The 60,948-nt window shown below is 37.9% G+C and overlaps 1 protein-coding gene across 1 annotated transcript; it reads right to left on the bottom strand.

Moving 5' to 3' along the window:
• Positions 1-13,822: 13,822 nt before the first annotated feature.
• LOC131535911 (beta-taxilin-like) lies at positions 13,823-40,424 on the bottom strand. Its single transcript, XM_058768438.1, has 7 exons — positions 39,634-40,424; positions 36,012-36,062; positions 31,060-31,253; positions 29,888-30,042; positions 27,547-27,980; positions 27,232-27,437; positions 13,823-15,070 (listed from the first exon to the last, which is right to left on the bottom strand). The coding sequence occupies exons 1-7, from the start codon at positions 39,770-39,772 to the stop codon at positions 14,873-14,875; spliced, it is 1,377 nt and encodes a 458-aa protein (XP_058624421.1). The 5' UTR covers positions 39,773-40,424; the 3' UTR covers positions 13,823-14,872.
• Between the last annotated feature and the right edge of the window lie 20,524 nt (positions 40,425-60,948).

Here is a 60,948-nt window from a genome sequence, read left to right as displayed (position 1 = left end):
CAACACTGATTAAAAGCTGCTGCCCTCTATCTTCCAATTCATGAGGGTGGACAAGGATTAATTGACATTTTTCCTCGAGTTGGTGTTTTCCGTTTGCAAACGGCACAACGTCTTTTATATCATCAGCATCAACAGTGGATGGATGTACAGTAGCATGTGCTTTATTGCGAAAATACAGAAGAACGGGCCTGGACAAGCAATTATTTGTTATGTCTCTCGGAGGAGTAAATTTGGATGATTGACTGTGTTTTATCAGAGTGTATTGCAAGCTTGGCAGACTTTATCCTTTTCAAGAGAATGGGATGCATCTAATCTGTGGGTATATGATGAGCCTCTGTTTTTCAACCCACTTATCTCTGTTAAGTTGTGTTCTGATACGGTGAGGTTGGCAATGTTGAAAGCAGGAGTCTCCAAAATATGCCATCTACGCAGGGGACTGAGTTGGATATCTGCGCAGGAATTGGCACAAAAGATGGGCTTCAGGTCTGAAAGCTTTATCAAGAAGTTGTTATTTGACCTTGAGGAGGCCCTTCCTGCTCCAGTAAGACATTTTATGAAGGCTGCTCCTGTGGAGAATTGTAACGCTGGAATTAATACGCGCTTTCCAGAATTGCATGTTTCCATAAGGAAAGAAGACTGGCAGGAAGATGACAAAAAAATTGCTTTCTATGGATACACCGGAACTGAATATTTTTAGTGTTTTGAGCAGACAAACACTTCATAGAGCTTGTGTAAAAACCATCAATTATCAACATCTTAAAAATGTAAGAAACAGTAAATGGACAATGGTGTTTGAATTAGGTTCTTCCCCGAAAGGTAGCTGGTGGTCCCTGTACAAAAGACCCATTGAAAAGAGGGTGAAGGGTGATCTTCAATGGAGAATTGTACATGGGAATTTAGCTACAAACAGACACAAAAGCTGTGTCCCAAAGCTAAGTGTATGCACTTCGGAGTGCATAGACTTCGAAGGCCACGCCTTGGAAGTGCTTGAGATGCTCCACTTTTGCAGGATTTACTACTTGCGCCACCAGGTGTTCCGGATTGCCGCTCCTGTCGCATAGCAACGGTGCGAGAGGAGAGCTGCCCTCTTGAAAGGACAGGTGGAGCCAGAGTTGATCATTTTTGTTTCTGTTTTACATCATAATGTAGGAGATGGTGATGTACCTCAGGCTTAGCCAAGACCGAAGCCAGGTAAATTACACTGGTTTGCTGCGTCCTTAATTTCCAGATTACAACTTTAAATGCAGGTACTGCTTGGAGATTACTTGAATAATGGAAAAACTACAAAATACACACACACACACACACACACACACACACATAGCAGTTCAAATGCTGACTGATATCTTACAAAGGTGTGATTTTATATAGTTCATTGTCTTGAGCATGCATATGTAGACAGGTTTGCAACCTGGGTATTTTTAGGCAGTTAAGCATAAAAATAAAACGGTGAAAAATAAATAAATAAACAAATAGGGCATTGAACAGCTCAATGTTCAGCGGCAGCTGTGACAGCTGACCAGTGCCCTGCATGGCCAGTCCAAGTCCTTCAGATACAGCCTCTGATATAGTTAGCATCAATTTGTTAATATTCTGACAAAATATTGTTGCTTTCATTTTCAAAATAATCAGTGGTGGACTGCGAGGAAGTACATTTGTTAAGTATTCTCATACAAATATGAAGTACTAAGTTTTCTTCTTTTTCTTTTTTTCTCACAGGACAGCAACGCTACAAAAATATGGTCTTTTACAACATGATGCATTGTGTAGATTAAACCCAACAGTATATGAAGTAGGCAACTTTAAATTTAACAACCTTGAACATATTCAGAAGTAAAATGCAACACACATTAGTGCAGCAGTAATATTAATGCAAAACCTGACTAATTATTTTTCAGAACAATACTGTAGGCCTATACCTTTACTTTTACTCTCAATACCTTAAGTATATTAGAGTATGCAAGATAATACTTTTAATTAGAGGATAGTTCACCCAAAAATGAAAATTCTGTAATCATTTACTCATCTTCAAGTTTTTCCAGGTTTGGAATTTTCATTTTTGGTTGAACTATCCCTTTAACTAAGGTTCTCTTTTAAATATGACTAGTAGTTTTCAGACCTCAGACCGCAATTGGACATTGTTGAGGCAAGATGCAAAAAGTTTCTCCCAGTTGTTCTTGGTACGTGTTAATTTGACTAAAGTTCATCAAATTCTATGTTGAATGTGTTCTGAATCGATTTTGAGTATGTATATTTGTATATTATGAGATTTATGTGAGTTTTACGTGAATTTTATCTGACGCACGTGGAACTAATCAATCGGTGGTTTGTGCGGTGTGAGACGCGGAAAGAGGATAGCGTGGAGAACAGTTTTTCTGATTAAGTGTCCCAATGTGTTCCAGGCTTAATAAATGGAAGTGATGTGAATCCGTCCCTGCCATCTCCCGTGTGAAATTTCTCATGAGCAGATCTGGAACTGCTACAATAGCTCTAAACAATTTCTGCGCCAGCGCTGGACAGGTTTTTAATGGTTTTGGGCTGAGCAGGGAGGCTCTGACAGTGCTGCTTGATCTTCTGAGAAGTGCCACAATCCAGACCCTGGTGTTTCTCTTCTGTCTGGCCAGTGGTGCATCGTACAGAGTGGTCTCCAGAGTGTTGGACATGCCTCGGTCCACTGTCCACCGTATTGTCCTCCGAGTCGCTGATGAGGTGCTGGCCATTCACCAAGAGATTCACCTCCCGAAGACCCCAGAACACCTGGAGGTAGGGCTGGGCTCAAAATCGATGTTGTTTTTCTGATGTTAAACCTAGGCTATGTTGTAAATAGTTGTAAAAAGTACTTTCAGTAATGTATAGAACAATTGGTTTTAATGTGTAAAACATTTATTTACAGGACAAAAAAATAAATGTATAGAAGATTGTTTTGTAAGCTGCATTAAATTGAACAATGTACATAATTAATTCCCTTTTATTTACACGTGAATATGCATAACAAAATGTATAGAAAGTACTCAGGCTCATGCATAATGTATACAACTTACCATTTCGTTTTTAACTTGCATCACAAAAATAAACTACAGAAATTGTTTGTTTCATTGACAACGTGACAAAAAAAGATACTGAAAAATTTTAATGTACCCATTTTTTCCACTGTTTTCTCTTCTTGAGAGAAGGGTTAATGAATCATTTATTGTCTCTCTAGTGCTCTTCTCTCCTCTGTCTCTCTGGAGTTTGATGTCCTCTCTGAGTAGCTCCACCAGCTTCCACTCACTCCCTCACCCATCCCAGGACATTCACCCCCTCACCTGTCCCAGGACACTTGCAATCCTAAAACAGAGCAAATAAACCGTGCCTGTTAACAACGACAGCGCAATGAATTTCAGATTGTGTCTAAAAAAATGTCTACCTTAATTACTCTGTATTTTTTAAGTCCTTCCCCAACAGGCTAATTTTTTCCAGAATAGTTCTAAAACAAGACAAAATGGAAACACTTATGGAAAATATTTAGACAGTGGTACAATCTTTGAAAATATATACAACATATTTAAACATATGTAAAAATTGGTGCAGCATTAGAAAATATGACAGCAGGGCATGCACACAAAATACTGAAGTGCTCAAGTTTGGTTAAAACATTTGTGGACATATCTTACATGACAGCACTACAAAACACAACAAAAGTAAAGACTATTGCCTTATATAGTGGTTGTCTTATTGTTTGTGGGCTTTGTGTTAAAAATCCCAGGCTTTTAACACTTGTTTCGCTAGGTATTTGAGTAAATGAAAACACAAAACTTATATTTCAATGTGAATTCCCCACAGAACTCTCATCTGCGTGCTATGAATTCTGGGATATGGTGGGGTGCTAAGTATCCACAGATGTACACTTCATTTTCCTGGGAAACAGAGGGTGCATTTGACGTCGGCAGCCTTCGTCGCACCACGGTGATGCAATTGGCCTTGGAATGCGGTCTTCGGAGGGCGCATCCTGAATTGGGACAGCTTACGTTGTGACGCTGTGACACAATCGCGCTTGAAATACGCCCCTTGGAGTCCACGCACTTCAGTTTGGGACAGCCTACTGTGACGCATTCGCACTTAAAATGCGCACTCCGAATTGCGTACACTTAGCTTTAGGACACAGCTACACACACACACACACACACACCAGTCTCGCGTAGAAGCGTCTCATCTTTCATCCACAGCAATGGAAAAGATTAAATAACTTGGTTTATGCTCACAATTTAGATTAATCTGCCTGCATCCTCCACCAATATTACGTAGGGGTTAATATGTAAATAATTTAATTTAGCTCAAAGGGAATAATTTATGATTTTATAGGGAATTTGAACAGAATCACTGTTTTGCGGCTGATCACTGAATCGGCCGGCGGTTCACTGAACGAGCCGTATAACATTAATTCTGCACTGGATATTAAAATCCAAAATATAGTGAAAACACTATTAATAAGCACAGTAACAAGATCGGCAGATTAAGACATTAACTTGTAAGCACAAAACACAAGATACTTCTCTTTTCAATATAAATAAGACTTTATTCATATAAATCTAACACATGCATTCACACGTTGCAGAAAGAGAGAAAGTGAGGACAGCATGAGTTTAAGAGAATGAAAATGTGATATCCCAAGTTTATAGCTGTAACAAGGAGTCAGTGGCGTTAGGATCCATGTGCAGCTTTATTAATACAGAATACAAGACAAACAGGCAAAGTTCAATCACGGGCTTCAAACACAACGTAGACAGGGCAGAATCAAAGTCAGAGTTCAGGCTAAGGATCAGGGCAGGCAGAAAACACTCAGGATAATCAAGTAACGAAGCAGGTTGAATCAAAGTCGGCAGGCAGCAAAGAATCAGAGTCTAGTAACTAGTCCAGGTCATACACGGGGACTCAAACACAGGGTAAACGCTCAGAAATGTTTGCATGGCAAAACAAGACTTCGCAATGAGGTGATAGGGAGAACAGCTTATAAAGGTGAGGGTGATGAGAAACACCTGTCCCCGTAATCAGCCACAGGTACGGAGTATATGGGAAATGGAGTTTGTGATGTTTAATACTCAGGTGATGGTTCCCTCTGGTGGCGATCGGAGGGAGCCACAGAGGCTGAGTTCATGACAACAGCAATATGTGCTATTTCATAGACCTGAACAACCATCAATCACTTATTTAACTCTCGCATTGAGTTTCTCAATGAGGCTAAAATTTATATTAAATGTACCAGCTCAGTTAGAATCTGGAGGTTACTTGCGTTGCGTTGCCTCTGTGTTAAGGGATTCCCTTTTGTCGTCATCGTCGTTGCAGGAAAAGGGGTTTCCCAAGTTGCCGATTGGCTGGAAGTCCAGTAGTCGTTGAAGGGATGTCTTGGGCATTGGCTGGAGATGCGGAGTTGGTCTGGTTGAAGTTTTGAGGCAGTTACAGGCTCGAGTTGAACTCGGAGACAAGGCGTGGCGGCAAAACTTAAACTGAGAACACGAAACTCGCAACGGAAAATAAACTAAAATAAAAGAAAGAAAGGATATAAGGAGACTAGGTGGTTTTCCTTTTCATCGTGGTGTTAAGTTGCAACTGGCCTGTAGGCCAGAGCACGCTCAAAGAGCGCTAAAAAGCAGCGTCAAAACGCGGTGGCAAAAAAAAAGAAGGAAGAAAAAGAGAAGGAAAAAAAGGAGATGTGATGGTGTCTTGAGTTTTTAAACTCAGCTTCTGGACACATCCCATCTGGTGTCTTGACCAATTAGATAGGCTACTATCTTAGCTAGGGTTGTTCCTTCCATCATAAATCAGCATGTTATCAGTCACATGGTCTGAATTTTACACACTCTTGCAAAGTATACTTTTGGATGTGATTTCTATAACCAGAATATGATACATTTGACAAAGAATCAATTGGAAGAAACGTTTCAAGCTAGAATTGTAAAACTCATACATACCAAACACGAATAAACCTTAAAGTCATTCAATAGTTATTAAAAAGTCATACATAATATGTGCTTAAAACATGATAGTCTAATGTGTGGGTTACATACATAATATGGGGTTATGCATAGAAATGTCCTTTTAGGATGATTTTATGTGCATATGAACCGTTCATGTGTGATCAGTGCGGAAAGAGTTTCACACATAAACATCATCTTGAGTGTCACATGAGGATCCACACCGGAGAAAAGCCGTTCAAGTGTGATCAATGTGGCAAAACATTTCTTCGGTCATCAGACCTGAAGATACACCTGACAATTCATACAAAGGAGAAGCCACATTCATGCACTGCTGCAAAGTTTACGTAAACATGAGAAAATGCATGCTGATGTGAAAGACTATACAGTATGTGCTTTGAGTGTGAGAAGACTTTTACTACAGCGAGCTGTTTAAAACTGCACCAAAGAATTCACACTGGGTCCCAATCTATTACTTCAGCTCCCGGGTCTGTTTAACATTGTGTGTAATTTCGATCGGAGAACACTGCACCCACCAGTGATCAGTGTCAGTCAGCATGCGTGTGTTTTGTAACATGCAGTTTGTAAAATTAGGATGAGAAAAATGTGAGCGGGAAATAAGGTGAAAAAAAAAAAACACGGATGGATTCACATGGATTCCTTCATGAGTGATGTGAAAAAAAAAAGTTGAAACAAAAGTGAATTAGAGACACATCTGCTATTGAACACGCACGCAGTAAAGTATAATGCACTTCTTGTTCTGTGCGTTTTTTGCTAAAAAATAATTGCTCCGAGTCTTTATTACAACCAACAAAAAGTATTGTTATTGTAGTTCAAAAGGGTAAACGCAACAGTCGAAGTTGACTCGATGAAAAAAAAAAAATTTGAAGTTGCATTAGTCATCCGTCACCGACCGTGACAGCAAGTAGACTTTTGAAGCTGGAATAATGAGTGGATTAAGAAAGGCTCTTTCAGTCGGCAAGAGAGAGGAACAGTCTAACATGGATGTAAATTTATTGGCTAGGAGGATTGTATGCATCGCAGACTGGGAGAAGGCTACTAACAGTAGTTAAGGCAAAACGTTTTTTTTAAAGGCATCGGGACCAGATGGTATGTCATGTTTTCTTTTAAAGACATTTGCTGAGGAGCTCAAATCTGCCTGGTTTCGCCTTGTCCAGCTCTTAGTTGATATGCACGTAGTACCAGAGCTCTGGAAAAATATATTATAAAATAATCAGAATCTCAATTGCAAAAAAATTGTGTCCTCAGGACAATAATGTCTGTAGGCCAGTGGCCGCAACGTCAAATTATATGAAATAATTTTAGAAAATTATAATTGGAGAGCTGTTTAAGACTGCTTTTGTGGTCCAGGGTCACATTTATTTTTATTTATTGATTTATTTTATTCATTTATTTACAGTTCCCTGAGTCTCAGTACTGAAAAAAAAAAAGAAAAAAAAAAAAACTGAGATGAAATTCATGTGGATAGCATAGCTCAATTAATTTGTTAAAACATTTGATGTGCAGTAGGCTATTTGAGTTGATATTGAAGTCTCTGACTGCTGGGAAATTGTTGGAGGCGTCTCATTATTGAATTCTTTCTAACTGGGAAGCAGTAGACTTAAAAATGAGATTAAATGGTATGCAAATGGAGAATTTTGTTTGTCTATGAGAAGCAACTGATATATTAAAATTTTCTTGTGATTTCTCTTCAGCAATTTTTTTTTTTTTTTTTTTTTTTACAGGGAACACCATGACTGTCATATATGGTGGGACTAGAAAAGTCTAGAAAAAGATTGGAGGTTGTCATTTGAGAACGCCTGTGCTTGACGTTTGCAGGTTGTTTATTAATCGCAGTAGGCTATGTCCAGTTCATGACCAGTTCAGAGTCAAGACTAGTTCAATACAGTAAACAAAATCCAAAATCAATCATAATGAAATCTTTACTCATCTACTCTAATAAAATAAACTCAAAATTCTCTTTTTCTCAGTTTTTTGTTGTTTGTTTTCCTCCATTGATGTTGGTTAAAATATAGAGCCCCTGCAATCGTCACAGACAGCTTGGTACAATTTATATGATTCTCTGTATAAAAAAAAAAGAAAAAGAGAAGGACTTTCCCTTATTTATTTAGTTGCACTTCGTTGCATTGTGTTTTAGGGTTAATGGAATTGTCTATATCGATGATGTCCTTATCTTTTATTTTTACAGTGCTGTCTGATACCATATAAGTTACCAAAATCTATAATCAAGTGCAAATGCATATGTATTTTTTCTACAAGCATCCAGTACAAGGTTTGCAGTATTAAAGATTTTTCTTAGAGGTATTAGAGGTTAATAATTTTACAGTTGAGACATTATAATGATAAAAGTTTCAATCAAATCATTTTTATTATAATTTTACAGATAATTGTCATTCTGATTAAGAAATGCAACATATCATTCAGTATAGATTCCCTAAAAATGAATGCACACTTAAAATTTGTTGAAACAACTTCAACAAAAAAAAAGGTCTGCCTCTAGATCAGCTATGACATCCAGCACAAAGGTTTGCAGTATTATAAGTACTGGAAATAATTATTGTTTTATAATTCTGACAGGAAATATTACAGTGATTATAAGTGTAATGAAATGATAATAATCTGCATAAAACATCACTTAAAATAGGTTCCCTAAAAAATGTTTGCAAGTTTAATCGCTCGGTGAGGCTTTATTTTTATGTAACCCCTGTCTGCTTTTGTTATTATTATTGAAACAACTGAATCGTAGTTCCATAAAGGTTTTCCAACTCTTCCTCTAAATCAAACACAGTTATTGCCATTGGTTCCAATGACTCCCCATGAGTCTGAACATCAGTCAAATGAGTAGTCAGTGTGCACCTTGTATAGCAGTACAGATTTACTGTCCTCTGAAAATAACTCAACATGCAGCCATTGTCAAAAAAGCTGGCAACAAAAGTGAGTGCACCCTACATGAAAACAGCTATACGTCGTTTAACCATGCAAAGCCACATGTCCTATTCATCATGTTCATGTTTTGTCTGCTTGACAGGACCATACCAATATGTGTATCTTGTTTCAGAGCAGTTCAAATTTGGTTCTTTGAGTACAGTTCTCTCATACTGACCACTGGGTGTTCAACATGGCATGAATTACTGGAACCATGTCCTGTGGTATGATGGGTCTAAAGCCCGGTACACACCAAGCCGACGCCGACGAACTAATGGCGACGAAAGCAGACTGCGGGGTCGACGCTCGACATCCGACGGCCAAGTAGCACGTCTGTTCTGCGCCTTTCTCGTGCACTGGTTCGCCAGCTGAATGATCAGATGGCCCGACTGACTGACGAGTGCCGACGCCGATTCAACATGTCGAATCAGCCGAAAAAAAGCAGACGAGGACCAACTTCAGCCGACGGCGCGGAACACACTGAGAAAACTTAATCGGCCAATGAACAAAAACTTCCAGACAGTCAACCGTCGGCTTGGTGTGCACCGGGCTTAATATTAAACTTGTTTGGCTCAGATGGTGTCCAGCATGTGTGGTGACGCCCAGGTGAGGAGTACCAAGAAAATGGTGTCTTGCCTACAGTCAAGCATGGTGGTGGTAGCATCATGGTCTGGGGCTGCACGAGTGCTGCTGGTTCTGGGGAGCTGAGGTTCATTGAGGGAAACATGGATTCCAACATAATAACGACCCCAAACACAACGCCAAGATGCCTTGCTGCTGAAGGTGAAGGTGATGGAGTGGCCAAGTATGTCTCCAGACCTGAACCCTATTGAGCACATGTGGATCATCCTCAAGTGGGAGGATGTGGAAGAGGATCCCAGCAACAACCTGCGCAGCTCAGGTGAACTCCAAGCCCAGGAGGATTACGGCAGTGCTAGATAACAATGATGCCCCTACAAAATATTGACTCTTTGGACACAGTTTTGACATGTTCTCTTAGGGTGTACTCATTTTTGTTGCCAGTTATTTGGACAATAATGGTTATATGTTGAGTTATATTTAGAGGACAGTAAATTTGTACTTCTATACAAGCTGCACATTGACTACTCTAAAATATATCCAAGTTTCATTTGTGCACTATTGTCCCTTGAGAAATTATACTAAAATGTTTACTGAAATGTGAGGGGTGTACTCACTTTTGTGAGATACTGTATATGAGGTGTACATATAGTATGGGATGTCCTCTATAAGAACTGAGCATTCATTTCTGAGCCTGGCTCTCAAAAGTGTTCGGCAGTAGCGTCCCGACTCCCTACCAGTGAAACTTTAAGTTTATTTTCCTCACGAACAGTGCCGTTGTTACCTCGCTTCGCTTGTGAGAAATATCATGTACTTTTAAGTTGCTAAACTATTTACTGACAAAGTCATCAGTGTAGCGCTAACAACATTAGCGCGTATGTTTTCATGTGTGTAAACTGTGTGTCTGTGAGGGAGAGAGAGCGGGAGAAATAGAGTACAAGTGCATCTCAATAAATTAGAATATTGTGAAAAAGTTCATTTTTTCTTGTAAGTTATTTCAAAAAGTTAAACTTTCATATATTTTAGACTCATTGCATATAAAGTAAAACATTTCAAAAGTTTTTTGTTTTAATTTTGATGATTAGAGCTTACAGCTCATGAAAGTCAAAAATCAGTATCTCAAAATATTAGAATATTTACATTTGAGGTTCAATTAATGACCATCCTACAGTATAAATTCCGGGTATCTCTTGTTCTTTGAAACCACAATAATGTAGAAGACTGCTGACTTGGCAATGATCCAGAAGACGAACATTGACGCCCTCCACAAAGAGGGTGTGGCTGTTTACAGAGTGCTGTATCAAAGCATATTAAATGCAAAGTTGACTGGAAGGAAGAATTTTGGTAGGAAAAGGTGCACAAGCAACAGGGATGACTGCAAGCTTGAGAATACTGTCAAGCAAAGCTGATTCAAACACTTGTGAAAGCTTCACAAGGAGTGAACTGAAGCTGGAGTCAGTGCATCAAGAGTCACCACGCTCAGACGTCTTCAGGAAAAGGGCTACCAAGCCACTTCTGAACCAGAGACAATGTCAGAAGCGTCTTACCTGGGCTGTGGAGAAAAATAACTGGACTGTTGCTCAGTGGTCCAAAGTCCTTTTTTCAGATTAAAGTAAATTTTGCATTTCATTTGGAAATCAAGGTCCCAGAGTCTGGAAGAAGAGTAGAGAGGCACAGAATCCATGTTGCTTGAAGTCCAGTGTGAAGTTGCCACAATCTGTGATGATTTGGGCTGCCATGTCATCTGCTGGTGTTGGTCCACTGTGTTTTCTGAAGTCCACAGTCAACGCAGCCATCTACCAGGAGATTTTAGAGCACTTCATGCTTCCTTCTGCTGACAAGCTTTATGGAGATGCTGATTTCATTTTCCAGCAGGACTTGGCACCTGCCCACACTGCCAAAGGTACCAAAAGCTGGTTCAGTGACCATGGTGTTGGTGTGTTTGATTGGTCAGCAAACTCGCCTGACCTGGTATAGGTAAAGGTATTGTCAAGAGGAAGATGAGAGACACCAGACCCAACAATGCAGATGAGCTGAAGGCCACCGTCAAAGAAACCTGGGCTTCCATACCACCTCAGCAGTGCCACAAACTGATCACCTCCATGCCACTCCGAATTGAGGCAGTAATTAAAGCAAAAGGAGCCCCTACCAAGTATTGAGTACATATACAGTAAATGAACATACTTTCCAGAAGGCCAACAATTCACTAATGAAGTATTCTAATTTGAGATAGTGAATTGGTGGGTTTTTGTTAAATGTGAGCCTAAATCATCACAATTAAAAGAACCAAAGACTTAAACTACTTCAGTCTGTGTGCACTGAATTTATTTAATACATGAGTTTCACAATTTGAGTTAAATTACTGAAATGAATGAACTTTTCCACGACATTCTAATTTATTGAGATGCACCTGTATATGCTTTAGGTACATAATAAAACGTCATTTTGTGGCAAAACATGGAAATGATCTGTCGTTTTTATCCCATTGCTTTCTATATTTGGGTGATTCTTCAATTGGGGGCTATTTTGCCATCTTACATTTTGATTAATTAAATTTGGTTGAATTTTGTTAGAATTATGTCAAGACAATGTTTACATCCTTTGATGTAAAGATATAATAATGGCCACGACTGAGCTTAAATATAATTTGAGTATTTTATATCTATTTGCCAACTGGCACTGCAAAACGTCATTCCCAACACAACATCAAAAAGTCTCATAATGCAAAGAATTTATCAAGGAGATCATTTAAACTCATTTATCTTGCAAACATTGTTAACCTTCAACAATACGTATAAAAAACAAAATGTTTCCATTCAGCGAATTACAAATATTTTCTTGTTCTTACCATCAAAATGTGTTTTTCTGTGTTCATCAAAGCACACATTTGTTTAATTTCTGGAAAATTAATTTTAGATGTTTTTTCTTTGAATAGGTGGATGAGTATTTCATTAGGCTTTTCATGTAGCACCTCAAGATTGAACATAAAACAGTTTTAAAGGTATGTTTGCTGTAAATTAAGCAACGTGGCGGTAATGACATACTGTTCTGGTAATGACATGGTGTTTTGGTAATGACATAAATGAAAAGTGCACTGATACATAAAGCAAATTTAAAGGCTTAAATAATGACTTCTGGTGAGTGTTGTTGAAAGAAATGGACAGATGTGAGGAGATGTATATAAATATGACACAACCATCAACTTGAACATGTTTATTTCAATCATGCAGAAACCATACAATATTTTCTAGAGAATCAATTGTCACAATGGGATAAACAGCATAAACATATCCTTCATAAACATTTCATAACTATGAATATTACCATTAGGTGAAATATTGACAGAACATGTCATTACCACCATCACTTGTCATTACCATCACAACAAGTTGTGTGTTGGTAATGACATTTTAATTTTTTTTCAGGAAAAAAGATGCTAGGTCATGGTTTTGCTAACATCACTCAACAGCTAATACAAAAAGAACTTTAAATACACATAAATCATGTGAATATCTATATATATTTATCAAAATATTGCTGCTACAGCATTTATGGTAATGATGCTGAATAAGTCTACTCCATGATCAGAAGGAATTCATGATTAAATTACTTACTTTTTCAGACATCAAATATCACTGTTCTTCCATGGCTGACATGTGCTCCTCTGCTAGTCTTCATTTCCATGGTTACGGCATAAACAAGTCTTACCCTCAACAATATCCTTGTTGTAATCATAGACTGTCATGTAATGACAGTATTGTTGTGGACAATACTAAATTGTTAAAAATATTCACAAATTGCACAGATATGAACCCGAATTATGCATCAAGTGCCTTTTAAGTTACTGTTTAAACATATATTGTGATTTTTAATGAACTGATAACATTTTATCACATTTTCAGAGCAGATAAGTTTTAAAGTCTGGGTTGGGGACAAGGCCTGAGTAGCCAAATATTAGTGATGAAAACATTTTTAAAAATGGAAATCATACTGATTTTAGTGTATAACATTTTTTGGTGGTGCAATAAATATTATTTGAATTAACTAAACTATTTATTTTATAATATAATATTTTTAACATTAATGTATAACCTGGGGACATAAAAGTTCCCCCAATTGAAGAATCACCCATTTATGTATTTGGCCAGTGTCTTGGTTTTGGTTGTATTGCTGTTGTAAGACCTTTTGAAATAACTGAAATCATTTGGTGAAGTGATATGGTCATGTAATGCGGTCAAGAGCTGCCTGGAACTACGTTCGCCAGCCAATCAGATTCAAGCATTCAGCGGCCCCGTAGTATAATAATAAGTAGTAATAAATTATAATAATATAGTATGATATTTTTGTATTTGAATGTTTAATCTTATCTTTATTACAGTAATTGTGAGTTTGGAACAGTTCACTATCAAGCATCAATCTTGATACAATATAATTGAAGCTGGCACAAGTATTGCAGAATTAATAATAGTAATATTAATATACAATACTAATAATCTATTCTAGGTAAGTTGGAGCTGGAACTGGATGATAGAGAGCTAATACTGTTAAACTGGTAAATTATTTAAGGTTAAACTCTTAAAATAATGAATTTACCACTGCAAAATTTACACACACACACACACACACACACACAAAAGCACACACAAATATTTAGGACAGCCTACAGCCTTGACAGGGCTATTATGGAGAATATTATTCAGTTGTATTTCTTAATCTCATTAGATGATAGACAATACACAGCCTTCATGCTCCTAGTTTTGCATTCAAATTATTTTACATTTTTTTTATAAACCATCATTTGAGGCGTCTTCAACACTAATTGGTTCATAACACCAAATAGCCTAATTAGCATAGCATGTGAGCTACATAATACAGTACTTCAAATGTACAGTACTTTCACCGCATTTCCTTGCATCTCCAAATAATTCTTGGTTTATTACAAAATGGCTTTAACTTTCTGATTAACACTAAATGTAGTAAATTCGTTTAGACAAGGGTTATGTTTATATTGCATTACAGTTCAAAATAATTCCACAATTTCTTCTGCATTTTCATTTTCTTTTGTGTTCTAGAGAAGGTATCAACAAATAATTCTATTAACATGAATTATGGATGGAAGCATCCCTGATGTATTGTACACCGAAGCATTAGAAATGTTTTTTTTAGAGACATTAATCATGTGACCAGACCACAAGATCTGTATGTAGCATAATAAAAATGCAAAGCGATTTTGAAAGAGATAGCCATAAACTGATCTAAATAATATTCCTGACATCAACTTAAAGAACATGTATATGCAGAACTGTAATTGAACATGTTCAAGAGCAGTTGTAAAGATTACGAAGCATTCTGAAAATGACAAGAGAAGCTGTATGCATTGATTTGTGTAAGCAGCATCATTCCTGGGTGTCACACAGTGCTGGCGGATCTGGATTGATTTTCTTCAGCTTCTCCATGATAGACTCATACTGCTGGTTCCTCTCCTCCTCAGAGAGCGAAGACGGATTGATCTCCAGGAATTTATATGCATCTTTAGACTGAATGCTGAAGACGCCTTGAACTCTCTGACAGCACAAACCAAATATCTTCCAGTACTGAAAGATAAAACACATGCCACCATTAATCACATGTACTAAAATTTTATTAAATATATGGACATAATTGAACACTTCAATAATGAGCTGCCAGTGATGGGCAGTAGCGTCGCTACAAGTAGTGACGCTACTAGTTTAACTACATTTCTCAGTAGCGTGGCGTAGCGTCACTGCTTTCTGAATCAAATAGCTTTTCGGTAGTTAAGCTCTTTTTTTGATCAAGTAGCGCGGTAGCATCAACAAAAGCTAACGTTACATTTTCCAAAGAAAGCATTCTGAAACTCAAACTCAAATCAGAAATAAAACTGCTACAGATCACTGATCCTGGATCAGCAAGTGACGCCACAGACACTAAATCTCGTAACGCCATTGGCTCCTCAAACTGTCAGTCAAACCTCATTATTCCTCCTGCCTCTCTCATCAATGAAGTGCGGCGCGCAGTTTAGAGCATCTCAGCTTGTTTGCTGTCTGAAGGTAAATAAAGAACTGTTGATTGAATAAGTACAGTTTCTTTACTCAAAAAACACTATTTATGAAGGCTTGAACCTTTTGTTTTTGAGGAGCGGAGAAGAGTTTCTCTAGCATTTGTTGTCGAGTCACAGCCAAATAGCTTGTGCGAAGCGCTGAATCTTTCATAATATGATACTTTGGCCAAATAACAGAAAAAAACTGAACGCCCACATAATGACAGAAAACTGGGGAAAACGGGACACGAGTCAGAAAAAACAAACCAAAAAAAATAAATAAATAAATACCTTCGCTTGTCAAAAGCTTCGTATTTGAACTTGATTTTGGTGAAATGTTTATATTAATATCTAATGACACATGCAACGATGCAAATAAACATAGCCTATCTGTAGGCCTAAACATCTATATGGTAACACTATACAATACGATTTCATTAAAATACATTTGTTACAGTATTTATTAATTTTTGTTAATGTTAGTTAATGAAAATACAGTCGTTCATTGGTAGTTCATGTTAGTTCACAGTGCATTAACAAATGTTAACAAACAACTTTTGATTTTAATAATGCGTTAGTAAATGTTGAAATTAATATTAAGATAAATGCTGCAGAAGTATTGTTCATTCTTAGTTCATGTTAACACTAGTTAACTAATGTTATTACCGTATTTACCGTATTGTGAAGTGTTACCATTTATATAAATGTATCTGTATACAATAAAGCCACAATACCAACAACCAATAGGAGGTTTCCGGCCGACAGCAAAAATTTATTTTGCCTATGTCACAATTTGAGGTCAATCCGGCCCTGTATTTGATACTGATTATGTTGCCAAATTGGTTTGGAACAGCTGTTGAATAAACAATTAAACTGAACATGCCTGTCTATCTGCTTGACTGACAGTTTTATTGATCACTGAGAGAGCATTGACTTGGTATTATGTTGGTCCAATAGAATATTTTTTTTTTTTTTTTTAAATAGCTTGGATGTAGTAAACTACTTTTGCCATGTTGCCGTAGCTTAGCTTGCTACATTTCCCAGGGCTGTAGCTTTAGTGTAGTTAAGCTTCATTTAAAGAAGAGTAACTGTTAGCTTAGCTCACTACATTTTCCAAGTAGCTTGCCCAACACTGTGAGCTGCACTGATAAATAATTTAAAAATAACAACAAAAAAATATAGCTGCAAGCAGCGATCACCGGGGTTCAAGCATTTCAAGGCCTAAGGTGGCATGCTTTTAGGGTCTAGGCCAACCTGGATGTATAGCTGACAGTGAAACACATTGAAAATGGACAATAGGCAAACAGAAACACACACACACACACACACACACACACACACACACAAATAGAAATTAAATGGTTAAACTATCATATTAATTATCATTAAGCTTGCTTACACACACACACTCATACACGGACATACATGCACACATATTTTGTTGCAGATATAGATATTTGAAATAAATGACAGGTGACAATATTTTTTGCAAGTCTTCTCTTTTTAAGAGTTTATATCGTCATTTTTAGGTTTCTCTGTGATCATAATATGGCAAAATTGTAAAAACTGATATATCTGTATTAACAAAATAGTAAACTTGAATTAAATGTCATTTTAAATGTTATAACAGTGATTTTATAATATCTCTATAAGAAAACCTATGAACTGTAGCATCAGAACGAGTCAGACAAAACTAAGATTCGATCAGGACATCGAAACATGAGGAGCCGAAATTCCAGGAGAACATGACAACGCCGTAAAGATGCCTATCTCCGACCTCTGGAGCAAGCCTAACCAACAAGCCTCTTCCAGAACAGTTTGCAACATTAAGACAAAAGAACACTTATTGATAAGTGTTCAACGCAGGAAGGAGATCGTCAAATTTGGGGTAAATAATCAAGATTAATGGTCAAAGAGATGGCCATCACATGTGTTCCACAAGAGAAATCACAAGCTTCTTTAGATTGACTTTTCCCCCACACATACAAGACAAAGACTGAGACTGAAATTCCTCTGTCCAAAGAACATGTCTTTTGGTCTCCACAGAACTATACAGAGACTTTCTTTTTCATATGCATATAAAATCATCCTAAAAGGACACTTCTAGGCATAACACTATATTATGCATGTAACCACACATTAGACTATCATGTTTTAAGCACATATTATGTATGTCTTTCTAATAACTATTGAATGACTTTAAGGTTTATTCGTGTTTGGTATGTATGAGTTTGACGATTCTAGCTTGAAACGTTTCTTCCAACTGATTCTTTGTCAAATGTATCATATTCTGGTTATAGAAATCACATCCAAAAGTATACTTTGCAAGAGTGTGTAAAATTCAGACCATGTGACTGATAACATGCTGATTTATGATGGAAGGAACAACCCTAGCTAAGATAATAGCCTATCTAATTGGTCAAGACACCAGATGGGATGTGTCCAGAAGCCGAGTTTAAAACCTCAGGACACCACCAAATCTCCCCTTCTTCCCTTCTTCTCGCCACCGCGTTTTGACGCTGTTTTAGCGCTCTTTGAGCGTGCTCTGGCCTACAGGCCAGTTGCTACTTAACACCACGATGAGAGAAAAACCACCTAGTCTCGTTACTCATTTTATTCTTTTACTTTAGTTTCTTTTCTTTCCGTTGAGTCTCGTGTTCAAAACCCCTTTCCTGCAACGACGACGACAGAAAGGAGTCCCTGTAACCAAAGGCAACGCAAGTAAAACAACTCCAGATCCTAACTGAACTGGTGCATTTAATATAAATTTTAGCCTCATTGAGAAACTCAATGCGAGGGTTAATTAAGTGATTGATGGTTGTTCAGGTCTATGCAATAGCACATATTGCTATAAACTTGGGATTTCACATTCTCATTCTCTAAACTCATCCTTTCTCTCTTTCTGCAACGTGTGAATGTGTGAATGCATGTGATCATGTTAGATTAGTTTATGTCTTAGGTTTATATAAATAAAGTCTTATTTATATTCAAAAGAGAAGTATCTTGTGTTTTGTGCTTACAAGTTAATGTCTTAATCTGCCGATCTTGTTACTGTGCTTATTAATAGTGTTTTCACTATATTTTGGATTTTAATATCCAGTGCAGAGTTGATGTTATACGGCTCGTTCAGTGAATCGCTGCCGACTCAGTGATCAGCCGCAAAACAGTGATTCTGTTCAAATTACCTAAAATCATAAATGATTCCCTTTGAGCTAAATTAAAATTATATTTATGTATCAAACCCTACAGAACACTACTGTTTTAGAGTTTAATAAGCCCATTAGTGGTCTTCTGCTGCCATCTAGTGGTTATAAATATCAATTTCTCATACAACACTGTGTTTATAACCTTTTTAACTATTATAGTGTTATTTTTTGCCCAATCTCTCTTAAATTTTGCATGCTTGTTTAGAATTAAATTATGCATCATTTTACACAGTTTGTGGGCTTTGTTTTAGTATTAATAGGCCTTTGGGTACACTACTGAAATAACATATTATAAAATGACCGGTTTATAGTTGTCCAAATGCAAATGTTCAACATTGTTTTGATAATTATTGACCTAGAGTCTAGAGAACAGTACTGCACTGATTTGATTGATTTTGAGTTAAAAACTGAAGGCTAGTTTAAATAATCTCAAATACTTAAAGAACAGTTTGATTGACAGCAGTGATCCTAGAGGCAAAGTTGATCAGAATGAGAAGATTCTATCATGTCTATAGTTATATTAAACTGTAAAATGACTGTAAAAAGCATAATTTACAATTCAGATACAAGTTTTCACAAAAACAAAAAGTTTTGTAAAATGATAAACTTTACATTTCAGCCTTTAAACAATTTTTTAAGAAAATGGATGAGTCAAAAGTATTAATAATATTGATTTTAACAATTATCAATAAATTATTATATACTGTAAATTAACATGAATTAGGGTTGTGCAAAATTGGCAAAAAAATGATATCTTGATATTTTCTGGGATTTTATCGATAACGATAATTAGACGATATTTTGCTGAGTGTGTTATTGTGCTAATATCTAAAAGATTACCGTGGACAGCTGACTCTTGAATTTTTCTTTTATATTCTTCATATTCTGTGTGGTCAGTTCACAGCAGCAGTAGAAATTAATCTTTTCCAACAAATTTTATGGGCATTTTTACCTTTAAGCAATTTTTTCTAAAAGTGTGCATCATCTTTTGAGTCAAATTCTTGCATTTGGGTTGTTACCAAGCAAATGAAATCAGTATCAAGTATATGAAGAGGCATTTAGATGTATTTGCACACTGTTTAATGCAACTCAGAAGGATACAGAATGCTAAATGCAGTTACAAATGCATAAATAATGTTTTGATATTTGAAACATAAAACTTTGAAAACTGATGTTTGAAATTATTTTAAAAAAATGAAGATACTTTAAATGTGAAATTAAAATGGCCAATAGGTGGCAGTAATGCCTGGCTCACACTACAGGATTTTTTGCCCGATTTAGCCCCGATTTCCCCCTCCCGAGAATCGGAGGGAAAATCTTGTCGAGCACCTCGTTTGATATTTAGGATTTAAATCGGGGTGATGACGGCTATATGATTACGTCAGCACTTACAACAGCCAATGCGAGACCGCAAAACAGCTTCTGTACGGCTCCATTGAATAGTGGAGACGGAGGAAACTGCTTCTTGAAGTTTTGTAGTAACACGATTGTCTGTATAATGTGTCGAACACGTATCACAACCGATAAGGAGAAAGAGAAGCGCTGGGGTGAAATCGCCTCAGTTTTGAACATACCGGGTGAGTGAAAGCTGCTAGCACGCTAGCTATTATGTAAACATTGCTGACGAACTGCTGCGTGAGATCACGTGAGGCGCTCCCTCTGGCATGATAATCTTAATAATATCTTGTAGTGTGTGATGCGCCACGAATTTCAAATTTTGTAGTGTGTGCATGTTTAAGATTTGAGGGAAGATAATCTGCAAAGATTCTCCTTATGTGTGTGCTGCAACCAGATTTCATAATCGGTTCGGATATTAAAACTCCTGTAGTGTGAGCCCGGCTTTGTGTTAATAAGGGAGTCATTGCAAATGAACCGAATCATTTAAACCGTTGATTCATTCAGGAACGAATCACCTTCATGCTGCTCAGAGACACAAATCAGCTCTGTAGCTGTGTTTGGAATGATTTTTGTTGGAGAAATAGAGCAAAAGCAGGAAATATGGTGTCTAAAATGCAAGTCTCTTAATATTAACTTCTTGTTTATTGAACTGTTGCATAAAATCAATATCACATTTGTAATCATGCTTAGTTTTGAAGAAAAAACAGCACTCTTCGTGTGATATTAACTATATGAAATGGTATAAAAATAGGCTATACATTTTCTGTGCCCATATCTTAAATTATGTGATCAATCTAAATGTATTTTAATAGACTGAATCATGCAGTGAAACTCGTACGCACACTAGTTTAACCGGTTAACTGATTCATTCTCTGCCAGCACGTGTCGCCTTTGGCTGAAATATAACGGTTTTCCCGGTAAAGACAGAACATGAAATGAAATCATTGCCTTTTGAAGTTTAATCGTCATATTCAGCCATATCGCAATTCTGGTCTTTCCGTCTCCAAATTTAAGACCTCTTGAAATCATAATTAAGACTTTCTTGTACAATTTGATACAACTTGATACAACTAAATTTAAGACTTTTTAAGACCCCGCGGAAACCCTGGTTAAACACATCCAAAATGGAGAATAGGCTCACACACACACACACACACACACACACACTGACATTAAATGATTTAACTAGTATATTAATACTCTATAAGCATATTTACACACACACACACATACAAGCACACACATTTTGTTACAGAGATATATATTTGAAATAAATTATAAGTGACAATACTTATTGCAAGCCTTCTCTTTTTAAAAGTTTATGTCATTTTCAGGTTTTACTGTAATCATAATCTGGTGTTATTGTAAAAACTGATATGTCGCTATGAACAAAATGCTAAACTTTGACTAAATGTGATTTCAAATGTTATAACAGTGATTTTATAATATCTAAGCATGAATCCATCAAACCTATGAACAGTACAGTTTAAGTTATTTCAGTGGTTCTCAAACCTCCCCATGAAGTGCCCCCAGCACTGCACATTTTGTATGTCTCCCTATATTTGATAAACCCACTTCAGGTCTTGTAGTCTCCACTAATGAGCTGATGAGTTGAATCATGTGTGAAAGATTAGTGAGACATACAAAATGTGCAGGGCTGGGGGTACTCTAGGACCGGTTTGAGAACCACTGAATTAGTTTAATAAGCCCATTAGTGGTCTTCCACTGCCATCTAGTGGTTATAAATTGCAATTTCTCATACAACACTGTGTTTTAACCTTTATAACTATTATAGTGTTATTTTTTGCCCAATCTCTCTTAAAATTTTGCATGCTTGTTTAGAATTAAATTAGGCATAATTTTACACAGTTTTGAGAATTTGAGGGCTTTCTTTTAGGATTCATAGGCCTTTGGGTACACTATGTAAAGAAGATATTATAAAATGACCGGTTTATAGTTGTCCAAATGCATATGTTTTTGATATTTTTGACAATTTTGATAATTATTGACCTAGAGAGTCTACAGAATAGTACTGCACTGATTTTATTGATTTTGATTTTAAAAACCATGTATTGCAATTTGAGGTCATTTACTATAGAAATACTGTATTTTAGAGGCCTTTTTCACTGCTATAGCTCCACCTATAGTCCAATCTACATGAAACTTTGCATGGCTGTTATGAGTCATACGACACATGTTTTCACCAACTTTCGTAAAGTTTCAAGTTTTTGTTTAGGTTTTATAAGCTTATGATTGTATGTGACAACGCCCCCTTTTTAAATGAGCCACTTAAAGCTAACCAAAATTCTACATTTTTTCGATAATTATTGATCTAGAGAGTCCAGAGATTATTACTGCAGTGGTTTGATCGAGAAAAACCAGAGACTAGTTCACAAAAGTAGGTTTTTTAATATATTTGTGAATAATTAATGAACGACTTGATTGACAGCAATGGTTCTTGAGGCAAATTTGTTCATTATGAGGAGATCTATCAAATTATATACATATTGTGTGGATTTGTGAAATACCATGTGATTAGAGCCAAAAAATCTTGTTAGCGCCAACTAGCGGCCGATTTCTTTCAAAATTCTTACAGACCTTTAGGGCCATGAGTCGAACATGCCCACCGAGTTTCGTTCCGATTAACCTCCGTTAACCTTGTTTAATAGGTGTTTAAAATTCATTGGCCAATGGCGGCCATGTTTTTTGAGATACATAAATAACCTCATATACACTCATGCCCCTTTGGACCAAGACGCTGCATACCAATTTTCAAGTCGATCGGACCAACAGTTGCTTAGTTATCACTGTTTTTATGTTTTTCAGTCTTATAGCACCCCCAAGTGGTAGAGCTGTGAAATTTTTATTTTTATTTGACCGAGTTTGATGAAGATATCTCATTCCGTTCCAGAGTTATGCTTCAAATAACATTTGGCTAACGTTAGCATAGACGTTAATTGATGTACTGTTTCACGTGGAAATCTAAATTTCAACTTTTTATATAATTATTGATATTCAGTGTCCAGGGAATATTTCTGAAGTGGTTTGATTCTGATCAGGTTAAAAACCTAGGACTAATTCGCAAAAGTAGGTCTCGGATATAACTCAATTTTGCGAGAAAAAAAAACGCTTTAGTCTTTGAAAAACGCTTCTCTGCTTTTTAGAGAAAATCTGGCTCAGTGCAGTTCAAGACCCAAGGATCGCAACAATGTTAAAATTTTGACTCTACGGCAAACAGTGTACGAGCTACGGCCAAAAATGTGTAAAAATTTTGGATTTTGTGCTGTAGCGCCACCGTTAGGCCGATTGGGGCGAGGCTTTGTATCCGAGTAGCGAGCAGTACTACTACGATCTGACCAAGTTTCAGCTCTCTACGCCTTACGGTTTGGGCTGCTCGATCAGTTTTACCGGAGAAAAATAATAATAAAAAAAATCCTTACAATTACAAGAGGGTTTCAGGACTTCGTGCTTGAACCCCCTAAAAATCCTAACAAATACAATAGGGTTTCAGCACTACGTGCTTGAACCCCTAAAAATCCTAACAGATACAATAGGGTTTCAGCACTATGTGCTTGAACTCCTAAAAAACACTGCAATGACACAAGAAAAAAAAAAATCTAAAAACAAAAAATACATTTTTTCATGATGATTTTAAAAGGTTAGTTCAATGTAAACTACAGCTTTCAAAGCGAAGAATGGTTGTAAAGATATCATTAAAGTCATCCATGTGTCTCCAAAGATTTAACCTCAATTTTGTGAAGCAATGTAAATGCCTTTTTCAGATGGAAAATAATCCCTCCTGTTGGTATTTGTTTATTCAGTTGGCGCACAGTTTTTTTTTTAAATCCAAGATGGCGGTGCGGTCAGACGCAGCGGCTTCTCCGGGTCCCAAAGACGGTGCTTTTATGTCTTTTAATGTCATCTGTTCGTCTCCTAACAATGTCAATTTACCGCTAATTCATTGGGAGATCACTCCGGGATACTATGTACATATATCTATGATCGCCAAAGCCTTTTGGATATCGACAACACACAAACTCTCGCTGGCAGCTACTGAGAAGCTACGAGGCCTTTGTTTACTGCTGGAGCCGGACCTCGAGACCGCGGCCTCGCCTACTGACGCTACCCGCACAAGGCGGCGTCGCAAGCAGTGTGAGAGAGGACGTAAGCGCGCCAAGCGCAGAGGTATACGAGCTAGGCTAAGGGCTAAGCCCACAAGACCGGCTCTTCCAACACTCATGCTCTCAAACGTAGTGACAAAACACTGTTCGTCGCTGGTGGAGTTTATGGTTGTGAAGTGTCGACCGTTCTATCTGCCGCGGGAGTTCACGGCCATTATTATTGTCGCGGTTTACATTCCCCCATGTGCAAACGCTAAGGACACGCTTTGTGAACTGTACAGTGCCATCAGCGAACAACAAACAAATAACCCCAACGGCTTTTTCATCATAGGCGACATCAACCACGCAAACTTAAAGACAGTTTTGCCAAAGTTCTACCAACATGTGAACTTTGCAACAAGGGGAAATAACACACTGGACTTTGTTTACACAACAGTTAAGAGCGCATACAAAGCCGAACCCCGCCCCCACCTCGGGTACTCGGACCACATCTCTGTTATGCTAATCCCAGCATACAGACCACTTCTCAAACTTGCCAAACCGGTTCACAAACAGATCAAGGTATGGCCAGACAATGCCACCTCAGCACTGCAGGACTGCTTCCAGGACACAGACTGGAACATGTTTAAAGAGGCGGCCACCTACAACAACCACACAGACCTGCAGGAGTACACTGAAACTGTGACAAAGTGCACTGATGATGTGACAGTCACCAAGATCTTCACCACACGCGCCAACCAGAAGCCATGGATGACAGCAGAGGTTCGTGGGCTGCTAAAGACCAGAGATGAAGCATTCAGATCAGGAGATAAAGCAGCCCTCAAAACAGCAAGAGCCAATCTGTCCCACAGCATCAAAAGTGCAAAACGGTCATATGCTCAAAAAAATCAACAATCACTTCACAGACAGCAGTGACACACGGAGCCTGTGGCAAGCCATTCAGACAATCACAGGAATTAAAGTTCTCCGTCTCTACGACGGATTTCTGTTAATTGCAGAGAGTCTACAACGGATTTCCGTCATCTGCAGGGTTCCCGCCTGTTTTTAATGTCTTAAATGCACTTTTCATAATTTTAAGGCCGTAAATAGGCTTACATTTCTCAAATAGTGTAATAAATTTCTTAATTTTAGCTTGAATAGGTCTTAAATTAGGGAAAGACGAGGTGTATTCAACCTGCTGAGGGGGATGTGATCAAAGCCTGGATTGGAGCGAAAGCACGTTCCTCTCTCCGCTCCAAGCACTGTATTCACTCTGCTGTGGATCCACTCCGGGTTTTGTGTTCCCGCTCACGGAAAAACTGCTACGTGTTCACTCCATTAGTTATTAGGGATAAATGAGGGAAAAAGAAACATGTAGCGCATTGTTGTTGTTCTGCCGGCACACCAAAAATCATCCCCGCCACGGCTGCAGCATCTCACTGACAACAGTAACGCCGCTCGCATCATTCACAGTCGGGTTATTATCAGAGAACAGAGCAGAATTCGGCACGGGATTGCGGCTATTACCATAATAATAATTCTACTCATTCCCGCAGGTTCAGACGGAATGTATCACATTTGCTTTTGAGTCTCGAGAACTCACTCGCGCGCGCTCATCTGTGCACAGATTGCGATAAGGAGAGTGACAGCTTTTAATAATTTTTAGCTAATGAAGTGAAACGTATTCTGAATTGGTGGAACTATAACGTGACTGAACTTATCCATTTGTCTCCTACTGCTCTGTGTGCAGGTAATTATTTCTTTATCATATAATGTTTATGGATTTACTCTGCTTATTCAGTTGTGCATTTTCTGTATTAAGTAAGTGTTTTGTGCTAACTGTGTTTTGTAAAGCACTTAATTCATGGTTTTACTAAGAAATTTCATAGTTTTATTAACTTCTTGTACATACAGAGTTCCCATAAAATGGATGATGTAAGCTGTGTAATTTATGTACCTCATATTATCCATTACTTTATATTTAGTTTTTCTATTCATGTTATTCCAGCTTGATTTAAAATGTCTTATACAATCACAAAGCAATAAGTTTAATAAGAAAAAGACAGAAGGAAAAGACAACATTGAATTGTTTAGAAAAAAAATGTCTGTTTTGTCATGGAGAAATTTACTTATTTCAGATTCCTGTATTATTTTTGTCTGTTTTGTTTAGAACATCATACTGTTTACTGTTCTATTAAGTGCAGCAGAGCTATGGAGAACTGCTGTGGGTGGAACTATAACGTAACTGAACTTATCCATTTGTCTCCTACTGCTCTGTGTGCAGGCATCAAATAAATTCTAACATCATCCATGTCCAGAGTGTGAGTGCTGATGAAGGGTGGGACAAACCGGGTCAGATAAAAAAAAAAGAACGTCACACATGTACTGAGCACTACTGCCACAACATGACTTGATCTGACTTGATTTGAATCTGACCCAATACATGACAAATTCCTACAGTTTGTTTTGTATGTAATTTACTGAAGTGTAGACTTTCACAGTCTTGAGGTTATATAAATATGCTCATTTGTACATGCAAATTAATGGCAAAGACGAGAAATAAACATGTAAATAAAATAAAATCATAAAAGTGGATAATGTTACAACACTACCATACTGTTTGTCTCCTCGGTCATTTCTGACCTGAACCAGATGCCACTCCTTGTTAAAAAAACTCTGTTTTTTTATTTGTCTAGAATAACAAACATGCTATGCACAACTGTGCATTTATTTATTTCTATCTTTTTTCTCTTGTCACAAGGCATCCTCGTCTGATTCTAGTTAAGATGGTAATAACTTTCAATGATCAGACACTAGTATCTTGCTTCAGATTACAAAACTCTTTGCTTTGGATTCTAGAAAATATAGCATCAGCTGTACACTATTAATCAGAGTATATTATGGATAAACGAAAAACAACAGTGAGAACTCAGAGAGTTCATGAAAGGCATAATCAAATTACATCAGGAACATTTGCTCAACGTCTAACTTACCTTTCCTGCATCGTCAATGGAGCTCAGAAACTCATCCTTCATGTCCTCCATGTCAACGAGTTCCTCCCCAACAAAGGTTTTATTTTTCAGTGTTTTCAGAATAGCATCCACCTTCTCCCAAAACTTTTTCAGATCAACCAGAATTTGTTGGATTTGAGAAAGACACTTCTGGACTTCCTTCAGATGCTCAGGATCGGGGATCTCACCTGGAATGATTCATGAGAGATCGTTGTGAAGAACATGTCAAGAGCATAACATGCATGCAGATGAATTTACTGTATGTTTGTAACAATAAAATCATAGAGAGACTCTCACCCATTTGGATTTGACAATTGGCCAGCTGCAGCTGAAGCTCAAGCTGCCTGGTTTTGATGTTCCACTCTTCATTTTTCAGACTGCTCTTCTCAGAGTCGAGTTGTTTCAGTTTTATATCCAGAGCGATGGCACTAGGCTCCTTCATAGCATCTGGATAGCCTCTAAAACAGTCAAGGAACTTCATAGTCCAGTGGGCATGTTCTTCCTGGAATCTTCTGATGAAGTCGTTCAGCTCGTCAGTTGTTTTTTTAATTTGTTCCTCATTCATCTCAATTGTGTCGACTACTCTTTTCAGATCCACTCCGAGCTTGGCCAGAGCATCCTCCAGACCCTTCATCTCGTCAGATTTTTCCGCTTTTTTTTCTTTGGTCTCGTCTTGTTCTTGATACACGTCACTGGTGGATTTTTTCACACTTTCGTTGTGTCGATCATACCTGAATAATACAGTGCATTTCAAATAAATAATTGAATACAGCGATGTGGTCCGGATTTCATTTGCACAAGACAAGACACTGAACAATTTTCTTTAAGAGGACATATTATTATGCACAAATGTAATTCAATACAACAGTTCAATAGGCACTTTCACACTGGAGGAACCTTTTCATAGTTCCTAGAACTATTGGCGTTAGTTCCCAGTTTTTGGCGTGTTCGCACAACACAGGAACTAGGAACGGTTTCTGTTGTAGGAACGCTGTTTGGGGAACTACTTCAGAGTAGGGTCTAAAACAGGTCTACAGGAAGTGTTGTGCATCTCTGATCAATACAGCAGCGTTTGGTTTCTAAATGAATCAAAAAGAAGAGTGCTTACTAATGTAGAGAAGACCTTCCTTTCTTCTCTTTTTTCATGCTCAAACAGTAACTTTACACATATCATTTCTATATGATCTATACCTATATACATTGACACTTTTTATAAAAAATATATTATTGTTATGACCCAAAACATCTTATGATCCATGACTAGGGTTGGGTACCGTTCACATTTGAACCGGTATCGGTACCTGAAATTCGGTACCGGTACCCAACGGTACCTTTTTTCGGTACTTTACTCTCTGTGTAATAACAAAAACATTTATTTCAGTGAAAAAATAAGTCCAAAACTCTCAATTTCAACATTTTTAACAATAGGGCCCTAGAATTTTTTTTCTTCCAGACATTTTTGTGTTTTATTTTTTCTGATAATCAAATGAAGGCATTAAACATTTATTTATTTTTAATCAAATGAAAATGAAACCCTTTTATTTTTTGGCAAACAAACAGGTTTACTGTTAAAATTAATACATGGTAGAAAAATTGTGTGAATATTCCTTTAAAAAAAAGTTATAATAATAATTGTATTTTTTTTCACAATTAAGTTATTAATGTGGTTGTAATAATTATTTTTTTCATTTAATTGTTTTATTTATTTTTTTCAGTAAGTGGAATATATAAAGATGTACATTATACTGTACAAAAGTAATACAAGAGCAATATATTTCTGTTACATGTTAAACCGCACTTTTATTTTGACAGGTTGCCGTGAAGTGTGTGTGTACAATATGATATGCTGGTTTTCTCAAATGTAACGGTAAAATTCTCATGAAGTGACTCTAACAGCCTGTAATTTCATGTGTTCATGTTGTGAGATGCAGAGAAAAATCACCGCGAGTTCACGTGTGCTTCAGTATTTGTGTAGTAAACGAAACCGCGTCTCCGCCATTCATACATACCGAGGATAACGGAACATGCAGGATTCATATTTAAACCGTCTTTTTGCGATTTAATATTCACATACACTAGTTCATATCGCGAATCGAATTAAGTGACAGACATTCTTTTATTCATCCAAAACTTGACGAATTCCGTGGCATTCCGCGCTACAGAGTAAATTCTGTTTTTATGAATGGACTCCGCCGATCCTGTCCGCGTCTTCTCGGAAACCATGACCATAGCACACTTCAGAACATCTCGGTTTACCATGTGTTGTGTTTTAAAGAGTTCTAGTGGTGACATCATGTCTCTCTCTCTCTCTCTCTCTCTCTCATGCGCCCAAATGCGTTCTCAGGTACCGAAATTTGGTACCGAATGATTTAGTGTGAATCGATACTCGGTAGTACCGACGCAATTCGGTCGGTACCCTTAAAAGTACCGAGTTCGGTACCCAACCCTATCCATGACCCTGAATAGCAAATTATTTGAATACTTAAAAATAATCACCATCTGAACAAACAAGACAACAACAAAAAAAAGATGACTTTGGACATCAAATTTACCTGCAATTATAAAATCACTCATGTGTTTCCCCTTTGAATTAAGTTGGCACATATTTGTTACTGTAAGATATTACTAATATTTTCACCTCTTCACTATGACATCCACTTGTGCTACGATGTCACTGATCCACTCTTTGGCTTTCATCAGGTACCTCACCGCCAAAACGGGTTTGTTCTTCTCCACAGCTTTTTTCAGTATTGGAAACAGGGAGGTAACCAGGTTGGAACACGTGCCGACACACTACGAGAAAACATCGATCACCAAGTTAATCATGTGATAGACTAGTAAGTCATGACGATTCACAGTGACTACACAACCGTACACAGTTAAAAACATCAGCGAATCATAACAGTATAGTAACTTCTAAAGTTATGTGACGCTGTCATGACTAATTGTGGTCATTTCTTATTTTCTAGTTTTCTCTTCGTGTTCTAGTTCATTGTGACCAGTTTGAGTCCAAATATTGTCCGGTGTACCTGTGATGGCCTGAAGCAAGCTCTATCTGTGAATCCAGTCTTTGCTGATTCTGATGAATCTTTGGATGACTCCTCTCAGTCCAGAGCATGGGCGTCACTAGGAGGGCTTTCTACTCAGCTCCCCCTAAAAATTTTGTGATTAACTCCATAAACTATACACGAATTCGCGATCACCTCAGTCCCCTTTAAATTTCATATTAAAAATGGCAGCAGACTTCGATCGGCTCCTGCCCGTCTTTCAGTGCGTTCTTCAATCCGCAGACCGCGGCGGCGCAGAGCAAGAAACAGAGGTCAAGGTGTGTGTTTATCGATAGATTGTAATAATATCTGCATCTGTGCACTTCTTTGTCATAAATACAGTTTGATGTCATTTTGATACATGATGATACAAAATGTCTTGGGGGTAAAGCTTTTGCTGCGTTCACCACTCATCACACCACAGCTGTTTCCTCCAGCGAAAATGTAATGTTAGCCCTTACACATATGAAGGCATGCTTTATAAAATGATCATGTTACCATTTCCATTTGAAAAAGTAACTTTCAGTATAAAACATATTACAGTGCATGTGGCATTAACTAGGCCTTCCATTCAGTCATGCTCAGAAATGATTAAAGACAGTGACAGAGAGCACCTTTTGAAAGTTAATCACAGCATTCACACAATCCACTGTCCAGCCTCATAGCTGAAGTGTTAAAGCGGGAAAGACTCTTTTAGACATTAAACATTTAAATCAGAGGGCTAATAGCTGACATTGATGTTATGATGAATTAGGCCTCATACCATCATCAGAAGGGCTTCAGAGGATCCGAACAGCAGTTGTGTTTCAATAGCTTGATCTCTGATCACACGCTCCAGCTGTGGGAATCCTCCCAGACTCAGGAAAGCCAGGTGATAAAGGAGAGACGTTCGCTCCGCAGATGGAAGAAGCTCCTGAATGAAGTCCGTTCTCAATATAGAGTTGTCATCGACAATCTCTGAAATATTTCAAACATTTGTGATGGTTAACAGCCTTTGGCATTCAGTAACTAATGGATGAAATAGGATACTGTACAAATAAAACGCTATTTTGGTTTGAACTTGTTTTAATTAAATCTATACACTCTAAAAAATGTTGAGTTGTTTTCAATCCATGGCTGGGTAACAGTAACCCAGCATTGGTTACATTTATAATCCGATGTGTGTTTGTCCAATATTTACCCAGCCATGCGTTTACCCAACCACTGTCTTAACATTTTAAAGGGAACTCACCCTATTTCCAAGGCCCTGGTTACGCCTGTTATTAAGATGCATTTTGGTCAATCGGATCACAGGTGGACGAAGGAGACACATACGTGTTAACACCTGCTGTCTCTTTTGTCCACTTTCAACCACTTTTGTCCTGATTTCTTGAAGGAGAGGATTTATGGGGGAGCAAATGAATGGGCGCATGCAATTTACATATAAACGTGACCGGAGACGGCAGCGGTTTTCATTTCTGCAATGTGTGTTAGAAACCCGGAATGGTGAGAGAACGTGGCGCTTGGTACGTTTATCCTTTCCAAAACAAACTTTTATCTCTTAGCTGAAAATGTTGAAATCCTGTCTGGCTTGCGTGCTTTCCATAATGTTTACACGTTATATCTGTAGGTGGTCTTTTGTGGCTGTTTGAACACATTCGACCACATGAGCATCTACATCATGAACACAATACCGTCTAATGCGTTTTCGACTACCTCTGGAAGTGATTTAAAGTGGAGAGCTCAAAACGTTTTACACCCCGTGTTTAGCATCGTCCACTTGTGATCTGATTGACCAGGTGTAAACAGGGCTTGAAAAACCAGAAAATACTTCCTCTGTCGCCACTGGATTGACCTATTCGTTTTTAATTAACTCTTCTTTTCATACAGCTGCTTTGAAATGCATTATGATTTGTGAGATAAAGTTTAAAACATGCCAAACAATGTTAAATTCATGTTTATATTGGGAATACAAACCTTTAAGAAACATATTAGATGCTGTCATTAAAACCCATGTTGTTGCAAAGGACACGTATCACATACTCAGGTTTATTATAGCGCAGTCTTCTGTAAAAATACTGAAAGAATCCTATAGTGTGGGGAGTCACTACATTTTAGAATTAGAAGATGACTCAGTAACACTTTATAAAAACTTTCATTAATAAATCATCAACAAAAATTATGTTCATTAGTTCACGGATCATTAGTTAATATTGTGATGCGTGCCGAAGTCCGCCCGGGGCCATGAACACATCTTGGTCATCGTGGATTATGCCACTCGCTACCCAGAAGCCATCCCTCTCCGGAAAGCAACATCAAAGGCGATCGCTCAGGAACTCTTCCTGCTGTTTAGTCGAGTCGGCATCCCCGCGGAGATATTGACCGACCAAGGCACCCCGTTTATGTCCCGGACCATGGCTGATCTCTGTCGGCTCCTGCAGGTGAAACAGCTCCGCACCTCAGTCTACCACCCGCAGACCGATGGACTCGAGAGATTCAATCAGACCTTGAAGCAGATGCTCCGTCGGGTAGCCACGGAGAACAGGCGAGACTGGGACCGAATGCTACCATACGTCCTCTTTGGGATTCGAGAGGTGCCCCAAGCATCAACCGGCTTCACCCCATTCGAGCTCCTGTTCGGACGTCAACCCCGCGGACTGCTCGACGTCGCCAAGGAAGCCTGGTAGCAACAGCCGGCAGCCCATCGGTCCACGATTGAGCACATCCGTGAGATGAGGGAACGGATCGACAGGGTCATGCCAGTGGTTCGGGAACATCTCACCAAGGTGCAGCAAGCCCAACAGCAGCACTACGACCGGGCAGCCCAGCCACGGGAGTTCCAGCCTGGAGACCTCGTCCTGGTCCTGGTCCCGACCGCAGCCTGCAAGTTTTTAGCAAAATGGCAGGGGCCATTCACGGTAACGGAGAAGGTGGGGCCCGTCACCTATCGCATACACCAGCCTGGGAAACGGAAGGAAGAACAGCTGTATCACATAAACCTCCTGAAGCGGTGGGCCGGGACGAGGACCCAACTGGCCGCCCTAGCCACCTGCACTCCCGTGGTTGTAGACGTCAACCCCCACCTATCGGCTGCCCAGATGACGGAGCTGCAACACCTGGTTGGTCAATTCTCCGACATGTTCTCTCCACTCCCCGGGCGGACCCACGTCCTTCAGCATGACATCCACACCCCACCTGGCACCATTGTCCGGCAGCGGCCCTACCGAGTGCCAGAGGCTCGGCGACACGCCATTGAAGAGGAAGTGCAGGAGATGCTGAAGTTAGGGGTAATCGAGCCCTCGCGCAGCCCCTGGTCCAGCCCCATCGTTATGGTCCCGAAACCGGACAGCACCCTCCGCTTTTGTAACGACTTCCGCCACCTAAACGAGGTCTCCGACTTCGATGGATATCCCATGCCGCGGGTGGATTTTAATCATTATACAATGATTAAAAGATTTTGTTAATGTACAACACTTTAGCTGGTGTTAAGGTGTTATACGGGTATAAGGTCAGGAACAGGTTTGGTGCTATGGGCAGGTTTAAGGTTAGTTAACAGGTCAACAGTCTACAGGGGTCAATTTGATTACTATAAGGGAACACGATTCAATCTGTTTATATTGCATTGTTTTGATAAATGAAGTATTTTCTTGAGTTTTTTCCCCACCTCTTGATGTATAATTCAAGGAATATTCTGTGTAATGATACACAATAGTATAGTAATCTAAGTGTTGAGGTAATAAAAACATGTTTTGCACCCAAATTACAATATGTTGTCTTTAGCAAGTGTTTAGCTAAACTTATAACCACTCTTTATACAAGCATTGTTACAGTACCGAAAAGTCCCAGATAAAAGTCCAGTGGCAATAAAGATATAAAAAATTTGTAAATGTTTATGAACATTTACAAATGATGAATAGTTTCCACTTTAGATTGGGTACTGCAAACATATAATACTTAACAAATAATTAATAAATTATTTTAGATGTGTAAATAGTAGAAGTCTACACAAAAAAGAAAGACCAGGAACCCCCCTATCTGAAGGCTGTCCCCCCTAAAAATATCATTACAAACAACTATGTGTATTGTAAATAATATAATGGACATATACATATAATTGGCTCACAATGGTTTGGTTTCACACTGCTTGCTTTCCCCTTTTACCTCACCGACACTGATATTAGGCTAATATTGACCTAACGTTATTGATGTGTTGGGTTTTGCTCAATATGATGTTAAGTGGCAGATCAAATTAACAGCTGTAGCTTTCAAATAGCACATATTCATATGCTAACATAACTACCAAAAAATAGACTACCATCAGTGTTTCTAAATGAGCAGCATGCACTGCAGCATTGTCTTCTTATATATGTTTATCAGCCCAACGCAACACAGCTGTAAGGTCTGTGCTAAGGTTTCCGCACCAAAAGACCACATTTTATGTAAACAAAGAATCTATATTTTCAGGTTTCATGTCATTTGATGTGATTGGTAAAATAATCTCATCTCCTTAACAGTAGAGCAGATCTTCCTTCCTGGGGCCTTTCATGTAAATACTGATTTGTGACCTGATCAGGTTCAGGGTCCCTTTTAATGTTAATAATGTCTTAATGTGAGGAAAGGGTATTTAAAGGAAGTTTTCAAAAGATTCAGAGGGGTTCTGTATAGGCACATGAACCCCATAGTGCTGTGTGTTCTTCATAAAACACCATATTTCCCTATTTTCAATGGGAATCTGTAGTCAGATCTCCCACACCGTTGCTGTGTCTCATCTCTTGCCAGGTATGCAATATTTCTTATTTCTGTATTCTGTAATTGAATGTATAAAACAGCTGTTTGTTTTGAAATGCCAGAAGTTAACAGATGTTCTGCCCAAGCCATCAAACTGACATCATCAGAGAAGGATCTCCATGAAAAAGTGCATTTTCCGGGTTTGATTAAAGATTATGGGGGCACTTATATAAAAAAATAAATAATAATGACCCACACGGATAAATTATTTATAATAAACACTGCAATATTCTGCGATTAGGTTAGTAACAGACTAAAATCTTGTTTGTTTAGGTAGCACACTGGGGAACGCCAACTGAGATTTTAGAGAAATAAATTTTTGTATATATAATCTAAATAAGGGGAGCCTCAACCCAACCCCTTAAAATCTAACCAAAGTTAATCAATATTAACAAGATGCGCCACTGTCATTACAATTAATGGTTGAGAGAATGCAACGCTCAATATGGCCGCACTAGCAAAGCTGGTCCCACTTTCCAGTAAAAACCACCAATCATCAGTTGATGTCAGTTTTAAATGTTATTTATAAATATGTTTTTAAATGGGATTTTAGCTGGTGATTGTAGAAACTGCAGTCTTCCCCAGTCACGTCTTGCCAGTATGACGTAAATAACTGCCCAGAGACGTTGCAAACATGGCCACCGAGTGGCACAACACCCGTAAACAGACTTTGATGCAACCTCATTAAATGTAAGAAAGTACTAGAGTTTTGAGGTTCTCAATTATTAAAGGTAAAAAAAACAACATCATGTATTTATGGGATGTAGTGGAACAAAAGGAATTATATGTTTTATCTAAATTTTATGTAGTAAAATGTTTCCAAAGTAGAAACTACAGATGCTTGAAAATGTATTTTTGATTGAGTAAAAACACTTGAGTACTGTTCACCTCTGCACAGAACTGTTATTTCAGGCTAAATGAGTGAGTTTAAATTGGAAGGTGTCTTACCTGTGGTATTAGCCATGTTTTTTAATGAATGTTCACTGACGAAGCGTCCAACTGTAAGGTTTCAAAAAAAAGAAAAAGAAAAGATGTGATCAACAGAATATAAACCTAAAACAGTTTTGTAACCGAAGGTGTGAATTTACAATCACCTCCTTTTGTATTATATTTTCATTAATCAGATATGGTTTCTTAGTACACTGAAAAAAATCTGTTAGATTAACATTAAAAAAAATATGTACATTGGTAACCGCACACAACCAAAGCAAAGGCACTACTGTGAAAAGGGGAGCTGTAGTTAAAAACAATTCTATGTTAACAACAAAAATATAAATTCCATAAATCAGTGCTCTTTGGATACAGGATTTTTTTAATTAATCAAAAATTAAGAATGCCAAGGCACTCGAAGATATAATGAAAAATAAAAAGCCTTCATGTCAGTCGACACCCTAATGAAGGCTTGATAGCCACAACGCATCGGTGTACTTGTGAATTGTTTTTAATGTAAAGCCATGTGAGAATAAAGGCTTTTTATTTTTCATTATGTTTTCGAGTGCCTTGGCGTTATGAGTTTTTTGACATTAAATTACATGAGTGAACAAAAAAAATGATGTAAAAACTGTGTTGAAATAACTTGTTTAAATTAAGTAAATTGGACAACCTAACACTGACGTTCTCAGTTTGTGTAAATCCACGTGGGGTTCAGAGTATACTTTTTCATCCGCATTAATTTCACACTTGTCTAGTACAAATATGTCACTTTGTTTCATAATTATTTATTTAACTCAAAAAATGGAAGTGAAATGTGACAACATGCCCCGTAGGTGAGGTACATTGTAACATGACCATATATCACAGTTAAAAAAATATACAAGACAAACTAAAATATGATGTCAATAAAATAAAATTATTAACCTTTCAAATAAAAGTTTTTTTTGTTGTTTTTTTTTTTAAGAATGAAAAATAATCTAATTTTGTAGTTTGACAACGAACACATTGCAACCATGCTTGAGACGGCCCTGATCGCAACACACAGCTATACAGTATAGTCTAGTTTAAAACAATGTGAGCAAATATACGAAGAAACAGATTCAGAAAAACACAGACATACACTCCCCTCCCTCCTCACACAGCTCTCACAGAACACCAGACACACACACGAGCCAAAATGCTTTACATTTCTTGAAATAATAATTTCTGAACATTAAACATCAATTGTCAGTCTTTATTCACCTGTTTCTCTTGGCTTCTCTTTAAAACTCATATAAGTAAATAGTGTAAATTATATCGCTAATGTCATAGAATAACATAGTTTAATAATAGCGGGGCACATTGTAACGCAGTGTTAAAACGTTCCCCATCTGCACAACTGGAATTTAAAACTGGTTAGTGTCTTCTGCTAGTTAGCAAAGCATCTAAACTGATAAATAACAGATTGGAGATTAAAATAATAGCAGATTTGTCTCATTTTAAATTAACACTAAAATATGAGTTGAAAAATTTACTTCAGCCAGAAATTTACTTTAATTATGACAAAATAAATATTCAGCGATATCTTCAAAAGATTTCTGAATTTTGGTGCACTCTTTTTCTCTATATAATGTTGATATGGTAACTAGTAAATGCCGTAAATTTGGTTATGCTAGCATGTGTGGAAATATTTAAACCACACACATTAAAACTAACCCCGTTAAGTTTGTGCCCCGCGCTCCCCTACATCAGTCTTAGTACATAGCAAATCTACTCAGGTAAGGTTTTTAATAATTTATACATTTTATATGCAATTTGATCACTAATTACAAGGTTTCTTTTGCCTAATGACTTGTTTCTTAGCCTTAACAAACGTTGAAGGGAGGGTTTTGTTTGATAGTAGTAATGCACAATTGGTTTTCTGATGGTTACACTTTTAATAATAACAAAGTATATCAATTTGTATTGTATTGCTACAACGGCCCGGTCCTGCAGGTTTGGAAAGCTCACATTACCCCTCTCTTCATCAGGTTACACTGGCTACCAATAGCCGCTCGCATCAAAGCATCTGCTAAATGATTAAATGTAAATGTAAATGTAAATTTGGACAATGACTGACAATAGTGTACTAATAGTCACTACTCACCTATCGTGTTTTCAGTGTCCTTTTCCAGCTGTCCTCCAGCAAACTGCACCAGCCTAATATACAGTAGTGGCACTATAGGGCAGGGCCTGCTGGGGCTATAGCCCCGCCTTAAATTTGCATAGCACCAGAAGTCCTCCCAAGAATTTTCTAATAATTCTCCTGTTTTTTTACTTCCCTCAGTGTGACTTTCATTAAATCTAAAAAGTCATTTTAAATCCTAAAAAATAAAGTTTTAATGAATATGACATGTTTTATAATATTATAAATGCAAACTTACATTTCCTACAGACACATTACAGCAAAAGATAAAAATAAGTGGCTTAAAACCTACATGCCTGTGAGACTTCTGCACAGTACTGTATATGTGACCCCCACAAAAGCAGTCACAAGTAGCACAGGTATATTTGTAGCAATAGCCAAAATATACACTGTATGGATCAAAAATATCAATTTTTCCATCCAAAATCATTAGGATATTAAGTAAAGATCATGTTCCATGAAGATATTTTGTAAATTTCCTACCGTAATTTATCAAAACTTCATTTTTGATTGGTAATATGTATTGCTAAGGACTTCATTTGAACAATTTTAAAGGCGATTTTCTCAGTATTTTCATTTCTTTCTTTTTTTTTTTGTACCCTCAGATTCCAGATTTTCAAATATTGTCCGATCCTAACAAACCATACTTCAATGGAAATCTTATTTATTCAGCTTTCAGATGATGTATAAATCTCAATTTTAGAAAATTGACCCTTATGACTGGTTTTGTGATCCAGAGTGATATATTATATAATTATATATATATATATATATATATATATATATATATATATATAATTGCACCATAGGAGCCACTGTTGGCTCGGTAACTCTCAATGATACCTAAGTTTTCCATTCTTCTCAACTCCTCCTCCACTTTTGGCTCAAGAGGAATCGGAATACGACGAGGGGTAGTGATACTGTATGGCCTTGCATTCTCTTTTAGCTCTATCTTTACTTTGAGAAGTCCTAGCTCTCCATAAACACTCACTTCCTCTACGTGCTGTGTCTACAAAGAAGTAAAGTAGCTCATAAAGTCATCACTGTTGTGCTGTTGGGAAATATCAACATCTGTTGATGCTTTATTTTTCGTTAATTTAGCCACTGTATTGAATAAATCTTCTTTAAACGTAAAGGAGAAACCATATCTAAAATGTTAGAAAAGAGAGAGTCCATAGTTTCTGTTACGTCATCAAGTTTTTCTGAGCTATTGGATATGCTGAGGAATTGAGATAAATCAGGATTAAAAAGCGTCATGGTCAGCACCTCTCTCTGACTCATTTCTGCGATGTCAGCTACACGTGGTGGTTTGTTTTCATCCTGTCATCTACGGCTGCACGTGGGGAGCAATCAGCGCTAACTCACAGCGCTGTGCGCTCTAGCCCCGCACCTGTTACTCGTTTCCCCCCTTCTATTTATTCCCATCTATGCCTTCTCTCTGTGTCAGTATGTCTTCTTGGGTTATGTTCTTACCTTTGCGTATGTAGAGATCTCCTCTCTTCTTTTGTACTGTTTTCAGGATCCTCAGGCGAGGATTTAGTGATCCACTGGATAACGGGTCCGGATTGGGAACGTGAGACTGCACCCTTTTCGCTCCGTTCCTCCCAGCCATCCGCCCTGTTGGTGTGGGATTTAGGAAGCCCAGTTTCTGCTCCCGAAATTTGTGTTTTTGTATGTGACCATCCGAAGTTTTCAAATAAACTTCATTCCTCTGTTTTGCCAGCAATTAAGTCTTCCTGTCTTTTAGACACAGCGTTGTGTGACATTCTAACTGAACTGGTGCATTTAATATAAATTTTAGCCTCATTGAGAAACTCAATGTGAGGGTTAAACAAGTGATTGATGGTTTGTTCAGGTCTTGTCACGGTTCTTGGATTCACTGACTCGCCCTTGCTATGTGTGTGCGTGTTGTATGAACGGGCGCGGCTCGTTATCGCTGATCAGCGCCAGCTGTGTTGAATGAGAATGTCCTATATATTGTTTGTCACCTCGTCTTGTCTTTGTCAGATGGTTGTGGAGGTTCAGGTTCGGCTCACGGTTTCTCTCCCTCGCTCCAGTCCCTGTGTTCCTGTGCTGAGATTCGCCTGCCGGTTCCGAGGTTCGTCTACGGTTCGTCCATTTTGCATTCCGCCCACGGAGTCCTGCGTTGCCGAGCCTGCTATTTCTACTGTTGCCTCGTCTCTCATCTGCACTACCTCTTCTATTTGTGTTTAATAAACACCTGTTCTCACTTGCTATTGAATCCGTGACTTTTTCCTTCGAGTCATGACAGGTCTATGCAATAGCACATATTGCTATAAACTTGGGATTTCACATTCTCATTCTCTTAAACTCATCCTTTCTCTCTTTCTGCAACGTTTGAATGTGTGTTCATGTGTTAAACTAATCTATGTCTTAGGTTTATATAAATAAAGTCTTATTTATATTCAAAAGAGAAGTATCTTGTGTTAATGTATCTCAAGTTAATGTCTTGATCTTGCTACTGTGCTTATTAATAGTGTTTTCACTATTTTTTGGATTTTAATATCCAGTGCAGAATTAATGTTATATGGCTCATTCAGTGAACCGCTGGCCGACTCTGTGATCAGCTGTGAAACAGTGATTCTGTTCAAATTCCTATAAAGTCATAAATGATTCCCTTTGAGCTAAATTAAATTATTTACATATTAACCCCTACATAATATTGGTGGAGGATGCAGGCAGATTAATCTAAATTGTGAGTATAAACCAAGATATTTAATCTTTTCCATTGCTGTGGATGAAAGATGAGAAAATGGAAACATAAGTGTTTCCATTTTCTCGTTTTTGAACTATTCTGGAAAAAATTAGCCTGTTGGGGAAGGACTTAAAAAATACAGAGTAATTAAGGTAGACATTTTTTTAGACAATCTGAAATTCATTGCGCTGTCGTTGTTAACAGGCACGGTTTATTTGCTCTGTTTTAGGATTGCAAGTGTCCTGGGACAGGTGAGGGGGTGAGTGTCCCGGGACAGGTGAGGGAGTGAGTGGAAGCTGGTGGAGCTACTCAGAGAGGACATCAAACTCCAGAGAGACAGAGGAGAGAAGAGCACTAGAGAGACAATAAATGATTCATTAACCCTTCTCTCAAGAAGAGAAAACAGTGGAAAAAATGGGTACATTCAAATTTTTCAGTATCTTTTTTTGTCACGTTGTCAATAAAACAAACAATTTCTGTAGTTTATTTTTGTGATGCAAGTTAAAAACTAAATGGTAAGTTGTATACATTATGCATGAGCCTGAGTACTTTCTATACATTTTGTATTTTTTGTTATGCATATTCACGTGTAAATAAAAGGAAAGTAATTATGTACATTGTTCATTTTTAATGCAGCTTACAAAACATGCTTCTATACATTTATTTTTTTTGTCCTGTAAATAAATGTTTTACACATTAAAACCAATTGTTCTATACATTACTGAAAGTACTTTTTACAACTATTTACAACATAGCCTAGGTTTAACATCAGAAAAACAACATCGATTTTGAGCCCAGCCCTACCTCCAGGTGTTCTGGGGTCTTCGGGAGGTGAATCTCTTGGTGAATGGCCAGCATCTCATCAGTGACTCGGAGGACAATGCGGTGGACAGTGGACCGAGGCATGTCCAACACTCTGGAGACCACTCTGTACGATGCACCACTGGCCAGACAGAAGAGAAACACCAGGGTCTGGATTGTGGCACTTCTCAGAAGATCCAGCAGCACTGTCAGAGCCTCCCTGCTCAGCCCAAAACCATTAAAAACCTGTCCAGTGCTGACACATTCAGCTTTATCCTGCAGTACAGGGGTCTGGTCTGATTTAGCGAAAGAAGGAAAAGAGAAATTGTTTAGAGCTATGACAAAGCAATTGGTAGAAGAAATATTGAGATACTTTAGTAAACTACTTGTAGTAACTACTAATACCACACTGGGGGAAAACTACTAGTCATATTTAAAATAAAACCTTAGTTAAAGGGATAGTTCAACCAAAAATGAAAATTCCAAACCTGGAAAAACTTGAAGATGAGTAAATGATTACACAATTTTCATTTTTGAGTGAACTATCCTCTAATTAAAAGTATTATCTTGCATACTCTAATATACTTAAGGTATTGAGAGTAAAAGTAAAGGTATAGGCCTACAGTATTGTTCTGAAAAAGAATTATTCAGGTTTTGCATTAATATTACTGCTGCACTAAAGACCATATTTTTGTAGTGTTGCTGTCCTGTGAGAAAAAAACCCCACTCCAGAACAAATGTGCATGCATACACACACACACACATACATATATATTCACTCACTGATTTCAGAAGATGGCAGCAGAGAATCACTTATTGGCTCATTCTACCCACTAGCCTAAGTTTTGCTGTGGTACTTTTATTTGGACATAATAAAATCACTATTATAACATCTGAAATCATATTTTGTAAAAGTTTACCACTTATTACTGAGGTATCAGTTTTCGCAATCACACACAGTCAGAAAGTGTCAATTTAGAGGAAGGGAACATTTTTAAATTATAAGCAAAGTCCATTTGAGGTCAGCCTAAAAATTAATAGAAATGTTAATTAAAATAATAATAAAATTGAATAAATAACTTTGACAAGCAAAAGGTTTGACAACTCTAAAGCGTTTTGTTTAAAAATATATATTTTTGTAATTTTATAATTCAGCCTAATTGATTGATTGTGTGTGTACAGGTTTAATTTCCATTGTGGGGACCAAATATTCAGATAAGGAGCAAATAAGGAGTAAAACCTGAATTTTTGACATTTTCTGAGACTTCTGGCCCACAGTCGGGCTGAATGTGGCTAAATGTGCCGTTTCTCAACCAGAATCGGGCCAGGTCCACAGATCCAAAACCTAGCCAAATCTGGCAACCATTACTGGGCCAGGTCAGACCTGGCTCAATTCTGGCAAGCGGCTGCCAGCACACAGCCGAGTGAGCCGACACTCAGCCGCATTCGGCCCGATTCCGCTGGCTACCTGGGATGCTGGTGAGATGCCGGTGACCAGCTTCACCAGCAAGACCATGCTAGTTGACCAGCAAGACCATGCTGGTTGACCAGCGTCACCAGCAAGACCAGGCTGGTAGTCCACCAGTTAAACCAGCAGCAAACCAGCATGTACCAGCATAGACCAGCATAAACCAGCATGGGAATTATGCTGGTCTATGCTGGTTTTTCCAGCAGGGGTATCTTATAAATAATTAATCTTTTAATTAATTATAAGATCTATCTAATCTTATATTAATTATCTAATAATTAATAAATAAGTATTTTTTTTATTATTGTTGTCTCAAGATGCTGACCTGTAATGTTTTCTTCTAGGGCAATTTTATAAAAGCTGTATAAATATCTTAATTTAACTAAGATCTAGTCCTGGTTTTGAATGAGCCCCGTCTGTGAAACCAGGCCTAAGCATAATAGTTATATGTTTATAGTTATAAGCTAGTGAGTTAACGTAGTTCATAGAACGCTCAATAGAAATGTCACTAAAGCCAGCTAATATGCACTTTTACAAAGTTTCCAAAAAGGTAACATACTAAACATGACATGTTAAAATAAAATTAAAATTTAGTAATCACTACATCTCTCTTTGAGCATCCATCTTCACTGCAAAACCTTTCCGCTTCAGGTCTTGATTGACAATCACAGGCATCCAATCACAACTGACTTCCGGAAAAAAGGAAGTAACCAATGGCGTTAGAGATAACAATTAAAACAGCAAGCCCCGCCCCACGACTGACAAAAATAGAAGTCTTCGTGCGAGGATGTGGGGAATGATCACGCGCGCAGAGGACAAGTGACGCGCGTGCGAGTGTTTGAAATCTGTATAGATCTGTTTTTGTAAAGTGATTTACCGAGCACGCCAGCATAACTGCCCTACAAAGGCAAAAGACCTTAACTCACCAGAGTGTGAAACTGAGAAAAATGACTTTAAAGTTTTTTTGTTGTCCAGCCAATTGTATGACAGGTAGGACACTGAAAATTTGCCAAGTAGTTGTCATAATTAATATATTTATCTACATAAAAAAAAAATTGAGCTCAAACTTGACCTTTGACCCTTATTCGGAAGTTAATGTATTCTGCCTTTGCATTATCTGCAAAACAATAATGGGTCATACCAAGGCAAAATACCGTAATTTATAATTTATTGATCATTTTGACTTTTATCACTCTATACAAACATTTACATGTTAACAATGAAAGCCTTAAAATAACATTTAGTGAGTTCTGTATAGTAAGGCTTAATATTACATCAATAGAATATTACAAAATAAAAAATGATGAGAAGGCTACAACTCTACTGGATCATTTTAAACCTTTATCATTGTACTTAATTTAAGTAAAATAACACTTTAAGAGGTTAATAAAGTAACCTTCCACAAATATTTCTTACATTTGAAAGGTTTGATTTGGCTATGCCAGTAATATGTAGACGCCCTTTCTCAATACCATTCACCCTTTTCTGACAAAATGTATAGGAATATGCTATCTGATGACATTGTGTGTATGTTTTCCAGAATTAATGAAAAACTCTGTATTAATACATTTTCCTGGACAGAATGGAAAATGTATTTAGTACCACATGCATGTACAGACTACAGTTCTTGCTCACACATTTGATGAGATTAGGATTGATTGTCTTGATATAGTCAGTTTATGACAGTTTACAAAGAAGGGAGTCTAACAACAAACTGATTTCAAGAAATTTATTAAATTAACAAGAAAATGAAACGAAAGAATGTTAAGAGGTGAATAAAATGAAAAATGTTGATGTATTTTGGTTGTGTGTGTGTGTGTGTGTGTGTGTGTGAGAGAGAGATAGAGAATCACAAGATTCTGGAAATCAGTCCACAGAGGGGCTTAATTTATCCCTATTCTTCAACCTCATTGAGGTTTCTGACCAACAAGGAGCTCCAGAAAAAGGCATGAGGGGAACAAGATTCTTTAGGATCTCCGTCTTCTTGGCCTCTTCCACACCCCAGTCTTGCAGCCTTAAGGTGGTTGGTACACTGGGATTGAACTTCTTCTGCAGGAAGTCCAGCTCTATGAAGTCCTCCTCCCCATGGGATTTCTTCACGAACATGGACCTTGACCCACGTCGCAGTTGCATCACTTTGAGTTCAGCCAGCCTGGGCATTTTTTTAGTCTTGGCTGCATAATGGCCATCCATCCATGCCCTGATGTTTTCATTCTTCAACTCCACCACCTCCACTTTCCTAGAGTTGGAATTGGCCACCACTGACAAAAAGTCATCAAAATCAAAAACCACTCCTCCAGGTCTGTGCCTCATTTCTTGTTCCACACCATGGTGGAAGCTGTCGGCGCTCATAAAGGTGTGCCCCGGCTCGAAAAACTTCAAAGTGACATCTTCAGCTGATATTGTTTCAGAATTTACCAATGTCAGCAGTGAAGAAAACAGACACCAGTTTTTATTTTGGGCACTACAATTATCCACCCAGTATATAACATGCCTGATGTCCCGCTCTTTTTCTAGTGCTGCTGCATACGCCGATGTGATTTCTTTGGCATTCCGCCCTGCAATTCCCTCATGCCAGACAACAGAGATGGTTTTTCTTTTGTTTTGTTTTTTGCCCACTGACGCGAATGTCTCATGGTATGTGGATATTCGTCGGGTGAACACTGCCGACTTCACACCTGGCATGCGTGGGAGCATGATGACTTTCTGCAGGTCAACGCTTCTGACAGATGTGTCGCCAGGCCAGTCCTTGTCTGCATCCGACCTGTAGTGCAGTCGGGTCTCAGCTGCTTCGGTTTGGTGTTTATGCCACCTCTCGCACTGAGGGCAATTTTCTGCAGCCTCCCCCTGGTGATCAGCCCTCACATGCTGGTCCTGGAGCAAACAGCACTCACACTCTTGATAAAGGCCCGTTTCTGTGCATACGTCATATTACCGTACTCAGACCAGATTTCTAGCCGCCTGTCTTTTGAAAATTTTCCAGAGCACTGCCGTCTGCATTTAGCTCCACATGGTCCCCTCATTGGTGGTCTATTTGTGGGCTCTGATGGAGGAGCAAGAGAGTGTGCTTGACCGTTTGAAACAAGGACAGACAGTGTAGGGTTCTCTGGAGCTGAGGCTGGTGTGACTGGTGGAAGAACTGGGTCTGGGGCCGTGACATGGGCAGTCACAGGTTCTGGTGTCATTAGTGGCAGAGGAGTTGGGTCTGGTGTGCTCATGGTGAACAGCTCATCTGCTCCATAAAACAGATCATCGCTGAATCCACTGATGTCGAGATAACTGTGAAGAATTGTCCACTCTTTTGCCTCTAGTTTCGCGGGGGGCATGCTCTCTGCATTTTGTGCATTAACCCCAGAAATAGACTCGGAAGAAACTGAAATGTAGAAAAGAAAATTAGACACATGCAGCTAATGAGTATCATTATAGACAAGATGGTGTCTTTATATCGGTAACATTTTACAATAAGGTTCGTTAGTTAACATTAGTTAACTACATTAGTTAACATGAACTAATAATGAACTGCACGTATACAGCATTAATTAATCTTTGTTAATGTTAATTTCAACATTTACTAATACTTTATTAAAATCTTGTTAACATTAGTTAATGCACCGTGAACTAACATGAACTAACAATGAACAGCTTTATTATTATTAACTAACGTTAACAAAGATTAACAAATACAGTAACAAAATATACTGCTCATGGTTAGTTCATGTTAGTTAATTAACTAATGAACCTTATTGTAAAGTGTTACCGAAACAATTTGTAGGCCTACCCTCTGTTCATTGTCTTATTTTTAGTAACATTTAATACTGGAGCAATGTTAGTTTGACTTATAAAACATTAATTATTCAAAATAATAATGATATATCATAGCTTTAAAAAAATAGTGAGAATTATTTTAATTAATTAAATTTTAATTATTTTAATTATTTATTTTACTTAAAAAAAATATTTTGTCGTTTGACATATGTTAAATACGATAAAATAAATATGTAAAAGGGGTATTTTAATACAACTATAAATGCACCACGAGTTTTACCAGTTTTAAGTAAACGCAACCTTTATTCACGTGACACGTCTGTGTTGTTTTATCGACAACAGCAGTGAGTGACCAAGTGCTAGCTAGTTTGTGTCTTTTAGCTCATACAGTAGCTTTAGCGGCAGTTGTACGTCCCGCTGTTGGAATCCTCTACAATACAGTCACACTTTTACACAGTTTAGCTGTCAGCATTTTAACTGTTTAACCGGGACAATTTCATAGTGGTTGGTATAAACCGGACGTCACCCTACTAATAGCCCACCCACAGCGACACTTAAAATTGAATGTCAAACTCCGGACAACTTTGCACTTTGATAGATTAGGCTAGCCCGCCGGCGTATGATGGATTTAAACAATGGATTTGTCTTCTCAGTGGATGTTGTTTTCAATGGATTTTGACCATGTTTAATAAAAAAAGGTAAGCTGCGATCTAAGTTATATCTGCTGGGTTGGTCTGTGTGTAATGTTTTCTCCTCGCCAGGGGAGGTGTGTCGTGAGGCGTCCCCAACCCACTCGCGCTGTTTTCTGTCAGATTGGCTGGATAGTATCCAGGCTTTGATTTATTGTGTTTTACAACTGGCACACCATATCATGTAGTCTATTTGTGGATTAGGAACAGTTTGTGTCAAGTAGCCTATCTTAGCCCAAGTTTGCATCGCTAGCTAGCTAACTAGGCTACCAGTATCCTAGCTGAATTGCACAAAATCTTAAGTAGATTTTATCTAAAAAAAAAAAACGTAATGTATCCATATATCCTTACCTTGATCTTCGTGTTTGCGTTTCAAAGCCATGTCCAACATCATTTTCCCATGAGAATAGGCCATTCTTTATGCTAGATAAAAAACAACCACTGCAACAATTTTATTTTCACTTTATTTAAGTTAATGGGTGTGTCAAAAGTGCTTCAATACATTTGTGCATAACACCGTAACTTCAGCGCGGCAAAAATCTTAACGTTGGTAAAACAAAGGCAGAGTGCCTTAACTCCAGCGTAACTGAATTCCAGCGTTCTAGAGTGCAGCGGAACAAAGCTAAAAGACTGTAACTGATGTTAAGGGTTTCTGCCTTTGCTTTCCCTCTGCTTTTGGAAGTTATGGCAAAAACAGCACCCTATTTTCAGCAGAAAATAACAAAATTGACTTAAGATATTTTTCCACATGATAAAACTGATGTCCATTGTTCCAAAAAAGGCAATAACTCATTTTGACCAAAATTGAAGTTAAGGTCTTTTGCCTTTGCACGGCAGATAAGTGGTGCGCTCGGTTATTAATGGCATAGATTTGACGCCATAAACAAGTGTTAATGATAAATCCCCTGTGATGTTTGTACTGGCTACAGTATACAGGCCACCAGGGCACCACACAGACTTTATTAAAAAATTTGCTGATTTTCTATCAGAGTTAGTGCTGGCTGCAGATAGAGTCTTAATTGTTGGTGATTTTAATATGTTGATAATGAAAAAGATGCATTGGGATCAGCATTTCTAGACATTCTGTTCTCTATTGGGGTTAGACAACATGTGTCAGGTCCTACTCATTGTCTAAATCATACTCTAGATTTAATACTGTCACATGGAATTGATGTTAACGGTGTTGAAATTCTGCAGCAAAGCGAAGATATCTCAGATCATTACCTAGTCCTGTGTAAACTCCATATAGCTAAAGCTGTAAATTCTACTCATTGTTACAAGTATGGTAGAACCTACCAATAATCTTTTTAATCCTGATTTATCTCAATTCCTCAGCATATCCAATAGCTCAGAAAAACTTGATGACGTAACAGAAACTATGGACTCTCTCTTTTCTAACATTTTAGATATGGTTTCTCCTTTACGTTTAAAGAAGATTTATTCAATACAGTGGCTAAATTAACGAAAAATAAAGCATCAACAGATGTTGATATTTCCCAACAGCACAACAGTGATGACTTTATGAGCTACTTTACGTCTTTGTAGACACAGCATGTAGAGGAAGTGAGTGTTTATGGAGAGCTAGGACTTCTCAAAGTAAAGATAGAGCTAAAAGAGAATGCAAGGCCATACAGTATCACTACCCCTCGTCGTATTCCGATTCCTCTTGAGCCAAAAGTGGAGGAGGAGTTGAGAAGAATGGAAAACTTAGGTATCATTGAGAGTTACCGAGCCAACAGTGGCTCCTATGGTGCAATTGAATATATCACTCTGGATCACAAAACCAGTCATAAGGGTCAATTTTCTAAAATTGAGATTTATACATCATCTGAAATCTGAATAAATAAGATTTCCATTGAAGTATGGTTTGTTAGGATCGGACAATATTTGAAAATCTGGAATCTGAGGGTACAAAAAAAAAAAAGAAAGAAATGAAAATACTGAGAAAATCGCCTTTAAAATTGTTCAAATGAAGTCCTTAGAAATACATATTACTAATCAAAAATGAAGTTTTGATAAATTACGGTAGGAAATTTACAAAATATCTTCATGGAACATGATCTTTACTTAATATCCTAATGATTTTGGATGGAAAAATGGATATTTTTGATCCATACAGTGTAGAGGTGTAAAATACTTGAGTAATTTTACTTGATTACTTTACTTAAGTATTATTTTGGGGGAATTTTACTTTATTCAAGTACAATTTAAAATGACTACTGTGGGATTACAAATTTATTTAAATGTGTAATTTAGATTCCAATGTAATAGTGTACAAACTGAAGAAGTTATATACATTGTATTTAGCATTTATGGTGAAGATGATGACATCAGATGAACGATTCAAGAGGTCCCTGCCAGTTCCTGTTCTCTTATTGTAAGTCTAATGAGCCAGACGACGGAGACTCTTGCCTTTTGTTTGTAATGGCTCTAGGGGCCTCAGTCTTTGGGTAGTTAGGCTGATTGGATTAGGAGTGATTAAATCAGGCAGGATGCTATACCTGAATACTTCATTTGCATGCCTTAAGGTTGTCACCCAGGTGCTTGGTTTCCATTCCTAAGCACTGCCCCCTAAATGTATTTAAAACTACAATGTATCACTGCTTTAGTAGAGACTTGGATGACTACAGCGACGCACAGCGAGTTCTCAATAAAGAGTAACTTCTGGATGAAAGATATCCCAACGTCTCCTGGTCTTCACTTCTGAGTTGCCTAAACTTTAGAAGATAAAAGTTCACAACAGATGGTGCCGTGACCCGGATAGAGTTCCAGCTTCCTCACCTGAATCCAGATTGAAAACTTCAAGCTCAAACAAAGATCTGCTTCCAGACTGCATCTTTTGGAATCCAGCGAAAACTTCAAGCTGAACAAAGATTTCCAGACTGAATTTTTCTCTCAACCAAGGTTGTGGTGAGTGCTGTCTCTAATCCAAAAGAACCTTTAAGACCAGTACAAATTTGTTATCCTCTGCGCCGTCAGAGAAGAGTTAACAGACAGCTGTAGGGTTTGGTTAACTAAGTTATCCTCTAAAAATGTACTTTTAGAGATGAAGGTTATCCTCTGTTTTCAGACAGGGAAGATTTAGCATCACGTGCTAATAGTGTGTTACCCTCTGTTTTCAGGCAGGGAAGATTAGCATCACATGCTAATAGTGTGTTATCCTCTGTTTTCAGGCAGGGAAGTTTAGCATCACGTGCTAAAATTGGTTATCCTCTGTTTTCAGGCAGGGAAGATTAGCATCACGTGCTAATATTGTGTTACCCTCTGTTTTCAGGCAGGGAAGTTTAGCATCACGTGCTAAAATTGGTTATCCTCTGTGTAGGCAGGAAGATTGGCATTTACGTGCTAGTTAAAATTTGGTTTATCCTCTTTTCACAGAGAAGGTTAGCAGTTCATGCTAATAATTTTGGTTTTATCCTCTGTTCTTGTAGGCAGGGAAGTTAAGTGTGAAGTGTTGGTAATTTGGAAAGTTAACAATAGTTAAGCTGTGTTAACAAATGTACCCTCTGTTGATCAGAGAAGTTTTAGTGTTTGTTTGTGTGGTACAGAAGAAACGTACAAAATGGTTAGAAGGAATGCTAGGCTGATTCAAACAACAGAAAAGGATGGTCTTGCGACTCCATTGTGGTCAGATAGTGAATTCAAAACACTGTTAGGGGAACAAATGAACCTAATAATCACTGAGAAAGTTAGACAAGAACTAATTCAGAAATATGAGATCCATCCAGATAAGACTTGGTCTGTAGATGAGTGTAAAAGGTATTAGGAGCATGTGTTCGCAAGAACAATGTGAAAGGCATTATCTGCTGCCACAGAGAATTTGGTTTAGCACTAGCTACACAACAATCTCAGCGTAACTCAGAGCTAGAGAAACAGAACAATGAGCTTCAAGCTAGAGTATCCTCTTTGACTAAGAAATTGAACCGCAACAAAGCTGCAGCAAAACTGATGTGGAAGTTAGTCAGCCGGATACAATTTACCCTGATTTACAAGCATTCTTTGAAAGAGATGTAGCTCTCCAATCAGTAATTGATGTGCCTGTAAATTCGGTCAATGTTTGTGGTGCTCGGAGAAGATCTCAAGGCATTGAGGAAACTGAAAGTGTTCCCTCAACTCTTCTGTTGTGCAAATACAAACTGTTGCCAAAACACTAGGACCTAAAGATATAGAGAGACTGTCTCAGAGCTTACCCTCAGCACGCACACATTTTTCTGAATTTAGAAGAGTATTGACCAGTAAAATGCGCCTTTACGACATGTCTTTAACAGAGGTAACGCAGTTGATGTCACAAATTCTAACTGAATCTGAATTCAACAGTTTTGAATCTGCTGTTACTTCTGAACTGCGACATGCAAGTAAAGGTGATTTAAGAGAAGGTATTTTGAAAATCCTAAAGAATATCTTGGGACCCAAAATAGATTGGTCTAGAATTACTACCTGTGTGCAAAAGAAAGAAGAAACTGTGAGTGAATATACTGAGAGATTTTGTCAGTCAGCTGTAATTTACAGTGGAATTGTTGATGACCCTGAAAGTGTGCTAGATGACAAGGGACCCCTAGTTCGTATCTGGTCAGATGGCCTTGTAGCCGAATACAGAAAAGCTTTACCATTCTTAGATCTAACTTGGTCTAACAGAACTCTCAGAAGTAACCTAGACAGGTTAGCTACATGGGAAAGAGATGCTGATGTCAAGGCAAAAGTGAGAGTAGCAGCAGCTACGTTTAACACAACAAAACAAGACAAGAGATGGTCTAAAAAGAAGGCAAATGCAACTACTGTGAAAAATTAGGACATTGGGAGAAAGAGTGTAGGAAGAAGTTGCAAGATAGTAAAAGAAATGCTATGCATAATTCTGCTCCTCCTCAGCCTGCCTACAACCCTGAAGTAGTTCCGCCAGTGACCACTGAAACTTTAGGACAGCTCGTACAGGCTCTTGTAAGAGCACAACAAGACCAGGAAAAAAACTAATTGTTGGGGCTGTGAGTAGCTACCTTTCCCCTGTAATCCATCACAATGACAAAATAATTTTTGTGAAAGGTAGCGTAAAAGAGAAAGAGATTGATTTTTTGCTTGATACAGGTGCAGAGTGTACAGTAATTCCTACAAAATTGGCACAAGTTTTAAACATCCCATACAAGAAAACCAAACTTTGTTTAACTGGCGTAATAGGTGAAGATTCTGTTTTGTATGAAACCCCGCCCATAGAGGTACAATTTGGCCCAAAAACTCTGACTACAAAATTGCTATGTGCTCCATTAAATACAGGTGCAATTTTAGGCATGGATCTTCTGAGACAAGTACATCTAACGTTAGACGTGTCCTCAGAATCCGCTAGCATAAAATTTCCTCAGCACAAGTTTCTACCAATAATGCAATCCCTACTGAGTATGCTTTCTTACAGAATCATCTAATTTGGGCTAAAGACAAGGATGATTGTGGTTTGTTAACAGGTGTAGAACCAGTTAAATTGACGGAAATCCACCTCCGGTCACTAAACAATATCCGATTAATAAGGAAGCTATACAGGAATCAAACCTATTGTAGAAAAGTTGCTGAAGCAAGGAGTGCTAGTTAAAACCAACAGTCCATGTAATTCACCCATATGGCCCATCAAGAAATCAAATGGGACATGGAGACTTACAATAGACTACAGAGTAGCCAATAAACATATTGATAAAATCACCCCTAGTGGCAGATCCATCTACAATTTGTAATGGCTTACCATTAGATTGTAAGATTTTTCAGTAATTGATATGTCTAATGGATTCTTTTCTGTACCGTTGCACTCTGACAGCCAGTCATGGTTAGCTTTCACAGTTGACTATGAACAATACCAGTGGACACGTTTGCCACAGGGATTTCAGAATTCGCCGACCATATACCATCAGGCTGTCAGGCGTGATTTGTGTGACCCAGAATGTCCAGTCAAACAGTCCACTATGATTCAATATGTCGATGATATTATGCTTGCCTCAACAGACCACGAGGTACATCAAATTGAATTGACAGCATTGTTGGACTATTTGCATAAAAAGGACACAAATGCAGCTTTCACAAAGCTCAAATTGCTAAAAAGCAAGTCACATTTCTGGGTCAAACAATTGGTGCAGGAAATAGATCCATTACACAGGATCGGCGGCTTCAGTCAAAGCCATACCTCCGCCTACTACCATTAAAACACTCCGCTCATTTTTAGGAACAGCAGGTTACTGTAGACCTTGGATTGAAGACTATGCCTCGATTGCAGCCTCTCTATGATTTGTTGAAAGGCCATGGTAAAGATTCAGATACTGTTTGTATGGAAGAAATTCATCTCAAAGCTTTTAATGATTTGAAGAGAGCACTATGTCAAGCACCAGCATTAGGAATTGCCCAATCAGATAGACCCTTTGTGCTTTATGTCCATGAACACTTAGGCTTTATGACTGCATGTCTAATGCAAGATCATGGGGCAGCTTACGCCCAATTCATTACTATTCTGGTAAACTTGACATAGTCGCTCAAGGTATGGGCCCATGCCTCAGAGCAGTACAGGCAGTTCATCTAGCGCTTCAGGCTTCATCAGGAATGGTGTTAGGTCAGAATGTAAATGTAAAATGCCCTCACGCAGTGTCTGCACTAATGAATCAAGCAAAAGTCACTTCTGTCACCTCCTCCCGTTGGGGAAATTGGTTAGCAACTCTCACAGCCCCGAACATTGTTATACAGCGTGCACCAGTCACGAACCCATCCTCATGTATGATGTCTGCAATGACTGAAGTTGTGTTAGAGGGTGAAGGTGAAATGACTCATGATTGTGTTCGCTTACATATGCAGCGACAAGTGAAATAGCAGAAACTCCCATAGAGAACGCAGAATTGGAGTTGTTCGTTGATGGTTCAGCTCAAGTTATTGAAGGTAACAGACGAGCAGGATATGCAGTAACTTCCACCACTGAAGTAGTTGCTTCAGGTCGTCTTCCAGATCATTTTTCAGCTCAAGCTGCAGAACTAGTAGCCTTAACAAGAGCATGCACGCTAGCTTCAGGATCAGTTGCAAATATCTACACAGATTCCAGGTATGCTTTTGGGGTAATTCATGATTTTGGTGTTATTTGGCAAACCAGACAATTTCTAACTTCTGCTGGATCCCCATTAAGCATGCTGGATTAGTGAAAGATTTAATGTTTGCCATGAAACTCCCAAAGAAATTAGCAGTGATCAAAGTGAAAGCACACCTCACAACTAATACTACGGAAGCTAAAGGTAATGCTATTGCTGATGTAGCGGCTAAACCAGCTTGTTTCTATGCAACTGTACAAGTATGTTCAGGTAGTACAGCACAGAAGACAATTCTACCTCCGAATCAATCATTGATCTGTATAAAGACGTTCCTCTATATGAAGCATGGACATGGTTAGACAAAGGAGCCACTGTGGATTCATCCGGCTGCTGGACCAAAGGGGGAAAGTATGTTGCTCCCGAATCACTGTTGCCATATTTGGCTCAACAAATACACAATTTGGGTCACAGTGGTCCAGCAACGATGAATCACAGCTTCTCAAATCAATGGTGGAATCCAAAATTCAGAAACATAGCCACTGAAACAGTCAAGAGATGTGTAACATGTCAGAAAAATAATGAGGTACCAGCAGCCACCACACCAGCAGCACATACCCCAGCTCCACCAGGGCCATTTCGTCACCTGCAAGTTGATTACATATCATTGCCCCCTTGTAAAGGAAAAACTGACGTTTTGGTAGTAATAGACAAATTCTCAAGATGGGTAGAAGCTTATCCAACAGGGCGTGCTACAGCTGCACATACTGCTAAATGTCTTGTTACTGATTTCATTCCCAGATGGGGATTACCAGATTGCATTGACTCAGATCAAGGTACCCACTTCACAGGACAGGTAGTCAAGGAAGTGTCTAGAATGTTGAAGATTAAGTGGAACCTTCACTGTCCCTATAGGCCACAAGCATCAGGACAGGTTGAACGATCAAACAGAACAATCAAAACCAGGCTAAGCAAAATGCATCAGGAAGGAGTACCATGGGTTGAAGCACTGCCCGCAGTACTGTGTAGTATGAGGCGTCACCTAACAGATCAGTAGGACTGAGCCCTCATGAGATTATTACTGGACGTCCTATGCAGATGCCAGGTGTGATTGATCTTAGAAATGCTGATGTTCACATTGTTTCAGATGCCCTGATCGCTTACTGTGAAAACCTCACAAAGGCAGTACAGAGTGCCAGAGAGAGTTGAGTCGTGTTGGCAGACTCCACTAGAAGGTGGACACACTATCATCCCAGGTCAATGGGTCATGATAAAGTCGTTCAGAAACAAGCCATTAGAGCCTAAGTGGTACGGACCACATCAAGTGATGTTGATTACAGCAGCTGCAGTATTGTGTCAGGGAAGGAAAACTTGGACTCATGTGTCACACTGTAAAGTTGTTCCTCCACCTACAGGGATAGGTTAGGACACATGGACCAGTGAGGAGCCGCAGGGAAGAACCGGATGCAACAGGCTTCGGGGGCCAACCCTGTGGTGAACACACCCTCATAGGCCTTCCCCATCCACTAGTCCACCCTCACCTCACTGTTCTTTAGGTGTCACAGGAATTAAGAAATAGGGAAAGAAGGAACAACAATAGCAGACGCAGATTGAACAGAGGATACAACCCTAATGTTTGTAGTCTTTAGAACAAATACTGCTGTCTTTTGTTTTCTTTCTTCCTCTGTGCAGATACCACTTGATGGCGGTCCTGAGACCCATACGAGCCGAACTCCTCACCTGCGTGTGAAGCCACAACCTCTAAAGACAACAAGACCCACTACCGAGCCAACTGTCACGGAAGACAGAACAAAGAAAAAAATACACAACGCAGAGAATCACATACGAGAACTTCAGTCATCCAGCAACATGATCAAGACATTCTTGATCTTTCAGCAAAATTACACCTGATGGCTGAAGATAATTCTTCATGGTTCGAAACCTGTTAGTATCAAGTGTTTCATGCAACAAATGACTCACGCCCATCACGAGAAATGACAGTTCCAACCAGAAAAGACTATTAAGAACTTCACATAGCTGCATGTTTGTTTCTGTGTCAGCATGCAGTTCGTCCCTACAGACAATCAACACAGAACAAGTGCAATGTGCCTGTAACGATCACATGTTACAAGAATGAACTTTTAAGTGTCTAAATTTGTATTTTGTGAGAGTTATTAGAACTCTCAAAGGGGGAATTGTGGGATTACAAATTTATTTAAATGTGTAATTTAGATTCCAATGTAATAGTGTACAAACTGAAGAAGTTATATACATTGTATTTAGCATTTATGGTGAAGTTGATGACATCAGATGAACGATTCAAGAGGTCCCTGCCAGTTCCTGTTCTCTTATTGTAAGTCTAATGAGCCAGACGACGGAGACTCTTGCCTTTTGTTTGTAATGGCTCTAGGGGCCCCGGCCTCAGTCTTTGGGTAGTTAGGCTGATTGGATTAGGAGTGATTAAATCAGGCAGGATGCTATACCTGAATACTTCATTTGCATGCCTTAAGGTTGTCACCCAGGTGCTTGGTTTCCATTCCTAAGCACTGCCCCCTAAATGTATTTAAAACTACAATGTATCACTGCTTTAGTTAGACTTGGATGACTACAGTGACGCACAGCGAGTTCTCAATAAAGAGTAACTTCTGGATGAAAGATATCCCAACGTCTCCTGGTCTTCACTTCTGAGTTGCCTAAACTTTAGAAGATAAAAGTTCACAACACTACTTGTACTTTTACTTGATTACATTTCTGAAGAAAAAACTGTACTTTTTACTCCTTACAATTTTATTTCAACTTAAAAAGTACATCATATTTTTATTTTATCTTATGCACATTAAATATGGTAAACGGAATCTAAAACGTGTTCTTGACGTGAGAACCAATGATCATTGTTTCCACACATCAAACAGTTCTGCTTCAGTTATGACTTTCATCACCTAAATGTCTGGGTTCAAAAGTTCACCATCAAATCCGAGGAAGCGTGTTGAGGTAGCAAAGTTGTGCAGTTTCCCCCAAAAATGTATTAATTATTCTTTGTTTTGATAGAACCATTAGCTGTGTAATATATTGGCTGAATGCACAAGATTGAGTGCAAATAAAATCAGTGATGAAAATTTAAATATAATTAATATTTTTGTGGGAATTATTATTATTTTAATTAAATGTTACAAATCTCCAAAAAAAAAAAGTGTTTAAATGAACATTGTATGTTTACTTAATTGTAATTCATGTTTAGTGATGTTCTTACCAGGTAGTGGATAAGTTATTTTAATAATGACATTATATGACACATTGAGTAGGAATTTGGACTCTCAATTAATATTTTTTTAATCTTAATAATTACATGATTTGCTCATTAATTCATATAATTAGTTGCAAATAATTATGTAGCAATATTTGCTGAGAAAATGGCCAAATAAAAATGCCCCAAATACCAATTAAAAGATTAATTATCCTTTTAGACAGTGACGTAGACAACACAAAAAAGTGGCCTTTCAAAACATTAATGTTGTATGTTTTAATTCTACAACTCTCCTCATTAATTCAGCCCATTCTTGCATTCTGTCTGGAATATGTTTCTAACCTCTGCATCACATTGTTATTAAGTTCACCCAAAAATTAAGATTTTCATGTCGTCCCAGATGTTTATGACTTTCTTTCTTCAGATGAACACAAGCAAAGATTTTTAGTCCGTGTAATGCAAGGGGACAGGACCACTATAGAAACAACACAAAGTGAACACGACGGTCAAGTTAAAAATATTAGTATTTGTAATTTTCTTACATATGCCTACCGTTTCACTGAAGACACTGATTCATTAACAAGGGTTGTATGAGTTACTGTCATATTCACTTTGTGTAGTTTTTGAAGTGTCATTTTTGGAAGTCCCACACTTATTATACGAAGAGAGATGATTTAGTTTAGATGATTTAGATCTTAGATTGTGTCCATCTGATAAATAAAGTCATATATATATATATATGACTTTTATATATATATATATATATATATATATATATATATATATATATATATATATATATATATATATATATATATATAAATGATGGCATGAGGGTGCAAAGGATGGAGTTTCCTTTTAATTCCTTTCCCTGCTATTTTTTTTGTGTGTTCCGCTGTGCTGAATTTTAATTGTTATTGCTGCACTAGATATGTGTTTGACCTGTGCCATTGCATTTTGTTTCGTTTTCTCCCTTTAACCTAGCTTCTGTATGTCTGTCAGAAAAAAAAAGTACTTCTACTTTTTTAATACTTGAGTACAATTTAAAGTTGTACTTTTTAACTTTTACTCAAGTATGTTTTTGGCCAGATACTTGTACTTTTAACTGAGTAAAATTTTCACTGAGTATCTTTACTTTCACTTGAGTAAAATTTTTGAGTACTTTTTACACCTCTGATACAGTGTATATTTTGGCTATTGCTACAAATTTACCTGTGCTACTTATGGCTGCTTTTGTGGGGGTCACATATACAGTACTGTGCAGAAGTCTCACGGGCATGTAGGTTTTAAGCCACTTATTTATATCTTTTGCTGTAATGTGTCTGTAGGAAATGTAAGTTTGCATTTATAATATTATAAAACATGTCATATTCATTAAAACTTTATTTTTTTAGGATTTAAAATGACTTTTTAGATTTAATGAAAGTCACACTGAGGAAAGTAAAAAATGGAGAATTATTAGAAAATTCTTGGGAGGACTTCTGGTGCTATGCAAATTTAAGGCGGGGCTATAGCCCCAGCAGGCCCTGCCCTATAGTGCCACTACTGTATATTAGGCTGGTGCAGTTTGCTGGAGGACAGCTGGAATAGGACACTGAAAACACGATAGGTGAGTAGTTACTATTAGTGCACTATTGTCAGTCATTGTCCAAATTGATATACTTTATTTGTTATTATTAAAAGTGTAACCATCAGAAAACCAATTGTGCATTACTACTATCAAACAAAACCCTCCCTGCAACGTCCTGGAAGGGTATGTTAAGGCTAAGAAACAAGTCATTAAGCAAAATAAACCTTATAATTAGTGATCAAATTATAAATGTATAAATTATTAAAAACCTTACCTGAGTAGATTTGCTATGTACTAAGACTGATGTAGGGGAGCGCGGGGCACAAACTTAACGGGGTTAGTTTTAACGTGTGTGGTTTAAATATTTCCACACATGCTAGCATAACCAAATTTACGGCATTTACTAGTTACCATATCAAGATTATATAGAGAAAAAGAGTGCACCAAAATTCAGAAATCTTTTGAAGATATTGCTGAATATTTATTTTGCCATAATTAAAGTAAATTTCTGGCTGAAGTAAATTTTTCAACTCATATTTTAGTGTTAATTTAAAATGAGACAAATCTGCTATTATTTTAATCTCTAATCTGTTATTTATCAGTTTAGATATTTCTTTAATGCTTTGCTAACTAGCAGAAGACACTAACCAGTTTTAATTCCAGTTGTGCAGATGGGGAACGTTTTAACACTGCCTTACAATGTGCCCCGCTATTATTAAACTATGTTATTCTATCACATTAGCGATATAATTTACACTATTTACTTTTTTTGAGTTTTAAAGAGAAGCCACGAGAAACAGGTGAATAAAGACTGACAATCGATGTTTAATGTTCAGAAATGATTATTTCAAGAAATGTAAAGCATTTTGGCTCGTGTGTGTGTCTGGTGTTCTGTGAGAGCTGTGTGAGGAGGGAGGGGAGTGTATGTCTGTGTTTTTCTGAATCTGTTTCTTCATATATTTGCTCACATTGTTTTAAACTAGGCTATACTGTACAGCTGTGTGTTGCGATCAGGGCCGTCTCAAGCATGGTTGCAATGTGTTCGTTGTCAAACTACAAAATTAGATTATTTTTCATTCTTAAAAAAAACAAAAACATTATTTTATTTGAAAGGTTAATCATTTTATTTTATTGACATAATATTTTAGTTTGTCTTGTATATTTTTTAAATTAGATCAGATAACATTTTAAGCTGTGATATATGGTCATGTTACAACGTTACAATGTACCCCACAGGGCTTAAAGTTCTCTGGCACTGTGCCGGATCTCCGGCGTGCAGCGTTTTGCTGCGAAAAAAAAACAAACTCCTACATTTAAAAAAAAAACTTGTTGATATCACTGTTGAGTCCATGAGTACCAATGGTATGAGAGGAGCACAGCTTTCACTCTCAACCAAACTAACATTACTAGCCAATCAGAATTTTTTGCTCTTATAAACACGAGATGAGACGCGCCGTGCGTAATAGTAGATAGAGTCGCAGCCCTGATGAATGGAGAA

This window comes from Onychostoma macrolepis, chromosome 03, assembly GCF_012432095.1.
Source record: "Onychostoma macrolepis isolate SWU-2019 chromosome 03, ASM1243209v1, whole genome shotgun sequence".
NCBI lineage: Eukaryota > Metazoa > Chordata > Actinopteri > Cypriniformes > Cyprinidae > Onychostoma > Onychostoma macrolepis.
This window is presented reverse-complemented; position numbering and strand designations above follow the sequence as displayed.

Excerpts from the sequence above, each read along its gene's own strand:
- LOC131535911 (XM_058768438.1), bottom strand. The coding sequence starts at position 39,772 with ATGGCTGGGAGGAACGGAGCGAAAAGGGTGCAGTCTCACGTTCCCAAT. Across the intron at positions 27,981-29,887 it reads GTGGATGTCATAGTGAAGAG|GTATGATCGACACAACGAAA; the intron begins GTGAAAATATTA and ends TGTATTATTCAG. Across the intron at positions 15,071-27,231 it reads CCATTGACGATGCAGGAAAG|TACTGGAAGATATTTGGTTT; the intron begins GTAAGTTAGACG and ends TTTATCTTTCAG.